Source organism: Nicotiana sylvestris, chromosome 4, assembly GCF_000393655.2.
Source record: "Nicotiana sylvestris chromosome 4, ASM39365v2, whole genome shotgun sequence".
In the NCBI taxonomy this organism is placed as follows: domain Eukaryota; kingdom Viridiplantae; phylum Streptophyta; class Magnoliopsida; order Solanales; family Solanaceae; genus Nicotiana; species Nicotiana sylvestris.
The window spans coordinates 129,406,672-129,478,385 of record NC_091060.1 but is presented as its reverse complement, the minus strand read 5'-3'; the positions used below and the strand labels follow the sequence as shown (position 1 = coordinate 129,478,385).

The following is a 71,714-nucleotide window of genomic DNA, read 5'->3' as shown; positions in this document are numbered from 1 at the left end:
AGGGGTTTGGGCTTAAATAGTGGTACAGACTACAGATAAAGATGATCTTACTGAGTAAAATATAGCGTCGAGTCTGTGAGCCTGAATCTAAGCTAAACATTTCATTAAGTGTTAAAGAGAAATTTTAGCTTCAATGTCCAACAAACTAAACCCTACCTCTTTAATATCATGTGATGAATAACATTCTAATACAATGCTTCTGTACCTCGTTAATTAGCAACAGATGTTCGTCATTCCACTTTGAGAACAATCTTCATGAACTCGTAGACAAAGTAGCTTATGGATGCTGAAGGTAACACCTGAAGATTCAGAACATGATAGTGAGAATGGGAAGTCTTAATAGTAACGAGATTTGAAAAGAAGAAAATGAACTCAATCCCTCAAAGCTATGGTTGAATTTGGAATATTATAATCATAGAATATGCAAATCAATTGAACTGAAATATGATAATTTCTCTAGATCTGGATGTACTGTTTCTGCTATTTAAAGAAAAAGTCAGCCATAGGGGCAATCCAATAAAACGAAGGAGAGGGTGAAAAGGAAGATAAAAGGCAGAAAATAGAGAGGCCACAACTCAGAATCTTGTTCTCTTAGGGCTCGTTTGGTACGAAGGATAAGGGATAATTAATCCCGGGATTAAATTTGAGATGAGTTTATCCCACACTTGGTTGGAATAAAATCGTGGTATAACTAATCCGGGATTACTTATCCCAGGATTGTAGTGTTTTTTTATCCCCATGGAAGGGTGGGATAACTAATCCCGGGATAATTAATCATGGGATAACTTGCTTCCCAACCAAACGATCCCTTAGTTCCCCCGCTCTTGCTATCCATTTTCCTAGATAGTTTTACATCAGTGCAAGGAGAGGAGGTTTTAACCATAAAGACAGTAAAATAGAGCTGATAATACTTGTTCTAGCTAACCGACTATCTTAACCTAATGAACAATTGCTACTTCCATATGCGTATTGAGGAGCACAACGATGGGAAGAAGAGTGGTATTCAGTTTCTGAGATTAAAATGACTCATTTACTGATGACAAAAGTATTTTAAAAATAATGCATGGCCACAACGGTACTGGTACCTGTAGTAAACTAGGGATTAACCCTGCATATAGAGCTGGAACACCCCCATGTTCAATAATCTTTGCACAAGTTGCCAAGGCACTCAGTTTAGATGCTCGGCCTTGTAACTGAAGTTGCCTTCTAATGACCTCAAATGGGTAGGTTGCAGCTTCAGCACACGCACCAGCGATAGCACCATGGAGCAAGGTCCTCATAGGTCCCAACTCAAGCTGGTCCAAAGCATTGAGCTCTGTTCCCTGTTGCTTCATATACTGAGTTCTTTTTCTTCCTTCAGGTGAATGCAAATAAGCTGATTTTAATATGTCGTATACACTATAGAAGACAGCTGCAGCTGGGGCCATACTCAAGATGGAGGGTCCAAGGCCCTTATAAAGAGAGAAGAATCCTTCAGTTCTGATCAGGTGTTGGAAAGCTCCACCTACACCGCCCAAGGCTTCTCCACCCCGTGCCACTAACTTGGTCCGGATCTGAAAGGCTTTAAATTATCAGGCAACAGTGGAAATAACAAAGAAGAAGCCAGAGGGAAATCAAACTTCCCCAATCATTAGGAGGATAATCAATCTAATAAGGAAATCAGTTGGTGTGAACACGTTATGCATTTCTATTTATAAAAAAAAAAATGTTACACATTCCTAAAGGAAGAATGAAATGCAAACTATTTCAGCATAGTTGCTTCCATTTTCAAATCAGAGAAATAAAAACTAGTAATAACACCAGGCCTTTGATGCTAATAAATGACAGAACATCATTCCATGCACAATTCAAACATGCATTATCTTTTATTATAAGCATGTATCAGAGAAATAAAAACTAGTAATAACACCAGGTCTTTGATGCTAATAAATGACAGAACATCATTCCATACACAATTCAAACATGCATTATCTTTTATTATAAGCATGTATCAGACCTGAAAGATAAGGGAGAAATTAGTTTGGCCCGTATTAACAATAACAGACAATGTCCAGTACCCATTTTGTTTTGCTGGTTCACTGATGGAGCGAAGATTTGTTCTATCTTTTCATCCCTTTCTTTGTTTTTCTCTCAGACAAAGCTGATGTACATTTCTCTTCTTTTTCTTGATCAGTAGCTATTATACTAAATTTTTATACAGGGAAATTCGCTCTTTTGCCCCTGCCTATATGCCAACTTCAGTTGGGGCCCTTCTATTATTTGATTTAGGAAAAAACATTAAGGCCTCAACAGTATTTACTAATCCTAAATGAAAGTTAAAATTCTATAGTTCTTAGTTTTATTTTGTTTTTTATTTCAATAGTTTTTCCTATCTTTCGGTATCTTATTTATATCAATTAGGGGTGTTCTTCGGTCGGTACGGTATGGTATTTAGACATTTTGATTCGGTATTTTTGGTATTCGGTTTCTTAAAATACTATACCAATATCGGACTAGATTCGGTATGGTTCGGCTTTTCTCCTTTCGTATTCCGTTTATTCGTTCCGGTAACTTCTGTTGTTCGGCTTGAATATTAACTAATACATAGAAGAGAGCAATAGAGTGTAATATTCTCATTAATTAAAGTACTCACAAATACAAAAATAAAAACGTGCCAAGCTCACTGTTGACAAAATCATTGTCCAAAACCAGCAAGTATCAAAATACACAGAGAAAAAAGGTACATAACGAATAAATTTGATCATTGAAAATATTTTGTTACTTGCTTAGAGTTAATTGTTGAACTTAGAGAATACAACAAGGACCACCAACCTCAACATGTAACTTAGTAGGTTACAATCAATAATACGTGTATTGTGTAACTTAGTATATATTTCGGTAAATACCGAAATACCAAACCTAATACCAAACTTTTTAAAAACTTAAACCACATAACGAAATACCAAATACCAAAATTTTCGGTTTCGGTATGGTAATTCGGTATTTACCATATTATGCACAGTCCTAATATCAATAACAATAAAATAGCAAAAACAAAAAGGAATGTGCTTAAGGGTCTTCTAGTCATGATTCCCTGTGATGTGCTTAATAGTGTTTATTCTGCTCGGGAGTTAGTTTGCTCGAGGATGATGGAAGCTTTAAACTTTGGGAAGTTGACAAGAGTCTATTTATCAATAGCAATTATTTCTTCCTTAACCACCCTCTTGGTCCACAGCCCAAGGCTTCTCACAAGCACTGCCCCACCTTCCCAGTCCTTTCTGCCACTAATTGGCATTGCTTTCCCCTTGTCACACCCGCTATCTCCTTCCACAACTCACCAAGAAATGCTTAGAAAACAATAAAGGTTTAGAGGCAAAACTGCTTGATAAGTTAGAACTCATCAGCAGATGAATCAGAAAGAGTAACTACCGAATTTTAACGTGTTTCCCTTAAGCAACTGTGAAATATACAAGAAATAGGATAGTTGGATGAAAAATGGGATGGGCGCAGAATTATTGCACTTGAAGATAATATACCCAAAATATCAATTTGCTTTCCTTCAATTCCAGAACTAATTGTTTCAATAAAGAATCTTTTGTTTATTGGTTACTGAATTTCCTATGCAAAATCAAAGTCCCTAGCAAAAAGATGTCTCCTTTCTACTGGCAGAAATCTATAATGAATGAATGATGCAGATCGAACTGACAAGCAGCTAATGTGTTGCAGAACTTAAACCATAAGATTATACGGACAAATACCTCCTTTTTCAACTCCACATGATAATTTTAGGCCTCTTTTTGGATATAATTTTGTATTTGCGGCCTGCCCTTTTGGATTGCTAGAGGCTGAGAGTCAGAAATTGTATATAAGGAATGGAAACTATACGCAACATAAAAGAAGGTTTATGGAGACGAGAAAAGAAATTTCTTATTTTCCTTTTCTCTTGCTATTTTTGGATTAACAATGTTAAAGAAAGAAACAATTATATAAAAAATGGAACTAGAAAAAAAAAGGTTTTTAAAGTTGACAATTCTGCCGACTGCTAGACGATCAAAATGCTAAAATTGATGCACTGACAGTTTTATGTGCTTATACGCAAAATAGATGGGCCTAATTGAAGATTATAAATATCAAAGGGACAAAAATGCATTTTCCATATCTCATAACTTACGGTGTCCAGTGGTAAGCACATCACAGTAGCAGTCACTCCAGCTGCGGCACCAGCAACAAACCTCTCGACGTTAGTAGTTTCTTCATTTCCTGATAATCTTAGGAGTTGCTTTCTGTATGTGTCGAAAGCACAAAAATTAACTGCCTTAAAAGGAGCAGTACGAAGGACATTGACCAAGTTCCCTTTCCAAAAGCCTCTCAAGCCTTGAGTAGCTGCAATCGTTTTGATGAGCTCCACTAAGTGCTTCTGCTCACCGCGAACTATGTATTCCAGCTTTAGTCTTTCAAGTGGAGCAACAACAGTTCTGCTAAAACAAGATTTATTCATACAGAGTTGAAGCAAAAGATAGTTGTACGAAGAAACTGATTTCAACATCGATTTAGAGTTAACTACCTTAGAAGTAACTTCAAAAGCATGCTTAATGCCTTAATCTCAAACCTAAAAAAATCGGAGGTATTTAGAAGGATATAAACTAGACTATCTGTTACCAATTTTACTATTTTAACAAATGTCAAGTAATCAAATAAATATAAAGAAGTTAACAGGGCTATGATGTTAGTTCATACAATGAGTTGTCGACTCTGACCATCACAATGCCAGAGAGAAAATGGATAGAAAACGAGAATAAGAAAATGGAAGTGCACAAAGACTCAAAAATAATAAAGGGGTTGATTGACCGGTAATCGCTCCCTCTCCTCAATATAAGCTCTGAATAGTTTCAGAATAAGGACCATTTCCGAAGTTTCATGTTGGTTCAAATTTCAGAAAACTGCATAACATGATTGAGGCAATTTGGAAGCATGAAACTTATACTTACCAAAAAGATGGGAAAAGAAAAAGACATATCTTTAACTCTAGGAATACAAAAATTAACTTCTTTGTATTCAAAACCGTATGATTAAAAATGAAGTTAAAAACTTGAGTGTAAGGAATGTCCAGAGGCTCAATCCAAAGAAAAGGATTTTTCCTGAAAGCATTCAGATCATTATTGTTATAGGTCAAAACGTGATGTCCCTCTTCTCAATGTGAATGTCTTGCTTGACTTTAACGAAAGATTTAAACCCCCTCTCCTGCTCTCTGGCGGAAAAAAGAAGAAGAGGAAAATATAAACAACATTATAGAAACATGGATTACTTTATGAGTAACAGGCCTAGCTTTTTGGGTAAAAGCTTACTTCTGATTCATCTCTACATTGGAATGAAGTGAAGAAAGTGTGCCTAAGAAGAACATGATGCTTTTATTTTACAAAGATGGACAGTAATGTAACAAGATCCAAACAAAAACCACGACATCCATGTAAGTGAACAGTAACTGAAAAATGAGACAAAGGTTAAAAGTTTGAGCAAAATGGATTATCGTGCATGCCTTAAAACATGGATTTATAACTTAACGGAAATAGGCCTTTGATTGTGAAAGTAAACCCAAGACAAGGGAGGGCTAGCCTAGTAAAAAGGATCTAAGAGTTTAGAGTCACCAAGGGAGCAAAATAGGAGAAGGGCTGTTGTTTGCTCCTGGATGGGGGGTTTCAGCGGTGGGGTTTACATATCCAAAAAAAGAAAACGAGGTATGAGTAAGACCAAACATCACATTAAATATTAATGCTTCATCTCAACAGTTTTGACCTTAAAACAACAACACAAGCATAGCTACTACACTGATGACACTTCCATTTATAACGGCAACATAGTGATAAATAAAACAAGACTCGTGTGTTTCCCAGCACTTATCATGTTAACAACCATTTACTGAAACCATCTCCTTTTGACGACATTTTTCTCCATATTTAAGTTTGTCCATATCCTATATTAAAATTTCAGGCCCCTCCGCATTATTGTTTTTCTGTAAAAAGAGCATCCCTTTTCTCCCACATATTCATCCATATTCACAGCTTTTCCCTATCATATATTGAAAAACTAATGGCACATTCCTTGTTTCCTAGCTTTCCAACGTTTAAGTGCGAGTAAAAATATGTATGTGAGTAGTTAGGGAGTCAAGCAGATTTTACCTCAAAGGCAGTATGGGCAAATTCCCTACCACAGTTTTAAATATTGCATAGGAGATCAAGTGCAATAAAAAAGTCAGCTATGCAATAACTCCGAGTTAGTTCAAAATGTCATAATTGAAATTTATAACACTTCGATAGGAGAAAAGCACGAACCTTGATACCATGGCAGCAACTGCTCCTGCCCACAAATGTTTAGTGGTATTCACTGCACCACGACGTCCCCGTAACCCAATATTTCGCTTCCTCCCTCCTCCAGAACCGTCACTAGGCTCCTCCACCTTGGAACTCTCATCTCCATTATTACTCAACAAGCATTCACTGGAATTTGCGACAACGCCAGTATTCTTCTTGACTGATAAGCTCAAACACAAGAATTTACCCACAAAACCGGCACCAACACTCTTTTCTCGCCTGAAAATTGGTCTACGACGACGAATGGGAGAATGTAACTCATTAGAATCATCAATTGAAGAGCCGTTTAGAAAATTTGTGGTGGTGGTGGTGGTAATTGAAGAAGGAATTAATGGGTCAAGAAATAAGCCACCAGTGAACAAAATTGTATCTGGGTTTTCGATAAGAGTTTGACTTCCTTCTAAATGTTTAAACAAGGCATGAAGTCCTGGCATTCTAAAGTAAAGTTAAGATAAGAAGAATTTTTGTTGAAATTCGTTGGCATTCAAAGTATGTACTGTTATGGGATAATGTTGGATGGGCGGATGAAGGAAGGAAAAATGGCGGTCAGCGTTGCTTATGTCGCCGCATAGTGAGCGGCTTCAGCCTTCTTAATTATTTTTTGTGTGGTATATCAGTGTACTATTATTAAATTAAGGAAAAGAAAAGTACCATTATTAACAATAAATTACTTTTTGTGTCAAGGGTAATCGAGTCTTTCTTGTCGAAGTCAGTTATGGATTTTTGTCTGAAGTCAGTTATTGACGATGTTGCGTCTTAGTGCTCTTTCCTTTCCATGATACCGGGTCTATATACTATTTATCGCTTTTGTTTTGTATCTACTTTCTCATTTTTATGATATTATTTTTCTTATAGTTTCTATTGATGGTACTGATATTATCTTTTTTCGTCTTCTTGAGCCGAGGATCTTTCGAAAATAGTCTCTTTTACTCATTCGGGAGAGATAAGGTCTGCGTACACATTACCCTCCACAGACCCCATTAGTGAAATTTTACTGGGTGATTGTTATTGTATTTTTTGTGCTACATAATTAAACTGTAAATGCAGGCACTGCATAGTGATAGTACATACTTCATTAAACAATTAAATCAGAATAAGCTATAAGAGCCAAGACACCACAATGATAGTTCAAAACTTCAAATTCATGGACTCTAGTGACTAGTTGACTAGTCCTAACATGAGTATATCCATTTGGGTTAAATTTTTATATATGTATAAAAAATACTTAAAAACAACTAGAGATAATTGTATATATCCAACACATGTGGATAATCAAATCTCTCAAATCGGGTAAAAGAATTTTCAAAGACACTTATAATTTGAAAAATAAAATCTTACATAAATTTCTTATATTTTATATATAAATATTTTAATTATTTTTTACTAATATTCTGTAAAAAGAATCATATAACTAATTCCAGCTTAAGTGGAGATATAACTAAATAGTGCATTGATATGATACGTGAAAGTATCATACTTCATGCAAATTATAATGATATAATCTAGTTAACCTACTTAATTTATACATTATATTTCTTTCCTGCTTACTTGATGAACTTGTGCCAATGAATCCACATATTTATTTGAATTAAATGATATTCACTCGTACGTGTGAGCACGTGATTTTTGCCATACGAAAACTACTCCCAAAAATTCAAAATAAAATAGTTTTGTGTTGTTTGTGATTTATTTGTATTTTGTCTGTGCATGTTTATTTCTACTTTAATTAAGAAAAATACAAAAATATGTGTTGCATATGCATTTAGGACTTAATTTTACAATTAGGAATTAATTAAACAATATTTGGATTTGCGAGAATGAAAATCACAAAAAGATGTACTTGGCATTTTTTTGGCGTTCAATGTCAAATTGTGTGGTTTTATTTTAATTGGTATTTAATTGTGTGTGATGATTGTTATCAAGAATTAATTGGTATTTTTAATTTGGTTTATAGTTAAAGTTAGGATTTTAGTTTTGAAAAAATAAATTAAAAAAGGGAAATAAAGGAAAAGAGGAAAAAATGAAAAAAAAAAAAAAGGGAAAGAAATCGACGAGGCCCAAAAACCAGCCCAATTCGACACCCCTGTACCCGGTCCAGTTGATCTGGCAAACGACCGCCCAAACGGCGTCGTTTCTGTCACGCTCAGTCTGGACCGTTGATCTCAATCCATCAACGGCCAAGATCATCTCTCTCTTACCCCGTTCCTATACCCGCCCCGACCCCCGTTACTACTAAACGACCCCGTTTGGCTTAAGTGAATTAATCTGGACCGTTGGTTCCCATCATCCAACGACCCAGATTAATCAACTAATTTTTGATATACCAAACACCCCCCCCCCCCTCGTCTCTTCAGAGACCAAAACACACACCACCCCTACCACCGTGCTTTGCCCACCGGAAATCGCCTCACGGCGGTTCCGGTGGTCCAAACAACCCCAAAATTACACCACAGCCTCCCCACGACATCCTCTTTCCAAATCCCGAATCAGTTTTCTTCGAATCAGTACCATACGCTTCGAATCTTCAATCGAAGATCAGTCCCAAAACCCTAGTTCGTCCATTTGACCCCAAAGTTACACCACTGAACCACCTAGCTACCCTCGTCCCAAATCCCACCCCAGTTCTGTCTGAATCTTGTTAGAGCCTTTCGAATTTCAAATCGAAGGCAAACCCTAAAAGAACCAAACTTCAGACTGTGTACGAAGTTAAAAATTTGAGGTTTTAACCGACTTTAGTCGAGTGTTCTCAGTCGAGAACACTCGATTAAGGTCCGTTTTGGCTTCAAAATTTCAAGAAAAAGTGTCGATTGAAACAGATTGAGTTTGGTCGGAAATTTCGAGGTATTTCTTTTATTTTCCTTTTTCTTTTGTTGTTGTTTTATTTTGAATGATTAATTCGTCATTTTTGTCAAGTAGTTCTTCCTCCTCTTTCGGACCTTTTTCTTGGTCCAGTTTTCTTTTGTTGATTAACATATGTTATAAATAGTTTTGTCGATTAATCCGTTCATATTGGTAGTTTAGTAGTTCTCGTCAAGTTGTTTGGTGTCGATTGTTTTGTTCTCAGCCTCAGGGCTCCATTCAGTTTATCCTCAGTGTTCCTACATTTTGTGTTTAAGGTTAATTTAGAACTATGAGTGTTTGCTATTATTATTGGTTCGAATTGTTTCATTTTGTGTGATGTTTGGTTCCCTTTTCTTTGTTGTTCATCATTTTTGCATATGAGTTCAGTTTGTTTGTCGATTCAGTGCGTTTACAGTGATCATTCATTTTGCCTAAGTTTAATTTAGAATTGTGAATATAGTTAGTCATTCCCATGTATCTGTGTCAATCATGGTCTGAAATTTGACCTTGGTAGTTCAATATGATTTTTGTTCGGATTCATTGGTCTTTATTTTTTATGCTATTTGATCTGATCTGAGTTCTAGCTTGAACTGCTGATTGAATTTGATGAGTTGAATTGGTTATAGCTGTTGGGGTTGGTACCGATTGAAGGGGGAATTGGGATAGGACAGTAATTTCTGGGATATCATGAGGGTAATGTGGGGGGTTTAAAAGTTTGGCAAATGATCTTGCTAGTGGGCTGTCAGTAAAGTACTTAATTAACCATTAATCTAATGTGTTAGTGAGGAACAAAACATAAGGCTTAAAAGGAATTGATTAAAATATAGTATGCTCATACCAATTGAATTAAATAATGGCAAGGAACATATAATAGTGAGGAATGCACTTGCTGATTTTAGGGACTGAAATAGGCGTTAGTGATTAAAATAAAAGCATTAGGGTGATGGGAGGGGGGGAATTAAAGAATTAAAAAGATAAGATGTTAGTGGATTGAGCACTAATGGTATACATATTAAAAGAGCTATGAATCAGTCATTGAGAAAGAGGGGAGTGTTAGAGAAATAGAGAGAGTTCTTGGGAGTTTCACCAGTCCTGAAGAAATCGGTTGGTGAGAAAACATTTTAAGCCAGTTCTTCTTTAAGCAATTAGAGAAGTTTGAAAACACTTAAAATACTGGAGAGAGAGTCAGTCAGCTTCTGAGGGATCAGTTTGGAGAGTTTTAAGCTTGAAGAGAACAGAGAGAAATACTGAGAAGTCTCACTGTGTCATTGAAATTCTTTTCTTGCTTCAGTGATTTCATTTTCCTAATTCAAATACACTAGACTGATCTTGAGTGACTTTGAGTCCAGCTGAAATGGTTTCTGATTGAACTTTAGCCTATTGAAAGTTTCAAGTGGTTCTGGTCGTCTCTTTGAGTTCATTTGGTTTGTTTTGGTACTGCTTGTCACACCTCCTTTTTCCGCACCCGAGAGGGTGCAGGGGAGTTTTTTCCAATTAAAGGACAATCGAAACGGGATTGGTTTATTTATTTCAGAGTCGCCACTTGGGAGATTTAGGGTGTCCCAAGTCACCAATTTTAATCCTGAATCGAGGAAAAGAATGACTCCATATTACAGTCTGCGTACCAGAAATCCGGATAAGGAATTCTGTTAACCCGGGAGAAGGTGTTAGGCATTCCCGAGTTCCGTGGTTCTAGCACGGTCGCTCAACTGTCATATTCGGCTTATTTATCTGATTTTAAATACAATTATGAACCAATGTGCCAATTTTAACTTTTTACCGCTTTATTATTATTATTTCAAAAGAATGTGAACATCGCTTAAAACATGTCTTTGGACTGCGTCACATGAAATGCACCCACAATCCGGAACATATTTTATTTGATGTTTTGGGATTTGGATCTGGGTCGCATGAAATGCACACCCAAGTTTTAAGAAAGTAGATTATTAAACACGCGCCTAAAGAGACTATCGTGTTATTATTTTGGGAAGGCCACGAAATTCGCTAAGCGGCCCTCCTGAATTCTAAGTAAATTTAAAACAAGTATTTACTGAGGGCCCCGCAATTTGCATTTTTTGTTTGTCGAGGCTCGTCCCATTTATTATTTTAAAAATGAATTTGCAACGTCATGGAAATGCATCTCAGACCACGCCACAGTCAATGTACCCGTGATTAGAGACACATTTCGATTTTGTTGAGATTTGGATTTGGGTCACATAAATGTGCACCCGAGTTTAGGGAGATAACATTATTAAAGGCGCGCCTAAAGCAACTAGCGTATTATTATTTTTGGGGTAGGGCCGTGAAATTTGCTAAACGGCCCGTCCCGGAATCTAAGTGTTTAATGCATATATTTTGTGAGGGCTCCGCAATCTGTACATTTTTTATGTGGCGAAGCTCGTCTCGTTTTTATTATTTGAGGGCAAACTTAAGACAACTACGATTTTCTACCAATGACAAAAAAACAACGATTCTAACAGGTAATAATATCCATGGTAAAAAATGAAAAAAAGCAAAGCAATTTAACAAAGACGAACACAAACCGTTCATATGCTCACATTTACTTTAAGCATGCAGTAACTACATAGAATAAACATTTTTAACACAACAACAAAAATTGCATTGTTGACATTCATCAATATCGAATATTCTCATTAGCCTTGAACCATAATATGCAAAACGAATGAAATGAAACAAAGGATGAAGAACTATAACCTGTGAACCTCGACAACCTCAGAACGACAAACACGACCCCGACGGGACTCAAGTCGGACCTCACTGAACGAGGAACAAAGACGAAACCTCGGAACAAACTCGACGAACCGGACCTCGACTCAACTTTTGGACTTTGACTGGAACTCGACTTCAACACAAGGTCGAGCAGCTCACCTCCATGAACTCCGATTCAGCTAGTGGCGTGAGGATAGGGGAAACAGCTGCAGGGCTGCTTGGGGCTGTGGTCGACGCGGCTATGGAGGGTCGTTTGTGCAGTGACGACGGGAGTTCAGACAGGAGGATGGTCGACTGGTGGTGGGTTGTTGACGCAAGGTGATGAGGATGGAGCAGCTGTGGAGGGTTTTAATAGTAGGGTTGCGGGTGGTTGACGGAGGTGGAAGGGTTACGATAGTCGCCGGATTCTGCTGGTTCAGCAGGTTGTCGTGGGGGTGTGACTGGTTTCAGTTGACGACGGAGGCGAAGTAACAGTGCTCGTCGGATTTAAATGGAGGAAGAAAGCGATGGTCGTTCGGACGAGATGGGGGCGTCGCGGCTGGTTTTGGGTAGGTGTTTGGACGAGATGGTGATGGAGTTGGACTGGTAGCTTGTAGCGACGATGGAGGGGGCTATCGGGAAGGTGAGGAAATGGTGGTTTCACCTTTTCTTTTGGGGTAGGCTCCTAGGGTTTTTCTTCATCTCCTTTTGGAGAAGATGAATCAATAGTGTCCAAGTTTCCCTCTCAAAAAAATCTGTCCGTTGGTTTTTTCAGAAAAATGTCCAAGTCCAGTTCCTTCCGAAATTTCAAAAGTCTGTAGGGTTTTCTGTTGGTTCTTCTCTTTGAAGAAGATCAACAGTGCTCTCCTTTCAAATTTTTCAAAAGTCCTCCTCTTCCAAATTCTTTTGTCCGTGTATTAATGCCCATTTGTCCAGAAAAATGAGCCCCACGCGTGGTGGGGTTCGAGGCTTGTGTTCCCCACGCGTGGTGGGGTTCCCCGTGTATGGGATTCCGTCCGTGTTCCCCACGTGTGGCGGACTCGGATTATTATGGGCTAGGTCCGAAAATTAGGCCTAAAAGCGGGTAGTTTGAACCCGAATATTATTCTTTTGCCCGGACCCGAGAAAGGACACGACGTTGCTTAACTAGTCCTATGCAAGCAAAATAACTACCAAAAATAAGACTAATATTTAAACAAAACTATATCTTTTTTAAATATTTTTCAAGATTTAAAATAGCTACAAAATATTAATAAAACTATTTTTTTGTAATTTTCGTTTTTTTTTAATAAAGACAAAATATAAAGTAATATTTTTTTGTATTTTTCCAAAATTAAAATGACTACAAAACATTAATAGAATTATATTTTTTTGTAATTTTCGAATTTATATAAAGTACCAAAATAAAGTACAATTTTTGTATTTTTTGAAGTTTATGAGAAATACATAAACTAAAGTTTATATATGTATTTTTGTGATTTTTTCTTTTTGCAATGAAATAAAGTAAAATAGTTAAAATGGCTATATTAGACCCAATTTCACATATTCACGCTAAAAATGTGAAAATTCTCGGGGAGGGTCAAAAATCCGGTGTCTACAGCTGCCCCTCTTTGACTGGAAACACGAAGAGTTTTCCGACAAAGAACGACTAGACATGTTTTTGACCCGACCATTACTTGGACGGACTACACTAAGGAAAGGGAGGGAATGTGACCGAGCCCTGGTATCTGAGCTGCCTACATATACTTGGTTATACAGGAATCATGCCACGTGTAGTTCGAAAATGAGAGATGGTAGATTGTACCGAGGTGAAGAGCCGATCGAGGTGCCGTTCTGTTGAGGTTCCGGTCCGCGGTCCTGTCATTACATCAAAATGATAACTGAAAAAGACTAACTAAACCTATCAGCTACTAGTTACAAGGATTCCTATCTTTAAGTCTTCTGAAACTTGATCTTGACTCTTGAATGGTGCTTCATACAGACTTTGGATTTGAACCTTGATACTTGCAAGTTGTAGGTGCTAGTTCTTGAGCAGACCACATCTGTTCTCCACTTCCGTGCTTTGGATTCGTTTTTTTCCTCTCTTTTTTTTCTTTTCTTGTTTTTTTTTGTTTTTGTTTTTGTGACCAGCTTTTGTTGACCATCTCAGCCTGTTGACTCGCATTCTTGAGGCGAGCTTCTGCTATTTATAACTTGGTTGAATGCTGGGGATTTTTGTTGTAGCCTTCTGCTTCCCGGTGCTGGGGATCTTTATTGTTTCCTGCTGGGGATTCCTGTTGTAACCTTCTACCTTCCGGTGGGGTTACTGATTTCCAAAATCTGCAGTATAAGACTAAAAAGTATTCCTCTTGTTATACAGGTGGGCGCCTGAAACATGAAATGTAAAGACTGAAATGTATTCCTGTCGTTATACAGGTGGGCGCCTGACATGAAATGTAAAGACTGAAAAGTATTTCTCTCGTTATACAGGTGGGCGCCTGGCTTCAACACTAGAAAGTAAAGACTGAATGTATTCCTCTGTTATTATGGGCGGGCTCCCAATTTCAACACTTGAAAAGTAAAGACTGGAATGTATTCCTCTGTTATTATGGGCGGGCTCCCAATTTCAACACTTGAAAAGTAAAGACTGGAATGTATTCCTCTCATTATACAGGTGGGCGCCTGGCTTCAACACTTGAAAGTAAAGACTGAAATGTATGCCTCTGTTATCTGGGCGGACTCCCAACTTCAACACTTGAAAGTAAAGACTGAATGTATTCCTCTGTTATTATGGGCGGGCTCCCAACTTCAACTCTGGAAATGAAAAGACTGAAATGTATGCCTCTGTTATCTGGGCGGGCTCCCAACTTCAACACTTGAAAGTAAAGACTGAATGTATTCCTCTGTTATTATGGGCGGGCTCCCAACTTCAACGCTTGAAAAGTAAAGACTGAAATGTATGCCTCTGTTATCTGGGCGGGCTCCCAACTTCAACACTTGAAAGTAAAGACTGAATGTATTCCTCTGTTATTATGGGCGGGCTCCCAATTTCAACAACTTCGAAAATAAATGTCATTCCTCTCTTCAGGCGGGCTCCTGATTTCAACAACTCTTGACTAAAATAAACGTCACTCCTCTCTTCAGGCGGGCTCCTGATTTCAACAACAACCTTTAAAATAAACGCCACTCCTCTCTTCAGGCGGGCTCCTGATTTCAACAACAACCTTTAAAATAAACTTAGGAGGAAATGCATCTCCTATGGGTAGAACTCTAAAATTAACTTAGGAGGAAATGCATCTCCTATGGGTAAAAACTAACTTAGGAGGAAATGCGTCTCCTATGGATAAAACTAAACTTAGGAGGAAATGCGTCTCCTATGGATAAAACTAAACTTAGGAGGAAATGCGTCTCCTATGGGTAAAATAAACTTAGGAGGAAATGCATCTCCTATGGGTGAAACTAAACTTTAGGAGGAAATGCATCTCCTATGGGTAAAACTTAGCTTAGGAGGAAATGCATCTCCAATGGGTAAAACTAAACTTAGGAGGAAATGCATCTCCTATGGGTAAAACTAAACTTTTAGGAGGAAATGCATCTCCTATGGGCAAAACTTAGGAAGTGCGTCCCCTATTGGTAAAACTTGACCTAGGAAGTGCGTCTCCTATTGGTAAAGGCATGGAATGTATTCCCTTGTTATACAGGTGGGCACCTAAAATATGCAATGGACAGACAAGAAAAGTATTCCTCTCGTTATTCAGGTGGGCGCCTGGTTTCAACAACAACTTTGAAAATAAAATCCTATTCGAGGGCGGATGAACCCAAAATATCCTATTCGAGGGCGGATGAACCCAAAATATCCTATTCGAGGGCGTATGAACCCAAAATATCCTATTCGAGGGCGGATGAACCCAAAATATCCTATTCGAGGGCGGATGAACCCAAAATATCCTATTCGAGGGTGGATGAACCCAAAATATCCTATTCGAGGGCGGATGAACCCAAAATATCCTATTCGAGGGCGGATGAACCCAAAATATCCTATTCGAGGGCGGATGAACCCAAAATATCCTATTCGAGGGCGGATGAACCCAAAATATCCTATTCGAGGGCGGATGAACCCAAAATATCCTATTCGAGGGTGGATGAACCCAAAATATCCTATTCGAGGGCGGATGAACCCAAAATATCCTATTCGAGGGCGGATGAACCCAAAATATCCTATTCGAGGGCGGATGAACCCAAAATATCCTATTCGAGGGCGGATGAACCTAAAAATATCCTATTCGAGGGCGGATGAACCCAAAATATCCTATTCGAGGGCGAATGAACCCAAAATATCCTATTCGAGGGCGGATGAACCCAAAATATCCTATTCGAGGGCGGATGAACCCAAAATATCCTATTCGAGGGCGGATGAACCCAAAATATCCTATTCGAGGGCGGATGAACCCAAAAATATCCTATTCGAGGGCGGATGAACCCAAAAATATCCTATTCGAGGGCGGATGAACCCAAAATATCCTATTCGAGGGCGGATGAACCCAAAATATCCTATTCGAGGCCGGATGAACCCAAAATATCCTTAAGACTTGAAAATGTCTTAACGCAAAAACTTGCTGGGGATTATTTACTTACCTGTTGGGGGGGTAAAATGTTATCAGCTGGGTGTACCTGACTTCCAGAAAATTTTCTAAATGGAAGGAAAATTTTCTGCCCCAGTTTGATAATATCCCTTGTGGCATGTAGTTCTGGCATCAATGCCATTTCCTTTACCTGTTTCAAATCAAACAAAATTTTGTTAGTTTAAAACATGGTGGTTGGTTGTGATACTCCTACTGGGATGACTTTCCCTTTTTTACTTCCTTGCTTTGCGTTGCACAACTTGTTGGGGATGATTTTATTTGCTGGGTACAATCCCTTTCTGCTGGGGATATCCCTCTTCTTTTGTGGCATAGTTCGGAAACTGGCATTTCCCCGACCTTTTAGTCTAGTATGGATTTCGCCAAATCATGCTCACTGCTTTTCTTGCTTTGTTCATGGGCCTTGGCCTTGAGGTTTATAACTTTTGATAAAGGCAATGGTATCCCTCCTGACACTTGTCAATCCTTCTGTCAATTCCCTTTTGCTGGGGATATCTTTTTGACACTGGCCTCGTGTTTGTTCCCTACTGACTATACCACTTGGATGTACTAGTCAGATCTCATTTTGGAAAGCTGATGGCCTATTTTGAAGTCATTTCATACTTGTTTTGACCAGACAGACTCTACTGGGGAATGTTTCTATGAAAGGAGAAAGATAAACAAAAGGGGAACCGAATAAAAGACAAAGGAAAAAAATGACTCTTTAACAAAAGAAACTATAAATAAAAGCCTATCAAACGCCGATACCGACTCTAATGGTCATGACATGCAATATGCGGCCTATCCTCCGCCGTTAATCATCTTTCGAGACCTTCAATTGGCCATTCCCCATCTGATTCCCAATCTTATTCGACTTGTAGTGCCCGCAGGGTTTTCACTATCAAGCCTCTCTCATTTTTGGGTTTTCTCTCAGCTTTCATCGCCTTATGGTGCCTGTGAAGGTTTTCACCGATAAGACTCTCTCATTTGTATCACTTTCCAGCTGGGGATTTGGAGTGTCGCCGGTATGACTCTTTCTGCTGGAGATTAGAGTCCTTTCTGCTGTGGAACAGAATGTTATGTTCGCCGGTAAGACTCTTCATTTGTCTGACTTGGCATCTTTTGAAGACTGATCGGAAGGTCTTTCTTTGGACCGTAATGTGGGTTTTGGATAGGGCTAGAAAGAAAGGGTATAAAAGGCTCAAAAATGCATTAATTTTGGGTTATTAATTACAACCTTCGGAATTAGATTTATTTACAACAAACACAACTTTTGCCCCAGTTTCTTGCTTGGGGATTATTTTAATTGATTTTTTTTTCATTTTTCAAAACTATGACCGAGCCGTGAAGCGCCTACGTATCCTCTTTGAGGAATCAGGTCAAACGTAGTTCCCAATTCCTCTCTTCATTTGATTTTCTTTTCTTTTCTCTTTTTTCATTTTTCTTTTGTCGTTTTGCTATTCTCTCTTCTTCTTTTTTTCTTCCATGTTCGTATCTTCTAGTCGTTGCTACTGATTCCGAACGAGGGGTATGAAAGAAAACAAATAAGGCTCAAAGGGCTAACGAAGGATAAAGTGTTTAGGTAGCAGAACAAAATGTCTTCGTCATTCCAGTCTTCAAAACATGCCAAGTGCAAACAATACGATTAAACAATAGATTTATAGTCTCTTCCGATGGTGCTGGCCTTGACAATTATGTTGAACATTTTGCTTTTTCATTTGTCATTTCTAAAGCACCGTTGGGCGACACTCTCATTATCATGACCGACCCTCATGTCAATTTGGCGAATCTTGCTTTTAACGGTTTTCTTTGTGCTTAACTTGCCCCAGTTCCACATGACTCGAGCTCTGAATAATCTCAAACCGTCCTTATTTTCTTTAAATGCTTTGATCACCTTCCCAGGATTTTATGATTAACTTTTAAGATTAGGCCCAAACTGGGTGCGCATGTCATGTCCCTAGAATCGGCATTGAACGAAATGATAAAAGGACTAAACAAAAAGGCGACTGGAAATAACAAAAGACCGGATTCGCTTTAGACTACCGGTGGAATGGTTTGAATAACAAAACAAACAAAACAACCAAAATAAAAAAAAAACTAAACAAACTGGACAAGACAATATCCGACTTATAACCCTAATAATCTGAACAACAGAAATGACAACAAAATAAGCCACCACAAGCTTCTCTCTTGCCGACCAAGGAACGAAGCGTCCTCCTCACTTTATCAAAAACTGGCGTTTTAGCCACTGAACTTCGCGTCAATACTGCCAAGACCATTACCAGCTTCAATATCATCAACCTCCGTTAGCAAGTCCCCAATAGGATTCGAGTGCTTCTGTTATCAGGCCTGAGCCCAGCTTCTGTTATCAGGCTTACCACAAACCAACCACCTTAACTTTATTTGCGAAACAAACAGGTTAGAATGGACTCAGTCGGTGCTCATTATTAACAATATCTTTTTTTTTTCTTTTTTCGATGTTTTTTTTTCGATTTTTCTTCCATTCTTTTTCCTTTTCTCTTCATTTTTTTGTTTTTTCATTTTTTTTCATTTTTTCATTCTTTTTTCTTTTCTCTTCATTTTTCCCTTTTTTCATTTTTTTTTTTGCTTTTCTTTTTGTTGTGGTCGAATCTTATGGAGATTGCCTACGTATCATGACCCCACATGAATCAGACCTTGCGTAGTTCGGACCAATAAAAGATAAACAATAATAAACATTTATTTTCAGTTTTCATATTAGAACAAACTGGGTTTCAAAGGTTTTGAAAATGACCTACAAACTTGAAAATCAAACAACCCATATTATTCTAATCAAGAGATTTATGAAATCAAAGACAAAAGGCTAGCTCCCTATGTTCGACAAATGCAATCAAATGGTTATTTTTTGCAAATGTGGCCCCTTCTAAATTTCACATGAATTTTGAGGCCGGGGAGGATTATTTTATGACACTTTACAAACTTGTCCGTTCTTTTACGAAAATAGCCTTTCGACAACTGAAAGATACTCTAAGGCTATTTCGGCAAGAACGGTTTAAGACGCGGCCGAAGCTGGATCGGCTTATTTTATTTTTTCATTTTTTTGACTAAACATCCAAACGGCATTCACCTGACCGTTGACTCTTTGTTTTTTTTTTCAAATTACGATAAAAACCTTGTGTTGCAAACACGGCCTTTCGACGTCTCGGGGACGAAGCTTTTTAAGGCTGTGTGGGTCAACTGGACCAAACTCCTAGACATGACCCAAAAGGTGGCTGTTTTATGCAAAGTCAGTCTTCCGGCGTCCCTTTCGGGAACATTCGGCTATTTATGACAAACAACATTTCCTGACTTAATTATGACTCTTTTATTGTTTTTCAAAAATAGGAAACTCAATATTGCAAACACGGCCTGTCAACGTCTCGGGGACGAAGATTTTTAAGGCTGTGTGGGTCAACTAGACCAAATCTTTAAAAAAATGACCCGAAAGTGGCTGTTTATGCAAAGTCAGCCTTCCGGCGTCTCCTTCGGGAACATTCGGCTATGTCTTGATAAAACAGCGTCACCCGACTTCTTTACGACAAAATTAAAATTTTGACATTTTTGTTATTATTATTATTATTTTTGGCTATTTTAGCCAAAGGTGGGGTTGGACCCGATGAGGGTTGTCTACGTATCTCACATCCGATGAGAATCAAACCCGCGTAGTTCGGGCAATCAGGAATACGTAGATGAACTAACTCCCTTTTTTTTTGTGAATTTGTGAAAGAACTACTTTAAAAGAAGAAATGAAGTATTTTTTTGGATTTTTGATTGATCTTCTTTTTGAAAGAAATACTTCTAAGATATATTTTTTGAATTTCATTTGCTTTTTTTTATTCTAAAGAGAAGAAAATATTTTTCGGAATTTTACTTTTAATAAAAGAAATGCTTCTCAAAATGTTTTTGAATTTTGAATTTTCTTTTCAATTTTGAAAGAAGAATCAAAATATTTTCGGATTTTTTTATTATTATTATTTTTTTTTTATATATATATATTTTAAAACAATTAGAAAGACTTTCTAAAGAAGTCAATAATGGAAAATATTTTTGGATTATTTTAATTTCGGCATTTTCATAAACAAATAAATAAACTTATTTTTAAAACAACTTTTTTTTTATTTAGAGAAACAAGACAAAACAATGATGATTTTTTCTACTTTTCCTTTGCTTTTAATAAAACAAACTAATAAGACATATTTTTTTTTATTTTCTCAAAATTTCGACAGAGTTTCGATACTACTCGGACATTGGTTTCTTTTTTCTAACAATAAGTAGCCACATCTCTACACTGTTATTTTCTCCTCTTTTCCACTATTTTCTAATTTGTGGATGATGAAAACATACACAATCTTTTTTTTGAATTTCCAATGCTTCTTTCTATATATATACATATATATTTTATTTTTTATATTTATTATATTTTCAAAAATGTGGCATGGGGGACATAGGGAATTTCAAGACTTCTTGGATTCCGCCAATGTTCCCCATGTGCTTTTCAAAAATGAAGCGTGGGGGACATAGGGGAATTCCAAGGCTTCTTGGATTCCACAAATGTTCCCCATGCTTTGATTAAAATAACACCATGCTGGAAATGACCAAATGACCCATTCGCCCTTGACTAAATACAACATGTAGCACATAGGATGCCGAAAGATGGTCTATTATTTTCAGGTTGCTTGTCCTAGACGGACCCAACCCCTATGTTGAGTCCCCTAAGTCAAATGCACATGATGCAAATAAACGTTCCTACTAGGGATCCGGCATGTGGCTTTGTTATACTAGGTTCAAAAACCTGGGTCGGTGTTCTAGACAGTGTACCCGAGCGGACAACTCGAGCTGAGGAAGGAGCTCCTTTCCGGGAACCAAAAGGCCAGCCGGCTTAGAAACTTTCCGAGCCTCTTTTATTCAGGGTATGACACTAACAGAATAGGGAGTCTCAACCAGTAAGCACATCCCCGGAGGTAAGAAGAGAAAGGTTTCGGCACAGTTTATATACAGTTCAAATAATATCAAAGCGGTAAAAGCAGCATTTAGCACATTAGGCTCAAAACATGTAATAATCAGATAATAAATAAAGCCAAATAATAACAATTATTCTAAGCTCGAATTCTTAACCCTGAACCAGTGGTTCTGGGTGTTATCCCCAGCAGAGTCGCCAGAGCTGTCACACCTCCTTTTAACGCCCCCGAGAGGGTGCAAGGGAGTTTTTTCCAATTAAAGGACAATCGAAACGAGATTGGTTTATTTATTTCAGAGTCGCCATTTGGGAGATTTAGGGTGTCCTAAGTCACCAATTTTAATCCCGAATCGAGGAAAAGAATGACTCCATATTACAGTCTGCGTACCAGAAATCCGGATAAGGAATTCTGTTAACCCGGGAGAAGGTGTTAGGCATTCCCGAGTTACGTGGTTCTAACACGGTCGCTCAACTGTCATATTCGGCTTATTTATCTGATTTTAAATACAATTATGAACCAATGTGCCAATTTTAACTTTTTACCGCTTTATTATTATTATTTCAAAAGAATGTGAACATCGCTTAAAACATGTCTTTGGACTGCGTCACATGAAATGCACCCACAATCCGGAACATATTTTATTTGATGTTTTGGGATTTGGATCTGGGTCGCATGAAATGCACACCCAAGTTTTAAGAAAGTAGATTATTAAACACGCGCCTAAAGAGACTATCGTGTTATTATTTTGGGAAGGCCACGAAATTCGCTAAGCGGCCCTCCTGAATTCTAAGTAAATTTAAAACAAGTATTTACTGAGGGCCCCGCAATTTGCATTTTTTGTTTGTCGAGGCTCGTCCCATTTATTATTTTAAAAATGAATTTGCAACGTCATGGAAATGCATCTCAGACCACGTCACAGTCAATGTACCCGTAATTAGAGACACATTTCGATTTTGTTGAGATTTGGATTTGGGTCACATAAATGTGCACCCGAGTTTAGGGAGATAACATTATTAAAGGCGCGCCTAAAGCAACTAGCGCATTATTATTTTTGGGGTAGGGCCGTGAAATTTGCTAAACGGCCCGTCCCGGAATCTAAGTGTTTAATGCATATATTTTGTGAGGGCTCCGCAATCTGTACATTTTTTATGTGGCGAAGCTCGTCTCGTTTTTATTATTTGAGGGCAAACTTAAGACAACTACGATTTTCTACCAATGACAAAAAAACAACGATTCTAACAGGTAATAATATCCATGGTAAAATGAGCCCCACGCGTGGTGGGGTTCGAGGCTTGTGTTCCCCACGCGTGGTGGGGTTCCCCGTGTATGGGATTCCGTCCGTGTTCCCCACGTGTGGCGGACTCGGATTATTATGGGCTAGGTCCGAAAATTAGGCCTAAAAGCGGGTAAGTTTGAACCCGAATATTATTCTTTTTCTCGGACCCGATTAAGGACACGACGTTGCTTAACTAATCCTATGCAAGCAAAATAACTACCAAAATAAGACTAATATTTAAACAAAACTATATCTTTTTTTAAATATTTTTCAAGATTTAAAATAGCTACAAAATATTAATAAAACTATTTTTTTGTAATTTTCGTTTTTTAATAAAGACAAAATATAAAGTAATATTTTTTGTATTTTTCCAAAATTAAAATGACTACAAAACATTAATAGAATTATATTTTTTTGTAATTTTCGAATTTATATAAAGTACCAAAATAAAGTACAATTTTTGTATTTTTTCAAGTTTATGAGAAATACATAAACTAAAGTTTATATATGTATTTTTGTGATTTTTTCTTTTTGCAACGAAATAAAGTAAAATAGTTAAAATGGCTATATTAGACCCAATTTCACATATTCACGCTAAAAATGTGAAAATTCTCGGGGAGGGTCAAAAATCCGGTGTCTACACTGTTGTGGGTCAATTTTTTGGTTTCTGTTTGGTTTTTGGGTCATTGAATATTCCTGGGTTGAAGAATAGTTGTGTTGTGGCTTTGTGAAATTCCTAATAGCTGTTGACTGCCCTGCTGAGCTAACTGCTTCTACTTCTTGTTGATTTCTGATTTCTAGGTACACAATTTGAACTCACCTTGATGTAACTGCATATTTGAATGAAATGAAACCATATTTCAAGAGCCATGCTCGTTTGGAATGCATATGGCTGTATTTGATCATCTGTTGAGTAGTATACATATTTAACTCATCTAATTTGTATTGTATTAAGGACTGTATAATTAGAACCATTTCTGAATTGTTTAGACCAGCTGATTCATACTGGACCGTATTTGGGCTGTGTATTTGGTTGTCTCAGACTTGTGTGAATACTCTTAGCTAAGCATTCAGTCATACTTATATTCAGTAGAGCAAAGTCTTAACTAGCTAAGGTTAATTCCGATGATCATTTAAGGTTGCTTCATGAAGTTATTCTAGTAAGTAATATAGTTGCAATAAAGTCATTTTAAGAAGCTATTTCAGTAGTAGTTAAGTTTGATTAAAATACTAGCTGAGTGTGCTAGGGAACATAAAGGATGTAAATAGCCAAACTATGTAATCAGGGTGGTAGTTCGTATACTTGAGGTTACCTCATGAGCAGTATACTCAATCCAGTCTTTGCGTTTAATCTTGTCTGGGGTACGAATTATTAAAAGTGGAAAACTAAAATTTCAGCAAGTGTTTAGTCTTGTTTAAATTGGAGTTGTGGTTCATTTTGTCGAAAAGGGGCTGAGAGCCTATATTTAGGCGGTTTGGGCTTCAACGTGTGAACAAGGTGGCCTAGGTCCTGTTTCACATTACATTCGTTTGGACCTGGGTCCAGGCCTGTGAATGGCCTGCCCTTGTGCTTATTTGGGTCTTAATTTTTTAAAACGGGTTTCTTAAGTCATGTTTATTAATTAGACCATTTTCTTTATTTCAGAGAGACAAGTAAAAAAAAATAAAAAAATCACCGTAGCTTTTAGGTTTGCCTTTTGAATGATAGAAATGAGATGAGCCTCGCTAAACAAACAGATAAATTACGGGGACCTCATTAAATGTATATATAAAAATACTTAGATTTCGGGACGGGCCGTTTAGCGAATCTCACGATTTTTTCCCAAAGTAATAACGCGCTAGTCTCTTTAGGCGCGTATTTTAATAGTGTTACCTTCCTAAACTCGGGTGCGCATTTATGTGACCTAAATCCGAATCTCAACGATGTTAAAATATGTCAAAAACCACGGGTGCATTTATGTGACGTGGTTCAAGATTTGTTTTAATGACGTTGCAATTTTCCTTAAAAAATAAATAAAAAGCGGTTGAAGTTAAAATTTGCACATAGATTCAACATGTATTAAAGCCGAATATGACAGTTGAGCGACCGTGCTAGAACCACGGAACTCGGGAATGCCTAACACCTTCTCCCGGGTTAACAGAATTCCTTATCTGGATTTCTGGTTCGCAGACTGTAATACAGAGTCAATTTTTTCCTCGATTCGGTATTCAACCGGTGACTTGGGATACCATAAATCTCCCAAGTGGCGACTCTGAATTAAATAAATAAATCCCGTTTCGATTGTCCTTTAATTGGAAAAACTCCCTCTACGCCCCTTGCGGGTGTAGGTAAAAAAAAGGAGGCGTGACAGTACGTCAAAATTTTGTCTCACAACTAATTAAGCATGGATTCGAAGGCAGCTTTAGGATTTGAAGGTGGCGGGTGTCATAATTTCCTTTAATGTATACATTGTAATAACTAATACGGAATTTATTAGGAACATTTATTCGATTTTTTTGAGTTTATTCGGATCAACCTAATTGATATTTTTTATTTGTAAATATAAAAATTACATCTCGGATGTAAAAAAAAAAACGTAATTAGCATTTTAAAATAAGGAATCACACCTTTATTATAACAACACAAGTAAAATTAATATTTTTACTAGAAAATTAAGTCTTTTCTATATATTAAAAATAAATTTATACAAGTAAGATAACATCTTCAATAAGGGAATTACATCAACCAGAATAAGAATTTTTTTTTAAAAAATGTTTTCAATAGATAAATTATATCCCATAAGTATAAAGTTAAATTAACTATAAGTTCCCAAAAATCAATGTCATAAATATCATAAATTTTTTAAGCAATGCTAACAAAATTTTCATCATAACTTAAAAGTAATGAGATTTAAATTATATTTAATAACAATAGAATAACACAAATTTTTATGATATAACAAAAAAATAATTTTTTTTATCTCAATTCAAAATTCTCATTAAGACCCAAATTTTTCGAATTTGAAAGAAGAAAACTCATAAATTTAAGATTAAGAGGAATACTTATTTTATATAATTTTAAAGTTTTGAAGTCTTTTTTTTTTTTGTGTTCTTGCTAGAGACCGCATATAAAATAATATAATAGAGAAAAGAAAAATATAAAAAATAATAAAACGACAAATAGAAAATTTGAGGGGGGTAACCGAAAAGAAAAATCATCGGGACAAAAGGAAATAAAAAGCACACAAAAAAAGAGAAAGTCAAACAAGGTTCAAGGTAAATTCCAACTTGAATTTTACACACGATTGTTTTTTTCAAAATGATCTACCAGCCATGACACCCCTATTTAGTTTACGGCTGCAGTGGCAGGATGAAATATTTAATCTAGCTTAAGAAAATTTAAACATAGGTATATAAAAGAAAATTCATCTTAGCGGGTGCCCATGCCGCTCCTTCCAGGGTGGATCCGCCACTGCATGGATTCGTTATGGAAAAATTCTTCTTTTTGTTTTTTAAATTTCTTCAAGATAGACAAGCAAATATATTCACAAAAAAATGGAAAATAAAACCAAAATCTAAAATCTGTATAGAGATTTATTCTAATGATTAGATTGACCAACCCTAACTAACGTTTAGCTATGAAATGAAACTAAGAGAAAGGAACTGCACTTTTTCTCTGTCCCTTTTCGTGATAATATAATGAAATTCTGTATCATTAATTAAATGTTCAGTTTCGAACCTTTGGGTGGCGCAAATTTATATTACTTCAATCAATGGTCTTCGGATGCATATGGTTATCTAAAAAAAGGTAGACAAATATAACAAAAATAGAGTATCTATTTTCAATCCAATACAAGTTTTCCCTTGTTCTCTCTCTGTTTTCCCTTTTCATACTTTTTAGTTCTCACTTTGTTGCCTTCCCTTCCCCTGTTTCAAGCAAATGAAGCCTTATAATCAATCAATGAATTGATGGATGAAATAACATATTTCTTATATCAAGGGACCAAATTGCAATTCTCCCACTTCTTTTTATTTTCCGCTATTTAAAAGAAACATGAAATATCTCCCCTGCCAACCGACTCTATAAATATCCCATTTCCTTCGCGCCATTCCATTTCAAATATTCATTCTCACAGACTCGAGTTCAACTGAGAGACAATCGCAGGCGACGATCTCTTCGAAATTCCCTTTTCTAGAATTTTCTTCTCCGATACAGTTCTTAGTCATCACGAAAACGAAAAGCTAAGCTCACAGAGCCGATCGCTCCGATTTTTTCTATTTCTAGGGTTTTACATCCTTGCTTTGTGATCGATTAGGCCACAAAATCAACGTTGAAGGATTTCTACTTCGTCTATATAGGGGAAATCGGAGAATATTTGCGTTTTATTCGAAAATGAGTAAGCTTTTAGGATTATCAGTCATGAGAGGCCGTGATCACTTCAAATCGCTGGCCGGATCTGGTTTAGGAGCTGGGAAAGCCATGCCGATAACGACGCGCATGTCAGCTGACATGGTTTCTTCTGGAAGTTTTGCGAATTTGAAGCTTACAGCAGGTTATTAGTTGATGAATGTAGTAGTTTTCTAAATTTTCTGGAAAAATGTATATTTTTTCAAATAAATTGTTCATTTGTTTCTATCGTCAACAGAGAAATTGGTGAAGGAGCAAGCTTCTGCTAAAACTGATCTGCAATTGGCGGTAATTTCGTTGAAATGTTCAATTTTAGTACACCGATACACGGATTTTTGTGTGTGAGTGTGTGTGTATGTGTACGCTTGCATGAGTGCATCTTTCTATGCGTGTGGCATGCGCTGGTTCCCATGGATACAGCTGTCAGGTGTATGCTTATACAGAACAGACAAAGGCTTCTATACGTTAATAATATAATTGCAATTAGGACTTAGGTTTTGTGCTTGAATTTTGAGACCTAATGACTAGTAATTTCACTTGTTTTATAATTGTGCGTCATCATAATTGAATACAGAACTCTAAATTGAAGAAGTTGATTGAAGATATTCATATACTAGAAGAAAAGTTGCAAAATGCGTACAATGAAAATGCTAAGTTGAAAGTGAAGCAGAAAGAAGACGAGAAGCTATGGAAAGGACTGGAATCTAAATTTTCTTCAACAAAGACCTTGTGTGATCAGCTAACTGAAACCTTACAGCACCTAGCTGGTGTGGTTCAGAATGGTATGTTACCGTAACTTTCCTTTAAAAGAATATCCGGATGCAAAGCAGATAGAACAATCCTTTCTGGCTTTTTAATTTTTTTTAAATATTTTGGATTGTGCACTTGACTCTACAGCTGAGAAAGACAAGGCATCTTTTGAAGATAGACGATCTGCAACTTCTGTTGTTATTGATAACTTGCAAGACAACATGAAAGCCCTCTCTTTGAGGTTGGAATCCTCCGAAGAAACTGTTAGAAATTGTAAGTTAATAATGCCTTGTTGTGCAATATATTTTTATCACCAATTGAGAGCTTCTAAGCAGTTAGAAACCATATATGCTGCTGAATATCTAGAGGTTTATGCTTCTTAGATACTAATGTTTAAAGTTGCCTAACATGTTTTTGGGTTGTCAATAAAGGTAAAAAGGAGCTGAATGAAATCAGAATCGAGAAGGAGAAAATGGAGAACTATTTCAGGGTTGAACAGAGCAAAAGTATCAGTGTAATTGAGGAGAAAGGTAAATAGCTATGATCAAAGAGCTTTTGTGCTTGCACCTCAACTTTCGAGAAATAGCAGATGTTGCATAAAAAATGGCTCTACTCTCTGCGTCAACCAGCTAATCTCCTCTTCTTTTTTTATTATTTATGTTAGTTCTGTTGTCTATTAAATGCCTGTCCCTTTGATTGATTCAATATGGACTTAAGCAGTCAACGCTCTATTTCACTTTACATGGTTAGTTTGTTGGTGAACGATCTATGTGTGGCTGCTCTTAACTACATAAGAAGCTCGTAGACTGGTCTGTGCCAAAGCCCATAGTTTCTCCTCTATGAACCTAGGGGGAAATTTCAAGTCTTGTTTGAGATTTAACATCTCTCTTTTCACGTTACGCTGTAACTGGAACTGTTCATGGTGTTTGGGAAACAGTTGCATTTGGCAATTCTCTTGAAGTCGTCTGTCTTTTCAAGTTCTTCTCTATCCATTGGATTCATATTGTGTGCTTTAAGATTCTTTTAACAATAAAACTTTTCGGAGACCGTCTCCAAAAGAGGTACTAGTTCTCTTTAGGGACATTTGTCTTGTTAGTCAGAAAGAGAAATTTTTCATGTTATGCTTCATTCTGCGCAGAGATGTCCTACTACTGACACAGATCTAAACATCTCTACTTTTTGTGATAAGTTTACCTCTTGGTAACTTTCTCAGTTCTAAATACTTTTCTCCCTTTATTTACTTGTTTCTTTCTCTTATTGTTTTATAAGATGCCATGATCAAGGAATTTGAAGCTACTGTAGCAGCTAATGGACTTGCGGTGGAGAATTTGAAGTCCAAGTTGGAAGAGTTACATCTTGAATCAAGATTAAAAGAAGATGAACTGGAGGACTTGAGGAATGTCAAAAAGAATTTGGAGAAAGAAAGGAGTGATCTGTTATCTAGAAATAGCAACTTTGCCAAACAATTAGATACATCACTTCAGGAGATAAAGAACCTTAATAAGTTTGTGAATGAAATGGTGGTGAAGTTTACTAATTTGGATAGTCAAAGTCTTGCCTTTGCGGAGAAGATATTTCAGCTTAATGCCTTATTTGATGCTGGTTTTGAAATGATGAGAGAGAAGGGGGAACTTGCTGCTCGGCATGCTCAACGAAAGTTTGACAAGCTCCAGGATCAATATACAAGCGTTGCATCAGAGAAAAATGCTCTAGAGTTAGCTAATAAGGACTTGAAGGATAAAGTCTTTGCACTTCAGAAAGAGCAAGAACATGCAATGGTGCAGCATGCTGAAGAATCCCGTTTAGCAGAAGATCAGATTAGAAAATTAGAGTCTGAAGCGGAACTGCTTCTGTCCAAGAAGATGGAGATGGAAGTGCTGATTAGCAAACTGCAGGAGAATGTTGTCGCTTTGTCAGAAAATTCAAAACTATCGGAGAATGAAATGGTTAATTCTTCTCAGAGAACATTCATTAGTAACAGTGTCTGATTAAACGTAACAAGGCCAATTTTCATATCTTGCAGCAAAATTTATTGGTGAAACTCTCTTATATGGAAACAGAGAACAAAGACCATATTGGAAAGCTTCAAATAGACATGCAGAAAAAGGAAGATGAAACCCGTCTTTTACGCGAGGAAATTGACAAGTACACAGAAACAGTGGAATCACAGGAGAAGCATGTTGCAGAGACTAACAATAAATTGGAGGAGAAAGATAAGATTCTTCAGGAACTTCAGGACAGGCAGAAACAGTTGGAAGCTGAGAGAGAAAAGGTTTTTTCTGTGGATACTTTTAGTTTTACAGATCCTATTAAATCCAATACAATGTGTTTAAATGCCTTGTGTTTTGTACCTTATTGCAGATTCAGGCATCTTTGCTTGCTGCTGAAAGCAACCTTGCAGAAGCTAAAAAGCAGCATGATCAGATGTTAGAAAGCAAACAACTAGAACTTTCTAGGCATTTAAAGGAATTATCTCAGAAAAATGACCAGGTTAATCTTAAAATATTCTATCTGATGTTTCTGTGTATGTTTGCTCCTATCCGACAAGTTAAACTCGTTGGATCTTTCTCAGGCCATCAGTGACATCCGGAGGAAGTATGACTTGGAGAAGTTGGAAAGTATCAATGTAGAGAAGGAGAGGGTAGCTACTAATTCTTATGTTGAAGCATATTTTGACTGGAAATATATTGTCGCCTTTCACTTCATTTATTAATCTCAGGCTGAAAAAATTGTTGGAGAGATGGAAAGAAATTGTGAGTTAAAGCTGTTGGAATGCAGAGAAGAATCTAATCAGAACTTGAAGCGTGTACAGGAAGAACATGCTGCTTTGGTATGTATGGTAAAGGATGTAGAATTATCATTTACTTCTTAGGGTCATGAAAACTTCTATATTTTCTGATAAATTCCAAAATTAACAGTCTAATTACTCTACTGTATCCCTTCTTTCAAAGTTATTCTTTTGCACACAGTTCAGTTTTATCTTTGTGTATTCTAGTTTGACTCCTATCAGATATTAGTGTTTCAGTTGCATTGAGGTTCAATACTCTTTCATGATTCTCACACTTATTTGTTAAGGTTGTAGGCTCTCGAGCATGATGAGCCTTATCTAAATAATTTGTGTTCATTTATTAGAATTATTGTGTTATCATGCTTCTCTATGAAAATGAATTTAGGATAAATCCTCTTAGGAACAACATTTCAAGGCTTAAAATGATGTTTGAGGTTCAAACGTGATTTTTTGAGTAGTTTGTCAATTGGAATCAGCATTGCGAGTGGGCAACTCAAATGTCATTTTTCACGCTTATGTAGAAGCTACCTTCAAGGCAGCATTTTCCCAAACTTCAACTATATTTAATTTCCTAAATAACCTTCTTTCTGTTGCGGAAGCCAAACGTATATAGTGTGAGTAAGTCACAACTACTATACCAAAAATTATGACAGCCACCAAATAATAAATAAGACAATAAAGCAACAATAAAGGTAACACCAGAATTTACGAGGTTCGGCTAATTTTGCCTACTCCTCGGACACAACCAATATTTTATTTCACTCCAAAAATACAAGTGAAATAATACTAAAGAGAGAAGATACAAATGCCTTAAACAGATGAGAAGGCAAATGAGAGGTGTGTTTAAATCCTAAACATTAGGCTTTCTTTTATAGGGGGAAAATCCCCCCAAAATTCAAGAGCCCACCGATGTGGGACAAATTTGCCAAACTTCAACAAACCTCCACCTTGGCAAAATTCCACATCTTCAATTTTCTCTCAATAACAAATTTTGATTGTGTCTTCATATTTAATCTTCAGTTTTCAACAATGTTGATCAAATCCAAACAATGTTGAAACTTGACCGCAGTCACCACCTTTGTCAGCATATCAGCAGGATTCTCCGTAGTATGAATTTTCTTCACTGTGACTCCACCTTCTTCTATGATTTCTCGTACGAAATGATACCGAACATCAATGTGCTTCGTCCTTGCATGATACACTTGGTTCTTCGCTAATTGAATAGCACTTTGACTATCACAAAAAATTGTGATACCTTTTTGTTCAACACCAAGCTCCTTTAGCAATCCTTGAAGCCAAATTGCCTCTTTCACAGCCTCTGTAATAGCCATGTACTCTGCCTCTGTTGTAGACAAAGCAACTGTTGACTGCAAAGTAGACTTCCAACTAACTGGTGCCTTTGCAAAAGTAAACACATAACCAGTAGTTGATCTTCGTTTGTCCAGATCACCCGCAAAATCTGAGTCACAATATCCAACTACAGACTGATTGTCTTCCTGCTCAAAAACTAACCCGACATCTACAGTATTATGAATATACCGTAGAATCCACTTCACAGCTTGCCAATGCTCCTTCCCTGGATTGTGCATATATCTGCTAATAACTCCAACAACTTGTGAAATGTCAGGCCTTGTGCAAACCATTGCATACATCAAGCTACCAACAACATTTGCGTATGGTACCTTTGACATATACTTTCGTTCAGCTTCATCCATTGGCGACATAGTAGTACTTAGCTTAAAATGGGAAGCAAGTGGAGTACTAACTGGCTTAGTCTTGTCATCTATGCCAAAACGTTGAAGTACTCTCTTCAAATATTCCTTTTGAGATAAACAGAGTTTCTTTGAACGTCTATCTCTAATTATCTCCATGCCAAGAATTTTCTTTGCCTCACCCAAATCCTTCATCTCGAACTCCTTCTTCAGTTGAATCTTCAACTTATCAATTTCTTCCAAATTCTTGGAAGCTATCAACATATCATCAACATATAGGAGAAGATATACAAAGGAACCATCTTTAAGCTTGTGCAAATACACACAATGATCGTATTTGCTTCTCTTGTACCCTTGCCGCAACATAAACTCGTCAAATCGCTTGTACCATTGTCTAGAAGATTGTTTCAATCCGTACAACGATTTTTCAAGTTTGCACACCATATTTTCTTTTCCAGCAACTTTGAATCCTTCTGGCTGAGTCATGTAGATTTCCTCCTCCAAGTTTCCATGTAAAAACGCAGTTTTTACATCCATCTGAACTAGTTCCAAATCCAATTGTGCTACCAAAGCCAACATAATTCTAATGGAGGAATGTTTTACAACTGGAGAAAACACTTCATTGTAATCAATTCCCTCCTTTTGAGCATATCCTTTGGCCACCAATCTTGCTTTGTAGCGAACATCTACTTGGTTAGGAAATCCTTCTTTCTTTGCAAATACCCATTTGCACCCAATTGCTTTCTTTCCCTTCGGGAGATTGGCCAATCTCCATGTATGATTCTGATGAAGGGACTGTATTTCATCATTCATGGCAATCCTCCACTTATCTTCTTCTGAACTTTGGACAACATCTTTATAAGTGGTAGGAACATCATCAGCTACAATTGAGGTTGCACAAGCAACCGTCTCTATGAGACGAACAAGTTTCGTTATTGTTCTTTTTGGCCTGCTGGTTGCTATTGATTCAAGTTGTTGTTGAGGTTCCTGAGTTGGAATCTCCTCTACTGGCTCTTCTTCCAGAGGGTAATCTTCATTTGTTTCCTCCTCTGCTTCTTGTGTAGGAAAAATAAATTTTCCCTCAAACTCCACCTGCTTAGAAGCACCTTTATTTTGTTTGGTGTCTTCTGTTACCTTATTTACCATAGCAGATTCATCAAAGGTAACATCCCTGCTGAATATTACTTTCTTTGTCATAGGACACCATAAGCGATATCCTTTGACTCCAGAAGTAATTCCCATAAAAATAGCCTTCTTTGCCCTTGGATCCAATTTTGACTCCGTCACATGATAATATGCAGTTGAGCCAAACACGTGCAAAGAGTTATAATCTAAAGCAGACTTTCCATACCATTTTTCAAATGGTGTCTTGCCATCAATAGCAGCAGATGGTAAGCGATTAATGAGGTGGCATGCATATGTAACTGCCTCAGCCCAAAATTCTTTGCCCAAGCCAGCATTGGACAACATACACCGTACCTTCTCCAGCAAGGTCCGGTTCATACGTTCAGCCACTCCATTCTGTTGTGGTGTATGTCTAACAGTGAAATGTCGGACGATGCCATCATTTTCACAGACCTTATTGAAATGATCATTTTTGTATTCACCTCCATTGTCTGTGCGAATACACTTGATCCTCTTGCCTGTTTGATTCTCCACCATCGTCTTCCATTTGAGAAAAATTCCCAACACTTCATCTTTGCTCTTCATTGTATACACCCATACTCTTCGGGAAAAATCATCAACAAAGGTTACAAAATAGTGCTTCCCACCCAATGAAGGTGTTTTGGAAGGACCCCAAACATCAGAGTGTACATAATCCAAAATGCCTTTAGTATTATGGATCGTTGTACCAAATTTAACCCTTGTCTGTTTCCCTTTAACACAATGCTCACAAAACTCCAAGTTGCAAGCCTTTACTCCTTTTAACAATCCTTGATCTGATAGAGTTTTCAAGGATTTTCCTCCAGCATGTCCCAAGCGCATGTGCCATAGCTTGGTTGCTTCTGCCTCTTTGTCGTCACTGGATGTCACTGTCGCTGTCCCAATAACTGTACTGCCACAATAGCGGTACATATTATTATTCTTCCGATTAGCCTTCATTACCACTAGTGCACCGGAGCATACTCTCATCACTCCATTTTCTGCAATGATTTTAAACCCTTTTGATTCCAGGGCTCCCACAGAGATGAGATTCTTCTTCAAATCCGGTACATATCGAACATCTGTTAATGTTCTGATCATTCCATCATGGTTCCTTAATCGTATTGAACCAATGCCATATGAGGTAAGAGGGCTGTTATCCGCTGTGTGGATGACTCCATATTCTCCTTCTTGAAATTCCACAAACCAGTCCCTGTTGGGACACATATGATGGCTACAAGCCGAGTCCATCAACCATATGTCTGATGATGTTGATGACTCTGTTGTAACTAATGAGAAGTCTGAATCATCACAATCAGCTACATTTGAATCCATAATGGCCTTTCCATTATTATATTTGGCCTTATTCTTCAACTTCGGACAGTCTTTCTTCCAGTGCCCTTTTTCTCGACAAAAGGCACATTCATCTTTGCTGGGTCTGGATCTTGACTTGGATCTTCCCTTCTTTGTCCTCGTTTGATTTTGAGGACGACCCCTCACAAACAGTGCTTCTCCTTCTCCGCCCTTCTGTTTTTCTCGCTTTCTTTGTTCATAGCTGTACAAAGCCGAACAAACTTCTCTGAGAGAAATTTCGTCATTTCCATGGAGTAGAGTAGTTTCAAGGTGCTCGTACTCATCAGGAAGTGACGCCAACAACATTAAGGCCAAGTCACCATCATCATAAGTTGTATCCATATTTTGCAAATCTGTGACCAACTTATTGAAACTGGTGATATGTTCATTCATCGTGGTACCAGGAACATAGGTGAAGTGAAACAGTCTCTTCTTCATGTACAATTTATTTTGACTGTTTTTCTTCAAAAATTTATCCTCCAGTGCTTTCCATAATTTACTTGCAGAAGTTTCCTTTGTGTATGGATATTTCTGCTCTCTAGCAAGGTAGGATCGAATGGTACCGCAAGCAACACGGTTGATAATTCTCCAATCTTCTTCTCCAATAACATCTGGTTTCTTTTCTTCAATGGCCAGATCTAGCCCTTGTTGAAAAAGGACATCTAGAACCTCGCCTTGCCACATCCCAAAATGTCCGGACCCGTCAAAAATTTCTACCGCAAATTTCGCATTTGACACAATTCTTGTCATAAGCGAAGATGCCAATGATGACGTATTGTTGACACTTGATGTAGATTCTTCTTGTTTATTGTCTCCCATATTTGACACAAATATTATTTAATAGCTGACGACACAAATCAAGATTATTCCTTTCTGATGTAGAAGATCAGACTAAGCTGCAACCACAGAGCATACTCAGACAGAACCTTGACTCAGTTACCAAGATAAATCTTTTCTGATGTGGAAGATCAGACTATGCTGCAACCACAGAGCATACTTAGACAGTACCTTGGCTCTGATACCAATTGTTGCGGAAGCCAAATGTATATAGTGTGAATAAGTCACAACTACTATACCAAAAATTATGACAGCCACCAAATAATAAATAAGACAATAAAGCAACAATAAAGGGAACACCAGAATTTACGAGGTTCGGCTAATTTTGCCTACTCCTCGGACACAACCAATATTTTATTTCACTCCAAAAATACAAGTGAAATAATACTAAAGAGAGAAGATACAAATGCCTTAAACAGATGAGAAGGCAAATGAGAGGTGTGTTTAAATCCTAAACATTAGACTTTCTTTTATAGGGGGAAAATCCCCCCAAAATTCAAGAGCCCACCGATGTGGGACAAATTTGCCAAACTTCCAACACTTTCATGCTAGACTGTAAATATCTGTAAGAGCATGTTGGCTATTATTAACTTATAATCAGTTATAGTAGTTTGATTGTCCGACACATTAAAAGATTATTGTACTTATCCCGTTTGTCAGATCTAATGGATTCTATTTTGCCCACCATGGATCCGGACAGGCAGTTAGGCTGAGTATGCTGTCAAAGAAACATAAAACCTTCTGCTTGCTTTACTATGTGATTCAGATAAGACACCCAGCACTTCTTGGACTTCAAAGACAGAAGTGTATGAATATGTTGAAAACAGACTTAATTTAGCCTACAGCTGAAGCATTTTGCCGCAGGTATGTCATATTCAGCAAGAGCACAGCAAGAAGGAAATGAGTCTTGTTTCCAGTCACAATGAAGAGCTAAAACGTGTCCGACTTCAGTATGAAAATGAACTGAGAGAAGTAAACTTTCTTCAGCTTTGTTTTTGTGTTTTAGCTCATTATTCTGCATGTATATTGCCTTAGTCGCTGATGTGTGATATTTCTCTCAGAAAACAAGTTCAATGAGGAATGAGCATGAAGCTCAGTTAAGAGCGCTGAGAGTTGAGCTTGAGGATGAATGCAGAAGACTGCAGGAGGAGTTGGATATGCTGAAGTCTAAAGTATGTTTTAAATGAGTTTTTACTCACAGTGATTTTTTGTCTTATTGTATTCGTGTATCTCAGGAGGAGAAACAGAGGGCTCTGTTGCAGTTGCAATGGAAAGTAATGGGAAATAATCCGGAAGAGGAAGAAGTGACTTCAAAGAAGGTTTGACTCTTTATTCTTTAGATAGATGCATAGAAGAAAAAAAGATTGTTTAGAAGAGGAAAAAAAGATTCCTATTCTCTGCTGTTAGAAGGTTCTGTTTGATTGTTTTAAGATTGAACATTGGCCATCTTTCACCCAGTTGCTGTCAGCAATCATTTCATGGTCTAGTGGATCCTTTCTGATTTAGTAGAACTTTCTGAGGATTTAAATTTGATTATCAATGCATATCGTACTGTAACTAATGAACTATCAAATTGTCAGTAATCATTTATCAACCACCACATAGCTGTAGGAAGTTATTGCAGTTGAAATACTAGCATATAAATCTGCTGATTGATCAGTTTTTAAGTTATATACAAATAGATTACGTTCTCTTCCTTAAACTACAACTATGGAAGTATATTTGTGTTATAATGGTTCAACTTGTATCTTCTAATGTGTATCATGCTGTCCACTGAAGTTTTAACTACAAGTTTTATTCATCTACCTGAGATATCATGGATATGACTGGCTCCTACATGAGAACAAATAATAAAGGCTCCAAAACTTGACCTATGATAGAGATTTTCCCAACTTGCTATATATTTGTGATCTGAAACTGAAAGAGAGGTGGAAGGATTAATTTGATTGCTTATTTGAGGGGATTTTGAACACGTTAAATACAGCCAACTTGGTAAATAAATCTTTCTTCAACTATTAGTGCTGAACATTTTGTGAAATCTGCAGAAGCACTCTGGGTCATTGACCAAAAGAAACCAATCTGATAGTTGCAAAAGGGGCCAGCTTGCACCGGTGAGAGCTGAAGCTAAGGATGTGGTAAACATGCAAAGCAAAAACTTATTTTTGGTTACATTTCAATACTTCAGTCTAGCTTGCTCATCTTAGCTTATATCTCAATGGTTTGGTAGGATGCACATTATCTGGAAGGAAGTCAAACACCTGTATCAAATTTGTTAAGGAAAGTGGAGAAGGTGAATACAGGAAGTGTTATTAGTATGCCCAAACATAGTAGGAAGGTAAGCGGCTAACCGCAATTATCTCTAATCCAAACAGTTCGGCTTAATTAGCTTTCTGCAAAATTAGTTTCGAGAATAAGTAGCACTTAGTGCTGTAGAATGAGCTAGCTGATGTCTTATCACAGTGCATGCAACCCAGATTTATTACGGATTATTTTTGCATTAGATAATTGAATTTCAGCATCTTGCTTTCGCTCTGATTTCATCCCCTTTGGTGAACATACCTTCTTAAGATCTGCATGGTTATTTCTGCATTTAGCCTTTTCAGTTGATCATCAGAGACACCTAAATTGGTCTTTGTGTCCTATCTGACTTATTCTTCTTGATCGCTTCGTAAATTCCAGGTGACCCATCATGAATATGAAGTTGAAACCACAAATGGCAGAACAATCACAAAACGAAGAAAAACTAAAAGCACAGTCATGTTTGATGTACGTAAAATTGAATCCTTAGCAGCATTGCTGGCCATTGTTACCAGATTCAATCTGTCAGTTTCTAGACTTCTGGCTCACCAATGTATATAATTAGCCTAACCTTTATATTTCTGAATTATGATAGGATCCATCAAAGAACAAGAAGAAAAGGACACCAAAAGTGAAGACTCCCAGAGAGGTTATCAGGGTATGACTCATTCATTGACGTGCTTTGTGTTCACCTGCCATTGTTACCAGATTCCAATATATCAGAGTTACTACCCTTTTGTCATGTCAATATGCTGAGATGACTAGCCTTTATATTTAAAGAATCCATAAAAGCACAATCATAAAGCGACACCAAAAGTCAAGACTCGCAGAGAGGTTATCAGGATATGAATCATTATTTGACTTGTTTGTCTTCACTTTCCATTATGGTCCTTTGTGGCTTGCTCTAAGAAACGGGCACGTCTTCTTAGTGCTGCTTCAAGAGCTTAACTAGATAAAAGAGTAATGAGAGACAAACAAATCTCCATTTATAATATGCTCAGCTTGTTCTATTATTCGTATATGTTTTGCAGAGCATTAAAGGAGGAGGTCATCCAAAACCTGCAAACATAGGTGATTTATTCTCGGAAGGATCTCTGAATCCATATGCTGATGATCCCTATGCATTTGGCTAGAGGTACCACTATTCATTCTGATTGCAGAAACCTCAAGATATAAGACTTTAATGCTCTTCTTGTCATACTGTGCTGTTACACTTTCAGTCTGCTCCAATGCATTAAATATTTTGTCTATGTAAAGATACAGCTACCGGCGAGACGGTGTACAGTTTCCGTTCTGATTCAGTTCTATGGTTATATCTTATACATCTGTATTTCCTTTGGCATTTAGCCACATGCCTCACATCCTTATTTTAGTTTCTCACTGGAGTAGCTTATCTGGCAGAAGTCTTAATTATTAATTTTATCTTGTCTCAGGTGAAGAAGTCCTACTCCAGTGCAGAGCTTCCTAGAGAATCTGAAGCGTACTTTGACCTGGAAATGTGTAGGTGCTGATTCTTTGATTGCAGACATAGCAGGCTGCTTTCCATATTGATTCTTTGATTGCAGATGTATAGCAGGCTGCTTTCTATATTGCAAGGAACTAGAATTTTACTTCCCGCAAAAATAAAAGACTGTATATAACTGCAATTAATGTGTGAAAAAATTGTGGGGGAAGTAACGTGATTAGAGCTCGGTTGCAGAGGACGTGCGCCAGTGTAAAGTCACCAGTTGCGATAGAACTACACACATAGTTTTGTTATGTGCTTCCAAAATGCATAAGCTTAGCTTTTGTTGTACTTAAGCTTTGATTGTTGGGTTTCGAGGCCGGGTAGAGATTCCATTAGATTGGTAATGACTGTAAGCACAAAGCCACAACTGCCACCCACCTTCTGCCCAACATATGTACACACAAATACAAATTCCGGGTCTCCTAACACTAGTTTAAAATGAAACATCAGAATCAGATGACTTTCCCTCCCCTATAGCAAGTCATAAGAAAAAAAACTTCCCATATTGCATTATAGGAATTAGGAAAAGAGAAACCTCAACTTCCTCGTCATTTAGAGGTGTAATTTGACAAAGTATATGGCGCATCCCCATGCGCAGTCACAAATGCCTCTGTTGAAGTTGCACTACTATGAGGAAATAAAGATACTTGAGACTTGGAAAAGAAGACACTTGGGAGTTCTCTTGTCCCTTATGATGCTGAAAATATTGAAAGAATGAGAGGACTGATGATGCAGTGAATTTTTCTTGTCTTGTATATTTACCCTGTAGCTGCTATATACATTACATCCTATAGATACAACAAATGTACATATAATATTCCTAGACAATGGTATTGTTTACTATGTGAGTCCATACTCACTTTTAGTGCATGCTCACTAATACAAATGTGGGCATGTGCTCACTCATGTGTATGGTACTAATAAATGAATGGCCAGGATGTGTTTATGTGTTCTAATCCAACGGTCAGGATTAGATCTTCTGATCTGAGTATCAACAGCTATAATGCTGCCACGTCACTGTCCACTTATCAGTATCAATGTGTTTTCATTTTGTCTTCTTCTTCTTTGCTTTGATGCCTCGCCTGTTCTTCTGTCTCTCTGTCTCTGTGATGCTGCTGCTTCTTCTGTTCTTCAACATCCCCCTCAAGGTGGAGGGGAGAGAATGGACCCCCAGCTTGGACAAAAATCTCCGATGAGAACCCCCAGAAGAGGGTTTGGTAAATAGATCGGCGAGCTGAGATTCTGACGGAACAAATGAGAGAGAGATCAATCCGGACAGAAATTGTTGACGAACAAAGTGACAATCCAACTCCACATGTTTGGTTCGTTCATGAAAAACTGGGTTACGAGCTATGTGAATGGCGGCTTGGCTATCCGAGTGTACAGGCACTGGTAAAGTGGGTGGTGCTGATAGATCTGCAAGCAATCGGACTAACCAGGTGATTTCTGCGGTCACCCTTCTCATAGATCTGTATTCCGCTTCTGCGGAGGACATAGAGACTGAGATTTGTTTCTTCGACTTCCAAGAGATCGGAGCTCCACCAAGTGTGATGAAGAATCCACTAACAGACCGGCGAGAATCTCTACAAGCCGCCCAGTCTGCATCACAAAAAGCGAGTAGATCAAAGGAGGGATGTGCAGTAAGAAAGATCCCTTGAGAAGGGTCAGTGCGCAAATAGCGGAGGACACGCAAAGCTGCAGAATAATGAGACATGCAAGGGCGTTGCATATACTGGCTCAAACAGAGGACAACGAAACAGAGGTCCGGCCTAGTATTTGTTAAGTAGTTGAGCTTTCCAACGAGATGGCGATAAATGGTAGGATCAGGCATAGGCTCTCCCATATCAGCTTGCAATTTAGAGGAAGGGTCGAGAGGTGAAGATACAGCAGGACCTGTGCAGTCAAATTCAGCCAAAAGTTCCAAGGTAAATTGCCTTTGCCCTATTATAAAACCATGCTTTTCTCTGAGAATTTCCATGCCCAAAAAATGATGAATGGGACCAAGATGTTTTACTTTGAATTCTGAGTGTAGAAAAGCTGCAAGTTGTGCAATTTCTGTGGTGTCATTACCTGTGAGTAGTATATCGTCCACATATACAACTAATATGGAGATTAAATCACCTGATTGCTTGAAAAAGAATGAATAGTCATTTAGAGAGCTGGAGTAACCTTTGTAGCTCAGAGCCCCAGCTAACCTAGCATACCATTGCCTCGACGCTTGCTTTAAACCATAGAGTGACTTCCTTAGTCGACAGACAAGATTAGGTTGAGAAGGGGACAAACCTGCTGAGAATTTCATATAGACCTCTTCTTGCAGATCCCCATGCAAGAAGGCATTATTAACATCGAGTTGTGACACACTCCACCCCTTCTTAACAACTACAGCCAAAAGACATCTGATAGTAGTCATTTTCACCACAGGTGAAAAAGTTTCTGAATAATCTATCCCTTCTCTCTGAATGTCCCCCCTCACCACCAACCTAGCCTTTAGCCTTTCAATTGTACCATCTGAGTTATGCTTCACCTTGTACACCCATTTACAGGGTAAAGCTTTCTTCCCTGGTGGTAAGGATACAACATCCCAGGTGTTATTTATCTCAAGTGCTGAAATTTCAGCATCCATGGCCTTTTTCCAACCAGGATGCAAAGAAGCTTGTAGATAACTACTAGGTTCTGATGTGGTAGAAATAGATTGAAGGAGGTGCTGGTTGTCTATAGAAAGAGCATGGAAAGAAAATACATTTGGCTTGAGAGGTTTAGATAGACAGGAACTAAGATCGGATAGGTAGATGCTATTGCAAATGTAATCATTTAAGTAGGTTGGTCTCTGAGTTACCCTGTCAGATTTTCTGACTGGTGGGGGTGGAATTGGAATAGGTGTGCTGATTGGTGAAGGAGAAAATGATCTGGAAGGGATGGGTGAGTAAGAAGGACATGAAGTAGAAGCAGAGTCTGAAGGTGTTAGGTTGATGTCGGTTGAAGTAGAGGGACCAGGATATGTAGAGGAACTGCTAGGTGAGGAGTGAGTAGATGTAGGTGAAAAGGTTGGTAGAGATGTTCTAGAAGAGTATTCTGTTGAGTTATGGGTTAAGGTATCTGGTGGAATCGTATCCTGGGGAAAAAAAGGAAAATCAGATGTGAGGGGTGAGTGGAAAAGAAAAGGGAATTGATCTTCATGAAACCTAACATCTCTAGACACAAACACCCTTTTAGTGTCAAGATCCAGAACCTTGTAACCTTTCTGATGTTGTGCATATCCAAGGAACACACAACCTTTTGCCCTTGGTTCAAACTTCCCTCTGTTGTGAGACAAAGTTGAGACATAGCACAAACAACCAAAACTTTTGAGGGATTCATAGCTAGGTTGTTTACCAAGCAATACCTCATAGGGTGTTGATCCATTCAGAACCTTAGAAGGGATTCTATTGATCAGATATGTAGCTGTCAGTACACATTCTCCCCAGTATTGGAGAGGCACCTTAGATTGAAATAAAAGTGCCCTTGCTACTTCCAAGATATGTCTATGCTTCCTCTCAACCACTCCATTCTGTTGAGGGGTAGAAACACAAGAGGTTTCATGTATAATCCCTTCTGATTCAAGAAAACTTGCCTCTATTGAACCTTTTCCTAGTTCCATGGCATTATCAGATCTGATTTTCTGAACTTTCAAGTTAAACTGTCTCTCTGTCATGCACAGAAATGATTTCAAAACTGAAAAAGCATTCCCCTTAGAACTTAAGAGAAAAGTCCAAGTGGCTCTACTATAGTCATCCACAATAGTCAAGAAATACCTATAACCATTATAAGTCACAGTCTTGAATGGCCCCCATGTGTCAATATGAATCAAATCAAAGATAGCAGAACTTTTAATATGACTCAAAGGGAAAGGCATTCTGGTTTGCCTAGCTTGAGGACAGATGTGGCACACACAATTAAACTTAGAGGGAAACTTAATGAAAGGTAGTCTTCTCATTACTGAAAAGGGCAAATGCCCTAGCCTAACATGCCATTGCTTTACAGTAGATGTAGCAACATTAGCTAAAGGTACTGAAAAGGAAACAGAAGTAGAAATAACACTGGAATTTCTCCCTTTTGGAATGGAAACTACATATTTTTTCTCTCTTTTGGGAGAGATAGACTCTATTCTAGTTGGCTGAAACAGGTACAATCCATCTCTGACTTCACCAAAAACTTGTCTCTTCCCCACTAAAGGGACCTGCAATAGACACCCATTAGAAGTTAGATTCAAGGAACAACTGAATTGAAGACATAACTTATGAACAGATAATAAGTTATATTTGAAAGAAGGTACATGAAGCACCCTATGAAGAACCATATCAGGCTGAATAGACACACTTCCTATATGTGTAACACACAACTGGAATGAATCAGGTAAGCTAATGTGCAAAGGTGCAGGAAGAGGAGTAAGAGATAGGAAAGAATTAGCATCAAAACACATATGTTCAGAGGCCCCTGAGTCAATTATCCATGTTTTAGTGTTGAAAACAGCAAGACAAGTTCCTGTGTATTGGAGTATGGTACCAGCTACAGCATTAGCATTGATTTCTGATGTTGTGGCTGCTGCACTTCCAATTTGCACTTGCTTGATTATGTTCACCAATTCTGACACTTGCTCCTTACTGAAAAATTGGTTTTGACTGCTGATATTTCCTTCACTAGATGTGTTGTTCTTCTCTTGACCTTCTTGTCCTGTCACCACTGCATTTCCCTTTATGACAGGGTGATAATTTATTGATTTTGTGAATTGAAAATCATCTGGGAATCCTATTAGTCTGTAACATTCTTCCCTCACATGCCCTGTTCTCATACAATGACTACAACTCACATTAGGATTGTACTTTGCCTTCCTTTTGAACTTTTGTTGCATGTTCTGAAAATTCCCCTGTTTCTGAGGAGTTCCCCATGATTTCTGAATATTGTTCCTTTGATTAAACTTCCCTTGAGCTCCTACCATAAAAGATGCAGCATCTGTTGGATATTGTGGGCTAACAAATATTTCCCTCTGACTTTCATCTTGCAGGAGGATGGAATAGGCATGATCCATATTTGGAAGTGGGCTTCATCATGAGGATGTTGCCTCTTGCATGTGCATACACATCATTCAATCCCATTAGAAATTGGATGACTCTCTGATCCTCTAGGAACTTGGCTACCTTCTTCTTCCCTTCACACACACAGGTACAAGTGCATCCTAGATGTGAGTTCAGGGAATCTAACTCATCCCATAACTTTTTCAGAGTTGTGAAGTATCCTGCAATACTGCTGTTTCCCTGAACTGTCTTAGTAACTTCCTTTTGTAGGTGGTAGAGCTTGGCTCCATTGGATTGTCCAAATCTATGTTCAAGACTATTCCAAAGTTCTTTTGCAGATTTGGAATAGATTACACTGTCTCCTATCTCTTTGGTTAGAGAATTTAAGAACCATGAGGTTACCATGTCATTGCACCTACTCCATTGTGCATGATCCTTTGAATCCAAGGCAGGCTCATCACAAATCCCATTGATGAATCCCAGCTTGTTCTTGGCTGACAATGCAATCAGCATTGACCTTCTCCATCCTGGGAATCCTCTTCCATCAAAAGGTGAGGTCACAAGAGTCATCCCAGGGGCATCTGAAGAGTGAAGAAAATAGGGATGGTTGACATCATGATTGACTGCTTGACTTGTTGATCCAGAAGGAGGAGTTACTGAAGAATCTGTTCCAGTCATGGTGATAAAACAAGTTGAGTTCAAAGAAGAAGATTAGAAGTCAAGCAGTGAGTTTTAGAAGATGGAGTTCAAGCAGTTCAAGCAGATTTCTGCTCTGATACCATGAAAGAATGAGAGGACTGATGATGCAGTGAATTTTTCTTGTCTTGTATATTTACCCTGTAGCTGCTATATACATTACATCCTATAGATACAACAAATGTACATATAATATTCCTAGACAATGGTATTGTTTACTATGTGAGTCCATACTCACTTTTAGTGCATGCTCACTAATACAAATGTGGGCATGTGCTCACTCATGTGTATGGTACTAATAAATGAATGGCCAGGATGTGTTTATGTGTTCTAATCCAACGGTCAGGATTAGATCTTCTGATCTGAGTATCAACAGCTATAATGCTGCCACGTCACTGTCCACTTATCAGTATCAATGTGTTTTCATTTTGTCTTCTTCTTCTTTGCTTTGATGCCTCGCCTGTTCTTCTGTCTCTCTGTCTCTGTGATGCTGCTGCTTCTTCTGTTCTTCAACAAATATTGCGTTGTACCAATTTTATATTCATCTGAAAATTACTGCCGCCTTTTTCGGTTTCCCTTTTTACTGCCGCTCATTCTTGCCGCACCACGCGGTGCAATTACACGATGCATTTCGAAATGATACTACTAGTACAGATATTCAACAGCGGTGCCTTCATTTTATGTCTACGGAGGCAACAACCGCTTTGATTTTAGTTATCACATAACGGGACTACTTTTCCTTCTTTGGGAGTGATTATGTAGTCCAACCTTAATAAACTAGCAAGCAAAAGCAAATGATTTCTCGTCGGAAGAGATAATAATGTATTGTCAATCTTCCAAGGTTAATCAGTACTAAAGAAGCAGCATTAATAGCCAATACTTCATTGGTGCAAAAGTTGGACGCTTTAGTACATCATATCGGTCTTTTTTACTCCTCAGCGTAATGCCGCGGAGAAGCATAACCCATCAACCACAGGCCTTATTTAAGGAGAAAAACAAAGAATCATCAGAAAGTGAAACCATGAATTGAATAAATATTCACCAACACATATATATACTGTATTTGCAAGTGTGCAAAGTATACATACAACAAGACTTGAGCTTTATAAAAAATGAAATTAATTTTTGGTTTGTGCCTTTTGGGAAAAGTATAATTAAACGAAGTGAATAGAGTGTGACCAAGCAGGTGCCAAGCAGGTCCATGTCCACTTGGAAGATTATGTTCATTATCCAACGTTATGAGATATATATGTTGGCCTTCTCTTAGTTTCGAGTATCATGTAGTATGGTAACTTTGTACTCCTATTAACAATATCTAAGAAACTATTTGTTGTTATGGTATGATCCCAACCTATGGTTTTAAGCGCTCTGAATTTTGGCTGAGGTGAGACAACCATAGACGGGGTACGTGATCTTGATCCCACAAATAAATCTCCAAGCTGCATCATCTAAATGGACCAAGTAGAACATCCAAAACAAAATTGGAGCATCGTTTGGGGGCATTACTAGTCTGAGTAGTCTCTGTCTGAATAGGTAGAAGCACGGCTTGAGTAGTCTGAGTCTGAAGGAAGGCATCAGCCAGCATCTGCCCAAGATGGACTTGTGCTAGTGTGGTAATGTGCACATAATCCATTCCCACAGGGAGCCCTTTGGCATCAACGGTTCTTACGTTTGGAAGATTAATACCCAGTTGTGCTTTTCTAACCTGCCCCTTATAAGGCCCTAGAGATGATGCCAGTGCTACCTACACCCACACCAACCAAATAAATTAACCAAAGTATGCAAGTTTCCTTGATAAAGACGTGGACCACTCTTAACTAACTGTCTGAGTACTCCAATAATGACATTAAAAGAGTTGCACAGCATTGAATTTGAACTCCTTATCTTTAAAGCAACTTGGGTTTTCTGAAAAAGAAAGAGAGCAACCATTCCAGGTCACCTCGAATTTTCATGTAGTACAAGAATAGAGACTCATCAAAACTTGCTAAAGAATCCCTCCGTCCCAGAAATTAATTAGTAAAAAGTAATGTTGAAAGTACGATAGTCAGATCACTTATTTTCAATCTCAAATCAAGAATTAACTTTTAGATGCTTACTTAAAACAAAATGTACTTTAAGTTGCAATAAATTATAAGAGAAATATTTAAAATTGTATGAAAAAAGTTACTAATAAAATACCTTTTCACCCCAAAATACTAGTAGTACAATTTTGACGAAAAGAATAAGTGGGGTTTGGACATAAGAATTGTAAAATTTCAAAAAAAAAAGTGAAAAAAATATTTGAAAATCAGAGTTGTGTTTGGACATGAATATAATTTTGGATTGTTTTGAAGTTTTGCGAGTGATCTGAGCGAAAATTTTAAAAAACAACTTTTTCAAATTTTCGGAAAAATTCCAAAATGCATCTTCAATTGAAAATTAAAAATTTTATGAACAACCGTCTATTTCGAAAGAAGCGATCGTATGTCCAAACGGGCTCTAAGTATATTTTTGCCAACTACTGTTTGAATGACAAAAATATATTTTTTCAATTACCTGAATCACAGGCAAAGTAGGTGACTGTAGATCACGGCGCACACTCTTGAATAATCTCTTTAATCTAAATTTGTACAATTTGGCATCCTCAAGAGTCTGGGTATCACTCTCACCTTGGTACCACAGCAAAGCTTGGAGCTTCCCACCTCCTTGCAACGCAGCCTCTGTCCTTCTTATCATCTGATTATATAAACCACCCCCACGAACCCATTCACTTATATTTGTACCCCCAATAGCACAAGGCACCAAACCAATCACTCCAAAGCTTGGATCTTTCTCAACAACTGAATTTGCAAATGACATTCCTGGCCCAACCCCGCAAACTTTACCCAAATCTATGTCTTGGTGAAGTGGTTCTTGAGCTTCAACCCATGTAAATCCTGCACTAAGTCTGAGGATATTTGGGTTGGATTGACATTCTGGTGGAATTATACCATCCCATGTTTCATTAACTATGCCATTTTGGCCATGGTTAGTGACACCACCTCGGCCGGACATGTTACTTTGTCCGGCTAATATGAATATGTTTTGGACAAGTGAAATTGAAACATTTGCTAGATCTGCGGTATTTACCCATCTAATGTGTGTTAGAAGTATTAACCAAAGAAAAGGGATCATTGTTTTCTTGAAATTGAGGCAAAATGAGACATCAAGCAAGTCTCGCCATAAGAAGGAAAGAATATAGGAAGGGCAGGTACAGGTAGGAGTGTGATAAGGTGAGAGGAGGTTGCTGCTGCCTACTGGCCCATTCTTTAAGCAAAATGTGTTGATTTCTTTATAACAACTGTATTAGATTTTTTTATTCCAAGCTGCTACTTTATTTATCAGCTGTGAATAAGACTAGGAGACAAACTTTTTAGCTGTTCAAGTTTCTACATCTAAGCATTTGTCAATTCCACCTCATTAAACTACTGTCTTCATGGGCACTTTAATTTGTATCATCATATTACTTGATCACTTTCATTTCCATATCCTAGTGTTAGAAAGTGACTCTACCAGTTATTTACGGTGTCTTTTCCTGACTTTTAAAGAAGGCAACAAAAGGAAATCCAAATATGCACCAGGTATTGAATCCTGCTAGTTTTTAAGACTAGAATAAGAATAGTAACCTAATAATTGCAACTTTACTTGCATCATTTTACTATTCATAAGCATATGCTTATCCCAAAAAATAAGAAGAATGACCACCTTTTACCCTATGTGTATTACGGCCAAAATTGGGGAGTTCGACTTTGGGGCTACTATGCCGCTCCACGCCTAACCTCGAAGAAGCTCGAAGCAGAGCGTGAGGTGCGACCCCGAGGTGTGTCCCTCGAGGGAGCACATCGAAGGCTCACTATGATCGACCTCGGAGCAGTACAATCAATGATCATCATGGAAAGGCGGGAAAATTCCCAAATACACGTGGATTAGAGCTGACTAGGTCTGCAAGAATAGTATAAATCTGTACTAAGTCATTATACAGCTCTACCAATAGTATTTCCTTGTTATTATTAGACATGTACTATGTTGGATTCCTCCTCATATATAAAAGGGACCCTTGTCATTTTGTAACACACACAATATCGAATACATAGAACATTCTCTGCTTTTCTTGCCCAAACGTGCTCAACAATTACTCTACAGCTTTATTGCTCCTCATTTATTAAATTCATTTATTGTTCATCATTTGTTCATTTATTGTTCTTCATTTATTGCTCATCATCAACCTTTAAAGGCTGCCCTCGAGGTCCCATATCGCTGAGCTCGAGGCCCTCAACCTTGTGACCATACGGGTTTGCTTATCATTTCTTGCTCATTTACACTAAGCATTATTCGCCTAACAACTAGTATTAAGATAAATCACATATTTTTAGAACCACAAATCAAATATAATTGTAAATACCATTTTCAAGGTAAACAGTTTGGCGCCCACCGTGGGGCTAAAAATAATAGTGATTGTTTTGGTGCTAGTTTCTGATAACACGCGTTACTCTTCACATTTTTTCTTGTCAAAGATTCTTTGATTTCAGGCTTAATCATGTCTAGCACACAAAATGCACCTCTTCACGATAGTGAAGTGTTGAGATATATACTATTAACCATGAATTTTGGTTTGGATATAGCATTTATTATGGAACAATTGCTTATTCAATTTTAATAAAGTTTTAAATAGATAAGATATTTGTATGTATCCTTTACTTATATAGTAGATGATTTAGTGTATAGAGTTTAACTTATACACGGAAGATTAAATAATCGGTTCTTATAAGTATAAAGATCATGTTCACAATTTAATGATGGAACTGGACAAACCATCAGGAATGATTGTAGCACAAGATTAAAGATAATTTATCTTGATTATGGGAATGGTTTAATTCCAACTGTTTGTGCTAGTACATTTTATATGTATTGAACGGACCAAGTAGAGATAAGTATTTTATACTGACTTAATAAAATAAACTCTCTAACCATTAAATGTACTTATACTCTTAATCTTGATATAATTGTTATTAATTGTGTATATTATTATTGTTTTGATTTATTAAAAGGCGAGATTCTTTCGTGGGTCAATAAGTCTGATAGATTGGACAATAATAATATACATTGGCAAAGTAATAGTTAGTTGATGGAATCCATGTCTCGGTCTAGAGATTGATGATACACCTTTATGAAAGCTTATAAGTTTTCATGTGTAAATCCTGTAGGTGGATTTTATATCTGTCACATGAAATAAGTTAAGCGAAAGTATAAAGGAAATAATCAATGAATTAAATTGTCAGTAATTTAATTAATTTGATTAGTATCTGAATCTTAACATGGGGAGTTAAATAAGATTTAATGGAAGAATTTCAAAATTGAACTGAGGAGTGCAGTTACGAATTTTTAGTGGAATAATTTGTAACTTATTATGGTAGTATTAATTCAGATATTTCGAATTAAGTCCATAATAGGAAGCCTCATTAATTAAATATTGCGGTCTCTGTTGTGCCCGAATAATTAAAAATTAAATGGAATTCTATTTCTTGGTGGAAAAGGAAGACCCAACAGATTTAGGAAAAGAGTTTTTAACCCTAAACCTATGGCTATATAAAGAGGTCTTATTCCATAAGGAGACAATGTTTTTACCACATGCTTTTCCTAGGAGAAATTCGCCCACACGAATTTCGCTAATTCCAGGCATTATTCGGGTCACACAGCAAAAGACTGTGGAACTGGAGGATGATCTCGTGGGCGGTTTTGCTCTTGCTTGGAGGCTTCTCGCGATCACAGTTTATGTTCGATTAAAATCTGTGATTATGTGTTGTCTATATTACATGCAAGTGATCCTGGCTATTTGCTTCCGTTGTTCATACCTGCTTTCCATCAATTGGTATGAGAGTCTGCTTGAATCTAAATAGATAATCCACATGTTATATGTTCATATTCAATTTTATATGATTCACGATAGAGTGCCTGTCGAGTTTCAACCACGGTATCAGCAATGGAAGTTTTGATTATGTAATACTTGTTCGCAAAGTGTTATAGTTGTTTGTCTTGTTTATATTGTTGGTTCAAACTTTTAGACATAGTGTCTAGTAGTAATTGTTTGGCCTGAAGCAATACAAACGATGAAAGCAAAAGAGAAAAAAAATTACAGGATGACCGCTGATTTTGGTTTTAACGGCGGCGGAAGTTACTCGTTTTTGGGTTCCAAATTAGGTTTACATATATTTTGGTAGTTAGTTGGTTCTTGTCTTGTGGAAACATGTGTACGATTTCCTATTCTTTAGGGAATATAATAATGCATGAACAAGTAAATAAAAAGAAAACATAGGTTGGGTGGTAACGTAGTAGTAACTACTCTTCTTATGTGTTAGAAGTCCTTTGGACTTTGTTAAATTCTATCAATAGTTTACATTAGTGAAGTCAGTAGCTTTCTCAAAATTGCTTTGTGCGGCGTTAACAATCCAAACATTTTGGGGCAATGTTTATTCTCAACTTTGCACAACTGAAGTGAGATTTTGAGTTATTTTTCCTCCTGAAAAGCTATGTAAGTAACGAAACTTAGTGGTCCTGGTCTCACTGAATTCTTGACATTAAGTGTTGGACCCGTGGCTCACAGAGGGTTATAATCATATGGGCATTGTATCTCCGTTTCTTTATTATTGTGTATAATTAAGAATTTATGATTAATAAATAGGTATCATTCAGGTAATTTATTCATTGAGTATCATTAAAAACTCTAAAAGTTTTACATATGTGAGATGATATAATACATGGATTGAGAATTTATGATTAATAAATAGTTATTTTATTTGAAATCATTAAAATTTCTTAATAGCTTTATACATGTATAACTATATAAACACATGGATTGTGAGTTATGGTTAATAAATAGGATCCACAAAAAAAATGGTCTATTTATTTGAGTCATGAATAAATATACTCAATATATCATGTGTAAATTATCTTGGATCAATGTATGCTAGTGATAGAGTTTTCATCTACACAAAAGAGGTTTACCTCTTGATACTAGTGACATTAAACTAATTCATGAGAAAATACATTGAGGTTTTCACCAACTATGATGAAAAGTAATATCTTGAATTCTCATGTGTATAAAATGGGAGGGCAATTGGATGTAAGAGGCGGTTTATATACCTTACACAAAAGGAAGGATATAATCAATGTTATGTGCTCATAGAATAATTATAAGGATAATAAAAAACATGATCGTATTTATTTTAATCCATGACAATGCCTAAAACGGTTATTCTCCGAATTTGGTTATAGATTTGGGGGTCATGTTTTTGATGAACTCTAATTAACCTAAAATTTGGTAGGTCCATCGGAAACGACTTGGCGAGAAACACTCACTGCTGTGCAATGAATCACGTTATTTTTGGGTGTTTTGAGATCATTTAGATGGGGTTTTAAAGCAGTTTATTGGATTAAATAAGCTTTAAATATGAAAAACTATTCTTTATATATCGGTTTTATTTGTGTTAAATCTGGAACATGACTACACATGATGATTTAATTTAATATGATATATGAAAAGAATGTAAATCACATTGGTTGAATCTTAAATTCGCCTAAAAAGACTTATTCGAATTTAGTTCAGTTTTGATGATCACCATCTCCAATTGACCTGAAATTTGGTGGGTTCATCGGAAATAACCTGATAAAAAAATACTCATTACTATGTAGAGAATTATGTCGTATTTCGGCAGTTCAGGGTCATTTAGATAGGTTTTTTGGCAGTTTGCGGGATTAAAATGTGATTTAGATATGAAAAGTAATTCCTTTTATGTCAGTCTTATTTTATTAAATCTGGAACATGATGACGCATGTTTATTTTATATGAACTGATATATGATTGGAACGTATGCCATGTTTTAAATTCCTAAAAATGCTTAAATGGTAGCTTTTCAAATTTGGTTGTTGTTTTGAAGATCACGACTTTTAATGATCTCCAATTGACCCGAAATTTGGTAGGTCTATCGGAAAACTCCGGTAAATAATACTGGTTGTATGCAATGGATAACATTAATTTACTGTTTCATCACTGTCTAGATGGGGTTTTGAGCATTTTGTGAATTTTAGAACTTAATCCTTAGAGAAAATTTCGTGGTTGTGATCAAGTGTTGATAGGAATTAACCCCTATGGTCTCCACTATTCATTTATAGTAAGATAATAAATTTACGCATCGACTTTAGGTCTTCCTCCATATCGGATAAATTTATTATGAACTTACTGAGTATAATTACTAGTAGTTGATAACATGTATTGACTCTTCATCTAAGTTCACACGTTGAATCCATTTTGTAATTATAATGCAACCATGATTAAGTGGTGATAAAAATATATTTCTATGGTTTTCCACTATTAATTTCAAGTGAGTGTAAATTTACGCGTCGACTTTAGGTCTTCCTCCATATCGGATAAATTTATTGTAAGCTCACTAGGTGAAATACTAGTTATTAATATCATGTACTTACTCTCCATCTGAGTATACATGTTGGATCAATGGATCTAGAGCTATTAGTTATGATATATACAATTGACTAAAAATAACAGTTTGCTCTCCATCTGAGTTGGTTATGTTTCTTTTTTGGATTGTATAATTCTTGCATTATATAATATATTTTGCATGAATGGCTCTTTTCCATCGGAATTTTCTACTCAAGATGCATATATGTATATATATTGAATGCAGTCTGAATTTTATTATTCAGTGTTAATTGACTTATTATGATCTATTTAATGTTGTATATCTCAACTCCACAATGACTTCATGTAGTTTGTCGCATCACTAATAAAAAAATTCCTATTGTCGTTATAAGATGTTAATTTAATGGATGCATTTTATGTATCATTTGCTCTAAGGAATTTAATTTCGATTTTTGAGAAAAATAAGAGATGTATATTTAATTTATTTTAAAATAATGATTGTGTTATTGAGCTTCATAAATATCCTATCTCTTGTGGTACATAGATGCATGACCTTGTTATTGTTAATGTCGATCTCCTAAACTGAATAATATTAATCTACCTTATAAGAGAAAATGTTCTTTAAAGTTTGAGTGAAACTTATCTGTGCACTTTTGTCTAAGTCATATTAATCTGGATATGATTTCAAGGTGGTCAAGGATGAACCTTAAGGTTCATTAAAAGTAGAGGCACTACCAACTTGTGGATCTTGTTTAAAAGGAAATATGACTAAAAGACATTTCTGCTTAAAGGAAAGAGAGCTGGTGATAAGCTAGAACTAATCTATTTTCGATTGTGATATCCAAGGAACATATAGGGAAGAGGTCATTTTGAGTATTTTTATGACGTTCATAAATGATTATTCAAACTATGAATATATTTATTTGATGCACCGTAAGTCTGAATGCTTTGAATAATTTCAGGATTTTAAGGCTTGATACGGAGAAGCACCATAAAAATATATTAAATTACTATGATCTGATCGTAGGTGGCTAGTACTTCTCTACAAAGTTCATTAATTACTTATCAAAATAGAAGATAATATCTCAATTGTCTACATCGGATACTCTATAATAGAGTGGTGTAGTAGAGAGAAGAAATAAGACTCTTATGGAGATGTTTAGAGTAATGGTGAGTTATTCATATTTATTTCTTTTTTCGTTATGATATGCCGTAGAAACTGCAATTACATTATGATTTTAGTTCTTTCTAAATTAGTATCTTGGACCCCATAGAATTATGGACTTAACGTAAGTCTAGTATGCAGAGAGTTCGGATATGAAATTGTCCAATATATATAGTGAAAGGGAAAACATATAAGATAAAATCAAGGATGAATGTTTGCACATTTATTGGATATCCAAGGGAACGAAAGGAGGTTTATTTTGTTTTCCTAAAGAAAAGGAGGTAATTGTTAGCACAAATACCGGTTCTATATAATAGGATATATTTAATAAACTATGTTCCTAGAAGCAAGCTAGTATTATAAGAACTAAGCAAAGAAATAACAAATGAATAATGTGAAAATTCAAACGCTCAAGAACATACAACTCTATTTGTCGAAATTGACACTCCATTGCATTTGAGTAGTGGGAGAAACATTAATAGACAAAAAAAATTACTACCTCCAAGTAGTGGGAGTGATGTTGAGCAGAGAACACCACAAGAAGAAGTCATTAATATTTCAATACCGCAAGGTATTGAAGAAAATATTAGTAGTACTTCGTCGTAGTGGGAGAATAGTAGGAAAATCATAGTTTGGTATGTACTCTTGGGAGAGTTTCATAACAAGATCCCTGAAGAGCTTAACACCATACTAGCTAATTACGACAAAGCACTACTAGACAAAGATTACATTTGAAAATGACTTGGCAAGTTCCTTTTAGCAAAAGCTTATTGGCATAGACTTTTAATAGTCGTGCAAAAGGGTAGCTGTGAAAGTTTTATGCATGATTATGAGTCTAAGTGGGAGATCGTTAGGGTATATATTATTAACCATGCATTTATACATAGTATATTCTAATAATTGTCACGGTTAAAAGTCTAAGTGGGAGATTGTTGGGATATATACTATTAACCATGAATTTTGGTTTGGATATAACATTTATTATGGAACAATTGCTTATTCAATTTTAATAAAGTTTTAAATAGATCAGATATTTGTATATATCCTTTACTTATATAGTAGATGATTTAGTGTATAGAGTTTAACTTATACACGGAAGATTAAATAATCGGTTCTTATAAGTATAAAGATCATGTTCACAATCTAATGATGGAATTGGACAAACCATCAGGAATGATTGTAGCACAGGATTAAAGATAATTTATCTTGATTATGGGAATGGTTTAATTCCAACTGTTTGTGCTGGTACATTTTGTATGTATTGAACGGACCAAGTAGAGATAAGTATTTTATACTGACTTAATAAAATAAACTCTCTAGCTATTAAATGTACTTATACTCTTAATCTTGATATAATTGTTATTAGCTGTGTATATTATTATTGTTTTGATTTATTAAAAGGCGAGATTCTTTTGTGGGTCAATAAGTCTGATAGATTGGACAATAATAATATACATTGGCAAAGTAATAGCTAGTTGATGGAATCCATGTCTCGGTCTAGAGATTGATGATACACATTTATGAAAGCTTATAAGTTTTCATGTGTAAATCCTGTAGGTGGATTTTGTTTCCGTCATATGAAATAAGTTAAGTGAAAGTCTAAAGGAAATAATCAATGAATTAAATTGTCAGTAATTTAATTAATTTGATTAGTATCTGAATCTTAACATGGGGAGTTAAATAAGATTTAATGGAAGAATTTCGAAATTGAACTAAGCAGTGCAGTTACGAATTTTTAGTGGAATAATTTGTAACTTATTATGGTAGTATTAATTTAGATATTTCAAATTAAGTCCATAATAGGAAGCCTCATTAATTAAATACTGTGGTCCTTGTTGTGCCCGAATAATTAGGAATTAAATAGAATTCTATTTCTTGATGGAAAAGGAAGACCCAACAGATTTAGGAAAAGAGTTTTTAACCCTAAAACCTGTGGCTACATAAAGAGGTCTTATTCCATAAGGAGACAAGGTTTTTACCACATGCTTTTCCTAGGAGAGATTCGCCCACACGAATTTCGCTAATACGAGGCATTATTCGGGTCACACAGTAGAAGACTATGGAACTGGAGGATGATCTCGTGGGTGGTTTCGCTCTTGCATGGAGGCTTCTCGCGATCGCGATCACGCTTCAAGAGATAAGTATCGATTTTATGTTCAATTAAAATATGTGATTATGTGTTGTCTATATTGTATGCAAGTGATCCTGGCTATTTGCTTCCGTTGTTCATACCTGTTTTCCATCATGAAGGACTTGGAGAAAACAACAACATATGGCTGGGTGTACCGCCTATAAACCCTGAGGGAGTATCGAACGTGGAGCCAGCTGATATCAGCTCCCACAACGTTCTAAACACGGAAGCTGGCGCGGACCTCGTAAGGAACGGAAGCAGGGAAGCCTATGCTGGAGCCCAAGAAGCACGAGGTATGAAAGAAGGAGGAATCAGCCTCCAAGTCATTGTTGAATTGTTGCAAGCACAACAAATGGCTATTGCTCAGATGCAAAGTCAACAAAAAACTCCAAGCACAGCAGCACCGGAAACGGTTCCTCGAGTTGAGCAGACACCAGAGAGATCGAGTAATAACGGGTCAGCAACGGACCCCACTATAGTGAAGATGCTCGAGGACCTCACTAAAAGGATTGAATTAGGAGAAAAGAAGATAGAGGCTAACGATAAAAAGGCGTAGACTTATAATTCGAGGGTCGATCAGATCCCGAGCGCACCCCCGATTCTGAAGGGCATAGATTCAAAGAAGTTCATACAGGAACCATTCCCACCAAGTGCGGCTCCAAAGCCAATCCCGAAGAAATTCAGAATGCCCGATATCCCGAAATACAATGGGACCATGGACCCCAATGAGCACGTTACCGCTTATACTTGTGCGGTAAAAGGGAACGACTTGAAGGATGACGAAATTGAGTCCGTCTTATTGAAGAAATTTGGAGAAATACTGTCAAAGGGGGTTATGATGTGGTATCATAAACTACCCCTAAAATTCAATAGATTCATTTGCCATGTTGGCAGACTCTTTTGTGAGGGCATACGCTGGTGCCATCAAGGTCGCCACCAGAAAGTCCGATGTCCTCAAAATCAAACAGAGAGAAAACGAGATGCTAAGGGAATTTGTATCTCGTTTCAGATGGAACGAATGGAATTACCACCAGTCTTCGAAGACTGGGCAGTACAGGCCTTCACTCAAGGTTTGAACGAATGAAGCTCGGTAGCCTCGAATCATTTAAAACAAAATTTAATCGAATATCCCACCGCAACCTGTGCGGATGTGCACAACAGGTATCAATCGAAGATCAGGGTCGAAAACGACCAATTAGGAGCCCCCTCGGGCTCAGTATATCCTAGCAGGCTCTTAACGAAGGAACAAAGGTTTACAGAAAGGGAGTCGAGTCCAAAAAAGGAAAGATACTAGGCGTACGTAGAAGATCGAAGAAACACCCCGAGGTGTAATATACCTCTAGGCGATCGAAGGACAAATCAAGGTCAAAGTTCTCGGGGACTCATGAGTAAAGCTGGATTCGATAGGCATACTGGGCCAGTAGAGGCACCCTGGCTATCCGAGTATAACTTCAACATCGATGTCTCAGACATCGTATCGGCCATAGGTAAAATCAAAGATACTAGTTGGCCAAAACCCATACTGTTAGACCCTTCACAGAGGAACCCTAACTTGGTATGCAAATATCATGGCACCCACGGTCATGATTCGAGAAGAGGTAGCCCGACTAATCAGCGAAGGGCACCTTCGAGAGTTCCTCAGCGACCGAGCCAAAAACCAATTCCGGGAAAGAGAGGCGAATAAGAAAAATGAACCAGAAGAACCACAGAACGTTATCTACATGATCATTGGAGGGGTCGACGCCCCACAGGGACCCGTTGTCAAGCGAACGAAAATATCCATCACCAGTAAAAAACAAACTCGGAGTTACATACCAGAGGATGCTCTCACATTTGGCGAAGAGGACATTGAGACCTTGTCTCAGCATCATAATGACGCACTGGTAATTTCTTTTCTTTTGGATAAGTTTCAAATTAAACGTGTGCTAGTGGATCCAGGTAGTTCGGCCAACATAATCAAGTCGAGGGTGGTGGAGCAGCTCGGACTTCTAGATCAGATTGTACCCGTCTCTCGACTCCTTAATGGATTCAACATGGAGAGCGAGACAACGAAAGGAGAGGTCATCCTCCCGGTCGACGTGGCCGGTACAATCCAAGATACCAAGTTTCATGTCGTCGAAGACAATATGAGGTACAATGCCTTACTTGGAAGGCTGTGGATACACAGTATGAGGGCAGTGCCATCAACCCTTCATCAAATGATGAAGTTTACAATCAAGGATGGAGTAAAAGCAGTATACGAGGAGCAGCACGCAGCAAGAGAGATGTTCGCGGTGCACGACGCAACACCAACATCAATGCCCTCAACATCAAAGAAGCCAAAAGACAAGCAAACGGCCAAATAGCAACCACGACCTACATTCTCGGCTCCACCCAAATGAGTGAATAAAGGACTGTGTCGCGTCCTCGAAGCAAGCAATTAAAATGGATCGAGGCTTTAACGCTATCAATGCTAAGGTACGACCTTCTCCCTTTTCATTTATGTTTTATACTAACTTACTGCAGGTGTTCGATTGAAAGGAATCGAAGCGCCCTCCAGCTCAAAGACCTTAGGTTTTAAAGCATGCGTTGCACTCTTTTTCGCTTAGACCTGATTTTATCCCGAACAGTTTTTACCGCCAAGGTTTTTAACGAGACAACATCCATATGCTACCTAAAAGTACTCATTAAGTATTCAAGGTTTCTCTTCGATCAACCCCAAATACTGGGGGGAATCACCGGGGGGTCACCTCTTAGAAGAAACCAAACTACGCCTAGGAGGACCTCGATAGGAGATTGTTGTATTAGGCCAAACGATCAAAAGAACTGTGTCCATGTAGAATAGTCGAGCCTCCAAAGGAAAAAAACATGTACGGATATATCAAGTAATTGAGGAAGCCCCTTTGCTTACCAAAACACTTTGTGCCTCAAAGAAGTTCACTACTTTCTCATAAAACGGCTCAAATGACTGAAACTCTCGAACACTCGAGGAGTGTCGTCAATAGTCAGTTCATCGAGCCATCGAAAAGTTGAATTCGTAAGACCTCGAGCAGGTAACTTCGAGCTCATAAGCCCTCAGTGAGGCAATATCAAATCTGTAAGACCTTAAAAAGGCATAACCCCGATATTAAGGCCAAGGCTATATATCGAACTTATAAGACCCTTAAAAAGGCATACCCTTGATATAGACGCCAAGGTCACCACACATGGGGACTAAAGGCTACGACCGAATTAACGCGGCTCAGAGACGTCGGACTACCGCCATAAAACTAAAGGCCTCCAAATACTTCGAAAATACTTTGAAAAGAACTGGTTAATCAGGCTACCCCCAGCATAAGCAAAGGAGCTTCGATCATATCAGCGCCAAACAATGAAAAGGGTTCGAGACAATCAGCCTTCAGCAAAAGGCTTCAAAAAATCAGCCTTCAAGAGAACCTCCCGAGGTACTCAATTATCGTCACATATCGACTCATAATTGAGGTTCTTATTTGAGCCGTCGAAGAGTCGGACAAACACAAATATGCCAAGGCATAATCAAAACTTCAAAGTCTTCACCCGAAATGGGGAAAACTATAGCCATATTAGAGGTCGCATCGACCCAAACTAAAAGGGCCTAAGGGCCAATATGTAAGAGCCTAAGTGCCAGTCTAAAGAGCCTAAGGGCCAATATGTTGAAAATCTAAGGGTCAATGAGCCTGAGTCAAAACTTGATTCGAGGACCGAGCCCTGAACGGTCAACTATTATCAATTACTCATCAAGCACAACCTAAGGGTTCCTATCTTAAAGTCCAACATATCGAAATAATTATCGACAAGCATCAACACTCAAAACATAAACAAAGACACAAGCAAGTGGAAATTCATATGAAAGGAAAACCAAAGGGTTCCTTTTTATTATAAATAATGGTACAGAGATACATTTACAACACTCCCGCAGGGAGCCCTATACAAGGAACAAGAAAGAAAAACCTAGTCTACCCTCTAGAACTTAGACTTTCCCCCCTCGGGGACTATGTCACCATCGGCTCTATCGGGACCATTTCCCTCACCAGCCCTCTCCTCGTTGTCTTCAGAATTGGAAATGAGGAACTTGGCATCGAACTCATCTGCCTTGGCCTACTCTATCTCCCCCGAGAAATCGAAGCCCTTATCATGAATCTCCTCGAGAGTTTCCCTCTACGATTTGCATCGGGCATATTCATTGCTTCTCCTCTATAGATCGGAAGCCCCCCTCAACTCCGTACGAGCTTCAGTAGCATCTTTCAAATAGATGGCCACCTTCTTATCGGCCTTTGCTCAGACCTCCTCGGCTTCGGCTCGAGCATCCACGACTTCGGCCTTCATCTTCAAAAGATCCATTTCAATCTTAGCAATCTTGCTCATCTAGACTGAGTCACCTTCCCGAGCATTACGAAGTTGTATCTCAAGGGCGGAGGCCTTAGACAAAGCGTTCCTTTTAGCCACAACATGAATATTTATTTACGCCTTCAAGTCATTGCATTTAGAATTGACCTGGTTGGCTTCGCCCTGAAGGCGCTCCAGCGTCTCTGTCTTTCTCTGCAACTAGGATACCGAAACGTTCATTTCCGAATATGGGGGGAAGGAACTTGTACACCCTCAAAATAGAAGTTACCTGTTTCTCGAGGTTGCCTTCATAATCATGACTTCGGTCCAACTCTGATCAAAGATGTATCAGCTCTCTTGTCTTCTTATCACGAAGAAACCTGATGGATTTCTCCCCATTCAAGGCTTTATGCAAATTAGCCTCACAGCAAAGCAACCCAGACTTGAGCTTATCGAAGGTCTACGAGAAAGGAAAGTTCAGTTAAAAAGGAGAGAGTATGAAGTTGGAAAAGTGATAATAAATCAAAACTCACCATAGAGTAGAGCCGCTGAGCTTCCTCGAAGGCCGACTTCGCATCTACTGGCTTGGTCTCATCGGCCCTGGTAGAGCCACCTGAGGCGCTCCGATTGGGTGGAGATACGTCGAAGCCCATTCCCCTCAGAGTATTTCCCGACGTCCGAAAACCAGCTGCCAAATCAGGTAATAAAGGACCTTTACCTTTCCTCGCTTGTGGAATCTCTCCCTCGAGCCTAGGGGCCTCGAGCCCAGAAGGCTCAACAGTCTCAGGAGGCCTCCTGGTTCGAGACATCAATATAGAGTCATCCTCTCTGGGTGCATTGATGTCCGCAGAACGACCGATAAAAATGAGGTCTTCGTCAGCGGAAACATCCTCCTCGCACCCTCGAGCAGATCCTGCTTTGCTATGGGAATACTCGCCCTTCGAGGACCTTTTCCTTTTGTTATCCTTCCCTGCCTCAGGTATCGATGGTCCTTCCTCCTCCTCGAAAGGGAACGATCTCACCTCAGAAAACTCACAGATGCCTGCAACAAAGAAATTAGTGTACGAAAGGGAAAGTACTCCTCAAGAGGAGGACTACATAGCACATACCATGGTGCTTAGCCTCCCATTTGCCCTTAAACAAATCTTGCCAATTGCGCTCATCATAAGTCGAAGAGGCCGCCAGTTTGCGGGCCCAGCCCGCAAGATCAGGAACCTCATTTGGCATCTATGGGATCGTTGCGAAAAAGAAAAGAAAATGCCATTACGGAGTCTGGCTTCAGTGAGAACAAAAATAATAGAATACAGTGTATCACTTACGCTTGAAATTCCATTTCTCGGGAAACGGCAGGAACTCTGCAGGAATAATATCAACAGTCCTCACTCGAACAAACCGACTTATCCATCCTCGATCCATGTCCTCCTTATCACTGTAGATAAAGGGCCTGGTGGATCGGCTTCGTAGTGTAATTAGACCTTGGTGATGTAAAGGCTGATACAATCTGATGAGATGGCTAAGAGTAGACTCGAGCCCGGCCTTTTCAGCAAAAAATCTCATCATCAGCACAATTTGCCAAAAAGACGGATGGATCTGAGCCAAAGTAACTCGATGTCTTCGACAGAATTCGAGCACGAGTCGGTCGAGAGGACCCAATGTAAAAGGGTACGTGTACATTTTCAGAAACCCCTCTACGTGGGCCATGATATCCTCTTCCCGGGAGGATACCTGCAGCCTTACCTTCTCTCCCCATCCGCAGTCTCTCCTCACAGCCTCAAGGTGTCTCTCTTCTATTTATTGAATGAACCTCGATGCATGTTCTCGATGGCTCGGAACATCGAGAGGTTTCTCTATCGTGAAATCTCTCTTCGAGACGAAACAATTTGAAGTTACCTCACCAAACGCTAGTAGTGTACCACCGGCCAGGCGGAAGCAGAGGTAGGACTTCCCTCTTCTTGATGAGCGGATTTGGGCATGGTATCCATAGCTCCTTTAACCCAAGAAAGTGAAGATGAAAATTCAGGCGAAAGCTTTGATCTGATGCGGTACTATAACTAGCACAAAAAAGGAACTCTACAAAGAAAGGTAGTTGCACAAAGCGGCAAAACCTTCAAAGAACGGAAAGAAAGTATATATAAGAAGAGTGTCAACTATTCATTAATTTTGATAGCCAATCAGCTCTCATGATGCAATTATGACTTTTTGGGAATTGTACCGACGAGGCCATTTCGGTCACTTCACTGTCATGTCACATGAATAACATTACAACCCCGTGTTAGAGGCATCGAGGAGTCAAATCGAGTCCTTACCAACCCGACCTAGGGAAGGTATGCAATCGAAACCAGAACAACCTAATCTAAAGGGTCTCTGTTATTCCGAGCTCGAAAAAGTTAAATTCAAGTTCGAAGCTTGACTTTGGCATAAACACTAAAAGCAAAACTTTGAAGACATTAAATGAGAAAATCCTTTGCATTCCAAAAATATATTTACAAAAGCGCATTTACAAAACTCCTACATGGAGTCTATGTACAAAAGAAGAAGAAGTAAAAAGAACAAAGGTGGCTTAGTCTTCATCTTCGCTACTCCCCGAGCCACTCACAGAGCCCTCATCCGAAGTAGTCGGAGCTGCTGACTCCTCTTCCAAGGCCTTCGCTTCTTCGATCTCGGCGAAGAGATCAAAACCCTTGGCATGCACTTCCTCGAAGGCCTTTCTCCGAGCCTATAACCGAGCATGTGCAAGGGCGCGAGCCAGTTTGAGCTCGGCCTCTTCAGATATCTCCCTGGCTCGAGTATTTGCTGCAACAACATCATCCCAATACGAGGATAAGAGTGCATCGGCTTCAGACTTAGCCATGGATAACTCGACAGTCAACTCAGCACGAAGCACCTAGAATTTGTGAGCCTCCTCCTTAGCACCTTGAAGAAGACCCTAGGTCGAGGCCAGCTCCCCTCGAAGAGTATCCCTTTCCAAGGTCGTACTATCCTTGCACCGCTTCAGCTTTAGTATCTCGGCATCTTTGGCCGAAATCTCTTCCCGAAGCAGCTCCGCTAGGGCATCCCTTCGCTCGATCTGCAAATGCCGAGCCAATATAGTAAATACAAAGTTATGAAAAATACTAGCAAACTCATGAATATCGAACTACCTGCTCAATGAAGTTGGCCCGATCTTGGAGCACTTTCTCTGAGCTTGGTCAAAGGCTGTTCAATTCATCCTCCCTTCGTGCGTATAGAGTTTTTAGCTCTTTTGAATTCGTGGCAAACTTCTTAAACTCCTCTTCACTATGGGTCAATTCAGCTCTTAATTTGGAGAAGGCCTGGTCATACAACATCATGACCTATACCACGAAGGAAAGAAGTTGGAAAAACAAAGATCAAAACTCAAGGCACAAGGCACAAAGGTTATGTAAAAATCACCTATTTTTGGAGTTTCGCAGTGTCCTCGAGAACGACTGGAGCATCGAGATCAGCGTCCTCTTCAACACCAGCTAAAAAATGTCCAAACATCTCATCCACTCTCTAGGATGTCCCCGCATAGGGAATCTTCCTACTCTAGGCATCCCGTATTTGCCCTGGGAAAAACGACGAGCCCGATTGAAGATCGCCTATGACATCAACCTCTATCGAGGCTTCCTCTCGCCCTCGAAGGGCCTCAGAGCGGGATCCTCTGACTGCTCCAACCAAGTGATCATCGGCGCAAATTGTATCCTATTCAATGGTCGGATCGGGGACGACATCCAAACCCTCCTCGAGGGTCTTCTCAATACGAGGTGGGACTGCATCGGCCACCTCTGGTTCGACAATCATCTACCTGGCAACCTTCGAAGCATCGGCGCTTTGTCTTGCCATATGTACAAGTGGGCAACGGTCGTTGTCTTCGTCTTCAGTACGAAGACTCTCAGCAGCTGCCGAAGTTAGGAACGTTGCATCAGCCTTGGGTTTTCGAGCCTTGGCCCTCTTTGGTTTCAGGGACTCCGCCAGCATCTCCTTCTTTCTCTTTCTATCTTTGGCAGGCCTTTGGGTCTCCTTTTTGCCATGAGGAGGCGGTCTCATTGAAACTGCTTCTTCGAGGCCTGCACAAGCATAAAATGAAATCCATTCATAAGGGATTTGGAAGTGATAATGGTGGGGGCGTACCATGATTTTTGGCCTCCCATCGAGTTTTAGCCAGATCACGCCAAATGCGCTTGTCATATGAAGATGCATAGTCTAAATGTCTAACCCAGCCCGGGAGGTCGTTGACTACACCGGGAAACCACACGGTGGCTAAGCAACAAGAGAAAAATCAATTCAAATGACAAAAGAGTTAGTTCGAAAGAGGAAAAGAGGACATTCAGATGATAAAACATGCTCGGTGTAACAACACTTATGCCTCATATTCCATTCCTCGGGGAATGGCATATTCTTGGCAGAGATGAGGTCTGAAGTTCTGACTCGAATGAAGCGGCTCATCCACCCCCGGTCTTTATCTTCATCAGTGTTGGCAAAAAATACTTTGGCAGATCGATGCCAAAGTTTGACTAGGCCCCCTCGATAGAGGCGAGGACTATATAATGTGATCAGCTGATCGAGGGTGAAAGACATCCCCTCAACCATGTTAGAGAAATGTCTAAGCAAATAGACAAGTCTCCAAAAAGAAGGATAAATCTGACCAAGCGTCACTCGATATTCTCGACAAAAATCGAGGATCACCGGGTCTATCAATGGAGAAGAAGAACTTACTGGACCCAAGGTAAAGGGATACATATACACGCTGAGAAAACCAGGTTTATGTGTAATTATATCCTCCTCCGAAGAAGGGATCTCTACTTGTACCGCCTTTCTTGTTGCTCCCAAACGCACACGCAAGTATACGTGGTCGACAAGTAATATAATGATAAATTGAGCGTCGAACCCACAGAGACTTGTGTAAACTACTCACTAAATCGCTAAAATTGTTATTCAATCCAGCTAAAATCAAAGTCCAATAATATGATTATATTATACTACGATTCTAAATAATAACTAAATTATCAAGTAATGAATTGATTGTTGTGTATTCAGTAGAGACAAGTATTCCAGGGTTGTGATCGATTCACCATTCATATTGTGTTCTAATTAACTCTCCCTTTCATATAATTCACTCATGGTTGCTAATTAATCGATAAATTCTCTCATAGCCTTCTCCCGAAGTACTACTCACCTATTCTCAATAGATTAACGCCTATATTCCTATGAAATCAATCTATTAAGAATGCACTAAGATTACGATATTTAATTAAGCACGACGACTAGGTATATTCCTATCCTAACTACAAATCCGCTCCCCCTAAGGGTTAAGATCATGCTCTCTTCAATTCTTCTCTAATCTAAACACGGCTTTCCCAAGCATAGCATAGATAGTAAATAGAACCTAACTGCTGGCCAAACAATTAAGCAATTAAACACAAAATTGAAGAAACAACCATATATTGGTGAATTATAATCAAGGTCAAGCTAATATCAAACAACAATATTCATGGCTAAATCACAACCCCAGAACAATGGGTGTTTAGCCACTCATGATGTAATCAAACAATTGCATAAGTTTTGATTAATTGAAAATACTGGAAAAGATGAAGAATTCTGAGATGTTCTTGCTCCTCAATGTTTCTTGTGTGTATTTTTGCTCCAAAGTGCATCTCTCCTTCAAAAATAGGTTTAGTCTTGCTTTTATACGTGTTGGATAGGTCTAGGGCCGAATAAACCGTGTCCCGGGCTAAATAGGACACAATCCGCGTCAACGGTGCCCAGCCCAGTTCCAGGCGCCCACCAGGGCGCTGCCCAAATTATGCATACTGTTTTCAGCGCCACAGGTTGCGCCAGGCGCTGCCTATGGCGCCCAAATGGCTTCTTTTTCTGATTTTGTTCGTTTTAGCTCAAATCTCGCACGTTTCACCCCTACTTGCTCCCGAATCATTCCTACAAGTAAAAATACTTCAAATTAATATAAATCAGAGCATTTAACATCCCAAATTCACGAAACAAGAGTAAAATATGAGGCGATATACATAGAAATATATATACTTTACGCTAAACATCAACACCCCACACTTAGACTCTTGCCCATCCTCGAGCAATAGGACAATCTAGTAAACCCCCCAACTACGTACAAAGTTCAATCATAGAGGAGCACCTTAACCTTTAACCACACACTATACCCTTGACTACGATCAATACCGGCACACAAGCATGAACACACAAAAATTTATATTCTTCCCGTTTAAGCATACCCAAGTATAATATTTCAATTCAATAATTTCCAATAACCTATTCATCACCACCCAACCTCACAAGTCGACTTGCAACCACTAAGCACCCTCAATTCATGTACTTACCCAACAAGAAAGTTTACAACATTACCAATCATTCATGAGATCATGTGCCCTCACCAACAAACAAAAGAGTGAATATAAATTGGTCCACACATTCAAATATGCTTTTGTGTATAGATTAAGGACATCACACAATTGAACAAAATTCACTCACTCTCATAAAGAATTCATATGCATCCCGTGGTCGTACCATAAGCTTGCCTGTAGTGTATATCTCTACTAATTTAAGCTCGCCAAATCTAGGATCAATTAGGACTTTTAGGTTGTAATGTAGGCTAAGGGACGGGTATGATACATTTAGAAATAGTGGTTAACCCTCCTAAGCACTTTAATACACTACATTTACAATTCAAGCACATATTCTCCCCAATCAAATCACTTGCCATATACAACATAACCCTCTTTTCAATTAAGCACTTCTCTATTTTTCACTAGCACAAATCAATAAGAATTGGAGGTGTTTATTTTTCTACATACTTTCACTATCATTTCTTTTTTCTTTTTTTCTTTAAATTTGTCTTTTCTTTTTTTCTTTTTCATACACTCCATACAATAAAGTTCATCGGCTAGTGACGTTTAATTTCAAATTTAGTGCACCAACGGGCCCTTCCATGGTTCCACTCAAAAGATGCTCCCCAATTTCTAACCTTACTTCTTTTATCGCCTAAGTGCCTTAGGAGGTAAAGGTTCAATCAATATCAAATTAAGAACAAAATGGGGGTTTGGCTAGTAATGTGGGTGCCAAAAGAAAGGTCTATAGGCTCAAAAGGGCTAGCAATGGAAACTTTTATTTTTATGTGACAAGCACATCCATGATCAAGCAAGAAAATGCCTACGTCATCTCCTAGATTAGCACAACTTACAATTTTGCTTCAATTAACACACTAGGCAAGTTCTAGAGTACACAGGATAGCATAGAAAATCACGAATCCTCACACACACGTTGCACATGACTCAATCAAGACGGTTCTGTTCAACTCTCAAGTTAAGCAATCACAATTAAATGAGAAATTTAAGCAACATTGCACTATGTGGTATACAAGTTAAGCAACTGAGAAAAGGCGTCACAAAATAGACTATTTACTTTACTTAGGCTTCACAATTCAAACCAAATATACGGGAAAACAGGATGTATATCATAGCCTAATGTGTCAGCATCAACCATGTCAATGAGTATCTCAGAACGACTCAGTTTCTTCCTAAACTACTCCTAAAAAGAAATTAAAGTACCCGGTTCGAGCTACACCCTTGGAAAAGAACCGGCGCCCAAAGAAAAACCAAGGGATACTACCTAACTATCCTAAAAAATGAAAAATCTTTTTGGTGTTTTTAATCGGACTTTTTCCCTCAAGAAAATTGTCCAAAAGATCCATCGTCGGGAAAAATCTGAACTTTTTCTAATTTTTTTTCAATTTTCGTTTTATTTTTTTATTTTATTTTTTAACCTAGACTATGTCTACTATGCGTTCTAAAAGAAAAACTAAATAAAAAAATAGTTTTATACAATTACACTTCAGAAAGTAGTTTCCCCACCCCATACCTATATTATGCATAGTCCTTGATGCATGATCATAGAGAAAAATATTAAAACAAGGGTGAGAAATACTCCCTGAGGCCCTCTCAGGCGTAGCTCGGACATGATCCTCAATATTAAGGGTCGGGACGACCCCACACTTAGGCTCAAACATGCTCCTTAGCTTCAATTTTGGGTACTCAGACTTCCCCTACTCTACAAAATAAAAACAACACAAAACTTGACACTAGAAAAATAATCAATAAATAAAAGATATACAGGTTGGGTTGCCCCCCAACAAGCGCCTTATTTATAGTCGCGACACGATTCTGCTACTCTACTCAGGTTGGGCGCTTTCTCATCTTCTTTCTCCCATGAAGTCTAGCCTTTTTGCACGCTCTCGGAAGGTTTCCTCTTTCATCTCTGGCTCTTTTCTCAATCATCTTTACACGCTCAGCTGAAAACACCACCTCCTCTATCTCAGTTGTCCCATCTGGATCACTATAATTCACATGCTGACTCTGCTCTATTCCCTTCAATTCGACCACAGTAATCATGCATAAGTCCTCATAATGCTTAGGGAGCTTAAGTGCCTTGTACACATTAAAAGTGACCTCCCCATCGTCAACTCTCGGTTTTAACTTCCCTGCCCTCACATCAATAATTGCTCCACCGGTAGCTAAGAATGGTCACCCCAAAATAATGGGCACTTCCTCATCTACCTCTTAATCAAGAACAATAAAATCAGCAGGAAGAATAAACTTTCCCACTCGAACTAACACATCCTCAATAATTCCTTCTGGCATGACCAGTGACCTATCTGCTAATTGTAAAGTGATTGTAGTAGGTCTAAGCACCCCCAATCCAAGTTGCTTGAACAACGAGGATGGCATTAAATTTATACTAGCCCCTAAATCACACAGGGCTCTACAACTTCTTATTTTCCAAGAGACAAAGGAATTGTGAAACTCCCAAGATCCTTCAACTTAGGAGGAAGTTTACTATGAACTCTGGCACTGCACTCTTCAGTAAGTGCAATTGTTTCGAACTCTGCATGTCTTCGTTTGTTTGCCACAATATCTCTGAGATACCTTGCATACTTAGGCACTTCCTGCAAAATTTCCACCAAAGGCAAATTCACACTTACTTGGCTCAAAATATCTAGGAATTTCTTGTACTTAGCATCATCTTTTTGCTTCTGCAGTCTTTGTGGAAACGGAGGAGGTGGCCTAGTCTCAATTACTAGCTCGGGTCCTTTATCATCTTTCTCATTCCCCTCAACTGGATTGGGAACTAATTCTCCTTCAGGATGAGCTGTATTCTTCTTTTTTCTTTAGAGCTTCTTCTAATGCTCTTCCATTTCTCAAGGTAACCGCATTGACTTGAGCTTTAGGATTGGGCTCCGTATCACTAGGAAGAGCCCCTATTGGTCTGGTATTTTGGGATCTAGCAAGTTGGCCCACGTGGTGCTCCAAATTTCTCAGTATTGCGGCTTGAGCCTGCTGATCAACCATTATTTTCTGATTGAAAGTTTGTTGATCTGCTATTAGTTTCTGATTGAGGGCTTGTTGGTCGGCCATCAATTTCTTCATCATCTCCTCAAGGCTAGTTTGTTGTTCAGCCTGAGGTGGTCTGGATTGTTGTTGAGGTGCTTGAGGTCGGTATTGATTATGATTGCCTTGATTTCCACCCCAAGAGAAGTTTGGGTGATTCCTCCAGTTGGGATTGTAGGTTTCCACATACTGATTTGTTTGGCCTCGATTGCATTACCCACAAAATATACAGACTCTGGATTTGTTGGGCATAGATTGCTCATGTGACCCTCTCCACATACTTCATAAAATATTTGAACTTGTTGCACTGGCTGGGCTTGTTGCTTGTTAATGATCATGGTCATCTAATTGACTTGGTTGGTCAGCGTAGAGACCTGTGCTGACAATGTTGAGATAACATCTAATTCAAGAACTCCTGGTGATTTTTGTACCATGTTCCTACCCATCTCTCCTTGCCAATCTGGATTGCTTTTGGAGAATTTGTTCAATAATGCATAAATTTCATCGAAGTTTTTCTCCAATACTTGACCTCCAGCTGTAGCATCTACTACAATTTTTGTTTGGGGATGGAGCTCTTCTATGAAAGTGTGAGCTAACACTTCATTCGTCTTATTGTGATGAGGACAGTCTCTGAGTAGCCCCTTGAACCTTTCCCAAGTTGAGTATAAAGATTCCCATGCTTTCTGTTTGAAGGCAATTATCTCACTTCTGATCTTTGCAGTTTTGCCTGAAGGGAAGAACCTTGCCAGAAATTTTCTTGCCAAATCGTTCCATGATGTAATGGAATTAGCTTGTTCTGCCTTTAGCCATCGCTTAGCTTCGCCCAACAGAGAGAATGGAAAAAGTGTGAGCCTCACATTATCTAGAGTGACCCCGTTAGTGATATAAGTATCACTAATCTCCAAGAAGTTCAGAATATGATGTTGTGGATCCTCGTGTGGAAGACCCATAAACTGCCCGT

At 38.2% G+C, this 71,714-nt stretch overlaps 4 protein-coding genes, 1 long non-coding RNA gene and 1 other non-coding gene across 8 annotated transcripts; 4 read left to right on the top strand and 2 right to left on the bottom strand.

Moving 5' to 3' along the window:
- Positions 1–30: 30 nt before the first annotated feature.
- LOC104214709 (probable mitochondrial adenine nucleotide transporter BTL3) lies at positions 31–6,935 on the bottom strand. Of its 2 annotated transcripts, XM_070172229.1 has the most exons (5): positions 6,309–6,930; positions 4,544–4,588; positions 4,151–4,454; positions 1,086–1,553; positions 31–299 (listed from the first exon to the last, which is right to left on the bottom strand). In XM_070172229.1, the coding sequence occupies exons 1-5, from the start codon at positions 6,779–6,781 to the stop codon at positions 231–233; spliced, it is 1,359 nt and encodes a 452-aa protein (XP_070028330.1). In that variant the 5' UTR covers positions 6,782–6,930; the 3' UTR covers positions 31–230. The 2 variants fall into 2 exon arrangements, with proteins under 2 accessions (XP_070028330.1, XP_009762723.1); XM_009764421.2 differs by lacking the exon at positions 4,544–4,588 and having other exon boundaries at positions 6,309–6,935.
- A 19,680-nt stretch (positions 6,936–26,615) lies between these two features.
- Positions 26,616–40,502, top strand: LOC104228101 (synaptonemal complex protein 1-like). Its single transcript, XM_070172228.1, has 19 exons — positions 26,616–27,279; positions 27,373–27,422; positions 27,709–27,916; positions 28,032–28,157; positions 28,316–28,414; positions 29,154–29,830; positions 29,908–30,156; positions 30,246–30,374; positions 30,457–30,525; positions 30,604–30,714; positions 36,582–36,689; positions 36,779–36,889; positions 36,953–37,036; positions 37,763–37,852; positions 37,945–38,052; positions 38,397–38,483; positions 38,611–38,673; positions 39,047–39,150; positions 39,449–40,502. The coding sequence occupies exons 1-18, from the start codon at positions 27,120–27,122 to the stop codon at positions 39,146–39,148; spliced, it is 2,631 nt and encodes an 876-aa protein (XP_070028329.1). The 5' UTR covers positions 26,616–27,119; the 3' UTR covers positions 39,149–39,150; positions 39,449–40,502.
- A 4,082-nt stretch (positions 40,503–44,584) lies between these two features.
- On the top strand, positions 44,585–45,627 carry LOC138889165 (uncharacterized). Its single transcript, XR_011406911.1, has 2 exons — positions 44,585–44,721; positions 44,844–45,627. It is a non-coding gene; the product is annotated as an uncharacterized lncRNA (long non-coding RNA).
- Positions 45,628–46,274: 647 nt separating this feature from the next.
- Positions 46,275–48,720, bottom strand: LOC104213987 (probable carbohydrate esterase At4g34215). 2 transcript variants are annotated; one of them, XM_009763571.2, is made up of 2 exons: positions 47,805–48,715; positions 46,275–47,013 (listed from the first exon to the last, which is right to left on the bottom strand). In XM_009763571.2, exons 1-2 carry the CDS (start codon positions 48,420–48,422, stop codon positions 46,714–46,716), a joined length of 918 nt encoding a protein of 305 aa, XP_009761873.1. In that variant the 5' UTR covers positions 48,423–48,715; the 3' UTR covers positions 46,275–46,713. The 2 variants fall into 2 exon arrangements, with proteins under 2 accessions (XP_009761873.1, XP_070028328.1); XM_070172227.1 differs by having other exon boundaries at positions 46,966–47,174; positions 47,805–48,720.
- A 9,880-nt stretch (positions 48,721–58,600) lies between these two features.
- LOC138890165 (uncharacterized) lies at positions 58,601–59,362 on the top strand. The gene has a single exon (XM_070173529.1). The coding sequence runs from the start codon at positions 58,601–58,603 to the stop codon at positions 59,360–59,362; it is 762 nt and encodes a 253-aa protein (XP_070029630.1).
- A 12,002-nt stretch (positions 59,363–71,364) lies between these two features.
- On the top strand, positions 71,365–71,469 carry LOC138890946 (small nucleolar RNA R71). Its single transcript, XR_011407308.1, has one exon. It is a non-coding gene; the product is annotated as a small nucleolar RNA R71 (small nucleolar RNA).
- Positions 71,470–71,714: the final 245 nt, after the last annotated feature.

What these genes read in the sequence shown, in the direction of transcription:
- LOC104213987 (XM_009763571.2), bottom strand. Translation starts at nt 48,422, where the DNA reads ATGATCCCTTTTCTTTGGTTAATACTTCTAACACACATTAGATGGGTA. An exon ending in CTACTTTGCCTGTGATTCAG is followed by an intron (nt 47,014 to 47,804) that starts GTAATTGAAAAA and finishes GTGTGGGTGTAG; the next exon opens with GTAGCACTGGCATCATCTCT.
- LOC104214709 (XM_070172229.1), bottom strand. Translation starts at nt 6,781, where the DNA reads ATGCCAGGACTTCATGCCTTGTTTAAACATTTAGAAGGAAGTCAAACT. An exon ending in GTTGCTGCCATGGTATCAAG is followed by an intron (nt 4,589 to 6,308) that starts GTTCGTGCTTTT and finishes CGATTTTTTTAG; the next exon opens with GTTTGAGATTAAGGCATTAA. An exon ending in TAATCCCTAGTTTACTACAG is followed by an intron (nt 300 to 1,085) that starts GTACCAGTACCG and finishes CTGAATCTTCAG; the next exon opens with GTGTTACCTTCAGCATCCAT.
- LOC104228101 (XM_070172228.1), top strand. Translation starts at nt 27,120, where the DNA reads ATGAGTAAGCTTTTAGGATTATCAGTCATGAGAGGCCGTGATCACTTC. An exon ending in GAATTTGAAGCTTACAGCAG is followed by an intron (nt 27,280 to 27,372) that starts GTTATTAGTTGA and finishes TATCGTCAACAG; the next exon opens with AGAAATTGGTGAAGGAGCAA. An exon ending in CGAAGAAACTGTTAGAAATT is followed by an intron (nt 28,158 to 28,315) that starts GTAAGTTAATAA and finishes TTGTCAATAAAG; the next exon opens with GTAAAAAGGAGCTGAATGAA.
- LOC138890165 (XM_070173529.1), top strand. Translation starts at nt 58,601, where the DNA reads ATGATTCGAGAAGAGGTAGCCCGACTAATCAGCGAAGGGCACCTTCGA.